Source organism: Rhinolophus sinicus, chromosome 15, assembly GCF_057876585.1.
Source record: "Rhinolophus sinicus isolate RSI-liver-muscle chromosome 15, RSI-T2T, whole genome shotgun sequence".
Taxonomy (NCBI): domain Eukaryota; kingdom Metazoa; phylum Chordata; class Mammalia; order Chiroptera; family Rhinolophidae; genus Rhinolophus; species Rhinolophus sinicus.
The window spans coordinates 78574082-78646170 of NC_142515.1; the positions used below are offsets into that span (position 1 = coordinate 78574082).

The following is a 72089-nucleotide window of genomic DNA, read 5'->3' on the forward strand; positions in this document are numbered from 1 at the left end:
AGAGCACAGCTGGGCTCCTTGGTGACAAATACAACAGAAAGCCCCCTAGAAGACCACACAACAGCCAGTCCTTCCTGGGGACCTACACACTATCTTCTGAGACCCCCACCCCCAACCCAGTGCTCCACCTACACACCCATACACATGCATCATGCACACACACTAATGTGTAGAGTCACACATAAGGGCCAACACTATTAGGTCTTTTTGGAGCTGCATGACGTCCCCGCTTTTTCATTCCAGTAATGCTGACTAGGTGACAACTGGCTAGAAGTCAGCCATCAGCAGCTATGTCATGTGGGGAAGAGGAACCAGTGTCGGGGAACACCCACAGAAAATGCAAAGACATAAGAGGTCAGGAGCCGGTGATGAGAGAGCAGGGAGCGAAGAGAGGAGAAGGTGGGCTGCGGGGAGAAGGCGGGCTGCAGAGGGAAGATAGGCTGTGGAGAGCAAGTAGGTGGCGATGGTAAATGTGAGTGGTGGAGAGAAGGTGGCTGAAGGAGGGCCCCCCAAAATGGAAGTCAGCACCAGGGTCCCACAGATGACTCCATGGAGCCTGGACCTGAACGCTCTTCCCCACAGCCAGCCCTCCATGCCCCTGCCCCAGGGCAACGCCCTCTCCTCCTTCTCCCTCTTAGAGCAATGGTGTCAGAGGAGGCAGAATTCAAGGAGAGAGAGGACCCTCGGGGGCCATGAGAGGGGGAGAAGCCTGTATCCCCCACCCACTGTAAGGGTTGGATGGGGCAACAGAGATAGTGGCAGACAGAGACAAAGAGAGACACATAGGTAGGGAGATACAGAGCGAGAAACTCAAAGAAAGCCAGAGACCCCCAGAGCCAGAGACCCAGCGAGGGAGAGAGCTAAGTCAGGGAGAGAGACACTGAGATATAGACAGGGTGGGGAAGCTGTGAGAGAGCAAATACTCATATGGGAGAGGGAAGGGACATTGTCCAGAAAGACAGAGAGTGGCTAGGATGGGCAGGGGGAAGTGGTCTGGGTGCGGGGTTCCCAAGGCCCCCCCCAGTCCCCTGGAGCTTGGCCAGCCCAACTGGGCCTCTACCTGCACGCGGGGCTCACCTCTGGGCCCCTGTTCCCCCAGCGAGTCCTGCGTGAGCCACATCAGCCTCTGTGTCTGGCCTCCAAGTCCTCTGTGGCAGAGGGAGTCACCACGCTTCTGTAAAGGTGACACCCCGGCCCCCAGCCTGTGGCTTTCCCTGCAGGGCTGTCCCCTCAGCTGGTGTCTGCTCAGGGAGCAGGTGGTGTAGACTGGCCCAGTCTCAGGGGGGTCACTGGGGAACAGAGAGCCCCACCAGGAAGGCCCACAGGGAGGGGGATGTGTCACCCCTAGGGACCCAAGGAGGGGGTCTGGGCTGGCCAAAGCTACAGCCTCTCATTCCAACCCCAAAGCCCTTCTAGAAAGATGAAGAGGGCTCTTTCTCTCTGTACATATGAGGACACTCTCCTGCTCAAATACCTTCTGCGGCTCCCCACTCCCTCTCAGATTTCCCAGACACCCGCTCTGTCCAACCTGCCCCTCAGAGGAAACTGAGGCACAAAGAAATTAAGTTGGCCGGCCCCAGTGGCTCAGGCGGTTGGAGCTCTGTGCTCCTAACTCCGAAGGCTGCCGGTTTGGTTCCCACATGGGCCAGTGGGCTCTCAACCACAAGGCTGCCTGTTCAACTCCTTGAGTCCCGCAAGGGATGGTGGGCTCCGCCCCCTGCAACTAAGCTTGAACATGGCACCTTGAGCTGAGCTGCAGCTGAGCTCCCGGATGGCTCAGTTGGTTGGAATGCGTCCTCTCAACTACAAGGTTGCCGTTTCGACTCCCGCAAGGGATGGTGGGCTGCGCCCCCTGCAACTAAGATTGAAAGGACAACAACTTGACTTGGAAAAAAAGTCCTGGAAGTACACACTGTTCCCCAATAAAAAGTCCTGTTCCCCTTCCCCAATAAAATCTTAAAAAAAAAGAAAGAAAGAAATTAAGTAACATGCCCTCAGGGGAAGGTGGGGCCAATCTTTTACTACAGAATGAGTTTTCTGAGTGGACATCAGTAAACTGGGGATGAAAGTTATTCCAGTCGGAGGGAACAGCATATGCAAAGGACCAGAGGTAAGGATAAGCATGGATATATTGGGGAAACCCTGGAAGGGGGTGTCGTTAGAGATGCTTGTAGGAAAGATGCTGCACGTGGCCCCGGGGTGAACAGACTGCAGGGGCAGGATGGGGGGGCTTGGAGGTGGGGAAGAGCCTGAGACTCGCACCCCATCCTGGAGGGGAGGGCTGAGGCCAGACCAGATTTGAGAAAGATTCATTCACCCTTTGGTGGGATTGAGAGGACCTTGGTTTGGGAACAGCGTCCCCTGGTGGTCACATTGTGGAACTCTACTCTTCCTCATTCAACAGATACGCCATCCCAGCTGTGTCCCTGGTGTATTAAAATATTTTTAAAATTAATCTTCAATAATAATCATGCAATTAAAAAAATAATATTAATAGCCACAAAATAAATGCAGATGGTTAAATTTTTATTAATATCTGATATAATATTTTATGTAAATAATTGTTCAGTAACTACGTGAATTTTAATAAAACTGAAATATCTGCAAATAGTAAAATTTGGGAAGCCACTAAGTTGTACAACTGATGGAACATCTTATTTTCTTGATTCACTCTTTAATATTTAAACAAGGAACAATTTGAAAAGAATAAGTTTCGTTCACTATAAACACCTTACAGTGTTATTTCTCAATTACAGCTCAATAAAACTGAAAAATAAAATAAAAAGAATGTTTTCATTTTAATGATTTTCAAATTTAGCACTATAGTTCACATATGAACTAATGTTTACACTTGCCATTGAAAAGTATTGTATCTCATGGTTTGCAGTGCTTCATAGTTTTAATAAACACAAATAAAATCTCCAAGTGGCCACAGAAAAGCACAGAATAATAAAAATTATTATTTGCTGCCCACGTGACTACTAAATGTCTGGCACTGTTCTTATCAATTTAGACATAATAACTTCCTTTATTCCTCACTGAACTCTGTGAGGCAGGTACCATTATTAATTACCTTATTTCACAGATGAGGAACTTGAGGCACAGAGGGACTAAGAAAATGGCCCAAGATCACACAGCAAGGAAGTGATGGAACTGCATTTGGACCCAGGCCATCTGCTTGCAGGGCACATGTTCTTGATGTCTGGGCTCTACTGGCCTGGACTCGGATCAGAAAGAGGGTGATCAGGGACCACTCCCCTGAGCACATGGCGAGGTTATCCAGGAGGAGTAGAGGAAGGGCATTTTAGGCAGAGGGAACAGCAGGAGCAAAGGCCCTGAGGCAGGAAAAATTTTGACAAATTGTAGGAATGGAGTGGAGGCCTGTGAAGTTGGAGCGAATGAGGAGTTGGAGGGGACAGCAGTGGGAGAGGAGGTGGCAGATGACAGCAGGGGCTGCATTGTGCAGGGCTTCAGGGAGCCACTAAAGGGTCTAAGCAAGGGAGGAGTGACTCTAATTTTTTCTCTTCTGTTGTGCAGCCTCTGGTATCATCTGGAATCAGTCAGGTCCCCTTTGCATGTAAATGACAGAAGTAGGAGGTTGGATCTCACACAGGATGAGGGGTCCAGGCATCCTGGCTCTGCCCACACCAGCTGTGTGGCCTTGGGCAGATTGCTTTATCTCTCTGTGCCTCAGTTTCCTTATCTGTGCAGTGAGGATAATAACAGGTGTGTCTCAGAGGGTTGTTGGGAGAATTAAATAGGTTAACACATATCAAGTGATTAGAATAAGGTCTGGCAGATGGTAAAAACTATGTAATATCACATATCATTATCTTCATTATTACAATAAATGTGGGCTCACATAACTGAAAGCTTGACAGCTTCAGGTGGGGTTTGATCCAGGTGCTCACATGCTATCACAGAGTCTCTGGTGTCTTCCCTCTGTCATCACAGGTTTCCTGGGCTTTATGTTCTGGCTCCACACAGCAGATAAAGCCTCAATCCCAACCCTGTGATCCACAAAACGGCCATTGCCATTTCTCTCATCCTTAAACCACAGCATCTAGGGCCAGGTTGAGGCGAGGAAGGGTCTCTTTCATTTGCCCCAAAGGAAAATGTGCTGTCCAAGAATCCCCAGCAAGTCTCCTCATTGGCGCTGAGTGAGTTACATGCCCACTCCTTAGCCAATGGCTGTGGCCAAAAAGATAAGGTAGTAGTTGGGAGCTGCTGCTGGGGCCAATCACAGCTGAGGATGGGGGGAGCACAGTCAGGAAAGAAATGCAGGGACTTAGTTCCACTTTGCCTCGCCTCTTGGGTTCTCTACTGGAGTCACAAAAAGCCACCCATCTTGCTTCAGTTTCCCCACTCTGCCCCAGCCCTTACACTCCATGTTAAGTTGATTCCAGAGTGAAGATATGGGGAAACCAGCCTCACCTTCCCAGGGGTCACTGTTGGGCCTTTATTCTCACTGACGCCCCCCACCCCCAATGACCCACCTGCCCTTCCCCGGCTCCCACCTCACCCCTCGCCCCTATTCCCAGGACAGATGAGGCAGCGTGCCAATATGACACCATACATAGTTATTACCTTATTGACTATATTCCTTATGCTGTACCCTAATCCCCATGATTACCACGTAACAAGGAATCTGTACTTCTTAGTCTCTTTCCCTTCTTCACTCATCCCCAACCCCCTACCCCATCTGGCAACCATCAAAATGTTCTCTGTATATATGAGTTTGTTTCTGTTTTGTTTGTTTATTTTGTTCTTTAGATTTCACATATAAGCAAAATCTTCCTCTGTCTGACTCTTCACTCAGCAAAATTCCCTCCAGGTCCATCCATACCACTGCAGATGGCAAGAACACATTCCCTTCCTTGGCTGAGCAATATTCCATTGTATACATGTACCACCTCTTCTTTATCCATCCTTCCATCGATGGACACCCAGGCTGCCTCCACAGCTTGGCCATTGTAAACAGTGCTGCAATGAACATATGGATGCAAACATCCCCTCGAAGTAGCATTTTGGGTTTCTTCAGATATATACCCAGAAGTGGGATTACTGGGTCCTTCTTTGTCTCTTGTTATAGCCTTTGTTTTAAAATCTATTTTGTCTGGTATAAGTATTGCTACCACAGCTTTTTTTTTTCTTTTTTTCTTTTTTTTTTTTCATGAAGTACCCTTTTCCATCCCTTTACTTTCCATCTGTGTGTATCTTTCAATCTGAAGTGAGTCTTTTGTAGGCAATATATGTAAGGGTCTTGTTTTCTGACCCATTCAGCCTTCCTGTGTCTTTTGAGTGGAACATTTAATTCATTCACATTGAAAGTAATTGTTGACATATATGTATAATAGCTACTGCCATTTTATTATTCATAATTTTGATTTTTTTTTCCAGAGGGACTTCAAAAAATCCCTCTGATACTCCTTGTAATACTGCTTTGTTGATGATAAACTCCTTTAGATTTTTGTTGTCTGGGAAGCTCTTTATTTGTCCTTCAATTCTAAATGATAGCTTTGCTGGGTAGAGCAATATTGGTTGTAGGTCCTTGCTTTTCATCACGTTGAATATTTTGTACCAATCCCTTTTGGTCTGCAAAGTTTCTGTTGAGAAATCAGCTGACAATCTTATGAGAGCTCCCTTATAAGTTACTAGCCTTTCTTTTACTGCTTTTAGGAGTTTCTCTTTGTCTTTAACCTTTGCCATTCTAATTACAATGTGTCTTGGTGTGGGCCTGTTTGGGTTCATCTTGTTTGGGACTCTCTGAGGTTCCTGGACTTGTATATATAGTTCCTTCACCAGGTTAGGAAAGTTTTCAGTCATTATTTCTTCAAATAGGTTCTCAATCCCTTGCTTTCTCTCTTCTCCTTCTGGCACCCCAACGATGTGAATGTTGTTAGGCTTGATGTTGTCCCAGAGGTCTCTTAAACTATCCTCACTTTTTTGGATTTTTTTTTTTCTTTTTGCTGTTCTGATTGGGCATTTTCTGCTACCTTGTCTTCCAAAACGTTGATCCAATCCTCTGCTTCATCTAGTCTGCTTGTGATTCCTTCTAGTTCATTCTTCATTTCAGTTACTGTATTCTTCATTCCTGACTAGTTATTTCTCATGGTTTCTATGTCCCTTTTTATGCTTTCTGTCTCTTTGTTAAAGTTCTTACTAAGTTACTTAAGCATTCTTATAACTGTTGTTTTGAACTTTATATCTGGTAGGTTGCTTGCCTCCATTTTGTTTAGCTCTTTTTCTGGAGTTTTCTCCTGTTCTTTCATTTGGGATGTATTTGTTTGTTTTCTCATTTTGGCTGCCTTTCTGTTTGTATGTATTAGGTAGATCTGCTATGTCCCATAGCCTTGTCCAGGTGGCCTTATATAGTAGGGGTCCTGTGGGGCCCAGTAGCACAGTCTCCCTGGTCATCTGAGTCAGGTGCTCCAGGAGTGCCCCTTGTGTGGGCTGTGTGTGCCCTCCCATTATAGCTGAAACTTGGTTGCTATTGGCAGATCAGTAGGTGAGATTGACCATCAGACTGGTTGGCTATGGGGTTTGGCCACATCTACAGCTTATGGCTGCTGTGTGGGAGGCTTACTGTGTGATTCGTTCCAGTGGATTCTGGTGCCTGTTGAGACCGCCCTTTGTGTGTGCCACTTGTGGGGCTAATTAGGTGGTGCTCTGCTGTGGTCTGAAGCCGGTATGTTCATTCTGGAGCCTCTTATGAGGGGGTTCAGTGCAGGCCCAAGTCTCCCACTGCCTGTGAGCAGCTGGGGACTACCTGGTAGGAGCTACAAAGCAATCCACAGTTGTTCGCTGCCTGTGCTAAACCTGGAGACACATAGGAGAGGCCATGCTGCAAACTGAGGATGTCTGCCACCAGTACTGGACCTGGGGGAACTCTCCAAAATGCTAGAACACCCCAAGGCCTGCTGCCACCTTCCAGCTCCCTTAAGGTTCAGCCTCATGTGGTACACAAGTTGGGTGAGGCGAGGTCTCAAGAAGTCACTAGAGTGGTAAGAATTATGGTCAACAGGTTAATGTAGACTCTGGTTTGGTGCTGGTGCTGAGCCTGGAGCTACTCAACAAAAGTCTCATAGCACACCAAGGCCAGTCACTGCCCATGAGAGGCCCGTGGACTCCAATAGTTTTCCAAGAAAGAATGCAATTCAGGCAGGGCTGGCTACTCATGGAGAAAGTGTCTCCAGTTGGAGGAGTTGGGTGGGGCAGGTTCTCAATGAATCAGCAGGGTGGAGCATCGGCACTCACCAGGCCAATCAAATTCAAATTTGGTCTGTGAGGGAGGGCTCAACACAGGAAAGATGGTGCCTGCCTGCCAGCTGTATGGGAGCAGGACCCCTCACAGAGAAAATGGCGACTGTCCTCCAGCCCTCTGTAAGAAGCCACACCTGTATGTCTCCAACCCCACCCCCACCCCAAGTCACTGTCCCTCTGCTGGAGCCCAAGGTGAGTACTTGCAAGTGAGAGAATCTGTGGCCAGGCTGTTTAAGAGGATGTCTGGGTTTCCCACAGCCTTTCGTCCCACCCAGATGATTGGAATCCTCACTGTTTATCACAGCCAGATGTGAGAGCTCTTCTTCCCAGCACCAGTACTCCAGGCTGTGGTCCCTCGCTCCTCCAAGGGGAACCTCTGCAGCTGAGATATCCCTCCCGGTTCTCAACTGCCACACAGAGATTTTGGACTAGCCCATTTCACGTCTACACCCCTCCTGCCAATCTCCACATGGCTTCTTTATATCCTTAGTTATAAAACTTCTGTTCAGCTACACTTCAGATGGCTCTCTAGGTTGATAGTTCTATAATTTACTTGTAATTTTAATGTGTTCACAGAAGGAAGCATGTACAATGTTTATCTACTCCGCCATCTTGGATTGCCTCTGTTGTTGTTTTTAATCATGATTATAACTCTTCCTCTCTCTCCCCTGCCACCTCCCTCTCTCTGTCCTCATCTCTGAGAGATTAGTGTCCCCATGGACCTTCCCCATCTGGACACCCCTGAGTTCTGGGTGGGGTAAGAAGGGATGGGTACACATTCAGTAAGTCCTAGGGGTGAGATGGATGGAAAATTTGGAACACTTAAGGCCACTTTCCTAATGTGCCCCAACTAAGGACACCCTTGGGAAGCTGTCGGTTTGTGATTCCTTTGTGGTGAAGGGGCTGAGGTGGGGTGGGGTAAGGAATCAAGATTAGTAAAAGTTCTATATCTGGTACAGAGAGGCCCTCTGTAAACTTTTATTCAAAGGATGTGAGGGCATGAGACATCCTAACTACGTGTTTCTGCTGCCCCTGCATGTCTCGGCTCAGAATTGCGTGAATTCAGCATGTCCAGATCAGCACCAATGTCCAGCTCTGAGAATGCCCTCAACATCCTGTGACACCTTGAGTCCATCTGCCTAAAAATATGGCAGCTAGGAGGATGTTGGTGTGTCAGGCAGCCTCTAAGATGGCTAAGATCTCAGAGATTTATTCTTGTGTAATGCTCTCTCTTCAAATGTGGGCTGGACATGTGACTTGCTTACAATAAATGGAATACAACAAAAATGATAAGAAGTCATTTTGATATTAGGTTATAAAGACTGTGGCTTCCATCTTGTTTGCACCCTCCTCCTCATTCCTTCCTCCCTCCCCTCCTCTCTCTTTTCCTCCTTGCCTGCTTCTCTCTCCCTCTTGGTCTCCCTCTCCTTCTGTCTCTATCTCTCTCTCCCCATCCTCCCTACCCCCATGGGGAGACTCATATCTAGGAACTTCTGTCTTTGATCAGCAGAGAACTGAGATCTGCAGAGTGAAATTAGAAACAGATCCCCTAGACCCCGTCAAGACTTGGGATGACCACAGTCCCTGCTGACACCTTGACTACAACCTTATGAGAGACCCTAAGCCAGTCACCCAGCTAAGCCACTCCCAGTTTCCTGACCTACAGAAACTGAGATAACTGCTGGGGGGGGGTTAATTAAATTTATTGTGGTAACATTCGTTAATAACATTTTAGAAATTTCAGGTGTACAATCATTTGTATATTGCATTGGGTTCTCATCACCCAAAGTCTAGTCTCCTTCTGTCACCACATATGAGTATTTGACCCCCTTTGCCCTCTTCACCCTCCACCCACCCCCCATTCCCTCTGGTAACCATAATATTGCTGTCTCTGTCTATGAGTTTGTTTCTTTGTTTGTTTCATTTGTTCTGTTGTTGTTTTCTGTTTTACAGCCCACACATGAGTGAAATCATATGGATCTTGTCCTTTTCTGTCTGACTTACTTTGCTTAACATGATACTCTCAAGATCCATCCATGTTGTCGTAAATGGAAATATTGCATCATCTTTTATGGCTGAGTAGTGTTCCATTGCTTATATCGGGGGCGCCAACAAATGCATACACATTTTAAGAGATGTTATCTATGTATTACTTTTCAAAGTTGAATTGAATTATGGTAACAACGTGTAGTATGACGTTCACTCAAAAGATGGCGTTAATCAAATGAATGCTAGCATCACCGTATGACAGGCAGGACAGTCAGAGAAAGTGGCAGAAACACGGTTGTCATTTGAAGAGCACAAGACCATTTTGAAGTGGCATTTGAAATTCAAGAACGTTGTGGAAGTACAATGACAATGAAGGCGTGAGTCTGCGACAGAACCTCCCACACACCTAGCGATTGCACGCATTCGTGATAAGTCTGAGACGCACGGTACTGTGTGAAGAAATTGAAATGGCATATGCAGCAATACAGGTGGACACTTTGGTCAACTGTTGCTCAAGCAGTAGTTCGCCGTAATCAGAAGTGTCTGGACGCCGATGGTAACCACTTTGAGCACCTCCTGTAATTGCAGAAGTCAAACGTGACTTGTATTCATATTTTGTTATCGCTATATATAAAGTATTACAATTTTAATACAGCTTTTTTCCTTTCTTAAAATGTGTGTACATTTTTTTGTCACCCTCTATATGTACCGCATCTGTATCCAACCGTCCACTGAAAGATACTTAGATTGTTTCCATATCTTGGCTATTGTGAACATAGGAGTACATATATTTTTACAAATAAGGGTTTTCAAAATTTTCAAGTAGATACCCAGGAAAGAGATTGCTGGGCAATACTACTTTTGTTAATTTTTTGAGGAACCTCCATACTATTTTCCATAGCGGTTGCACCAATTTACCTTCCCAGGAACAATGTGCGAGGGTTCCCTTCTATCCACATCCTCTCCAACACTTGTTATTACTTGTTTTGTTGATAATAGCATTCTATGAGGTGTGAAGTTGTATCTAAGTTGTGATTTTAATGTGCAATGTCTTTTGCTAATGAAGTTGAGCATCTTTTCATATATCTGTTGGCCATTTGTATGTCTTCTTGGGAAAACTGTTCAGGTCCTCTGCCCATTTTTTTAAGCTGGATTGTTTGTTTTTTCATTGTTGAGTAGTATGAGCTCTTTCTATATTTGGGACATTAGCCCCTATTGGAGGTGTTGTTTGCAAATATCTTCTCCCATTCAGTTGTTTGCCTTTTCGCTTTGTTGATGGTTCCTTTTGCTGTGTTGATCATTGTTTTAACATGACGTATCTGTTAGATTTATAGTGCTTGCAGGGTTTTGTTCCAAGATTGAGGAAGGAACAAACACATAATAGATAGATAGATGATTGATAGATGATAGATCGATAGATGATAGATAGATAGATAGACGTGCAAAACTCTTTAGATAGATATGGAAAACTCTTTAAAACTTATTCAAATACTGACTTGTTCCTGACTTTGCATGTGCAGTTCCTTTCTTCTGGCACCCGGTTCCCGTCTTCTTCACAAATACTTCCTTCTAGGCCTGATTCAGAGCTCGACTCAGAAGTCACCTTAACAGAGACTGTTGCCCTTAGTCCCCAGATTGAAATACCTCTCCTCTGTCTCTGTCACATCACCCTTCAGTATGTCTTTGAAGTCCTTCTTACCATTAGTAACTATCTGACGCATTATTTCTTTTTTTTTATTGTTGTTTTCCCTGATGGATTAAAAATGGTTGCTTTGTTTTCTATTGTTAAATTTTAATATTTAAATTAATAACATTGAACTTAACTTTTTTTGTGTGGTATACAGTATTTAGAATTTTATCCCATGTATAGATTTCTGGGGTCTGGGGAGGAAGAGCACTATTTAAATTCCTGGCACCTTCAATATCATTGCTCTGATATCAGGACAGAACAGATCCACCCAAATAAACTCCCTCGTACTTAAAACTTTGTGCACAGAAAAGGACTTTTGTTCCTCTCTTGCTTACTGCCCTATTGTCAGTGCTTAGCTACCATAGAGTAGGCACTTGGTAAATATTTGTTGAATGAGTGATTGAATGAATGAAACATAGATAGGTGCCAACAAATATTGAAAGTTGATATTGTAAAGGCTACCAGAACAAATTGCTCCTGGAGCTGTGGCCTTAACTTCTTAACACAAAACAAGACAGAGATAGTTTAGCCGACAGAATCTTAAGAAATTTTTATTGGTGCAAGGCATTGCTCATTGCAATAGGGGAGGGAGGGAGCTCAATAAGTGCTTCAGCCCAACTTGGATACAGAGAAAAAGGCTTTCACAAAATTCTACGAGGACCCAAGTTCTATTACTTTCCCAAGTCTCTGGCCATCCCAACCCTTTCCCATTATCACAGTAACTACTTGCATGCATATGGATGGAGAATGAAGGGAACTTATCAGGAGAGAGAGCTGTGGTTCAGCCTTCACCTGATTTTTGGTTATTCCACAAAAGTCCTGACCAAATTCATGTGTGTTTCCCATGGCAAACTCCAACCTTCTTAAATTATGGGTTTGAGTCACCAGAATATCCACCAGGAAGCATCATCTTTTCAACCAACAACAGGGCCAGGCCTGGAGGTCTTTTTGTTCAACTGAGAAATTCCAATTTAATTCTCTTAGAAAGAAAGTAACATAAGCAAATTAGATGGAGTCAAAGCCTTTTTGCTTAAGATGACGCCAACTCCTCAGCATCATTAGAAAAGTTTTGGGCCCCATTCCAAGGCCCTGTGCATTCCCTCTTAGTTATAAATTTCCATAGGAGTATGAGGATTACTCCACAACAGACATAAATATAATCTGTTGCTTTCATAGGGACTTTAGAATGATGAAATGAGACAGTGCAAAGAGATGTAGTGTGGTGTGCGGCATGAGACAGACTCATAATTAATAGGTCTCATTTCTGTTATAAAAAGTGTTACTACCTAAATGCATCCCGTAGGCATATATGGCGAGTGGGATATGCCTCACTTCTGATTTAGAGTCACGATCCAGTTGATTGGTGTTCTCCTTCATATCCTTTGGCTATGAAGATACACGCCATCATGTGGTGAGTCCTCACTTTCTTAGTGTCTGCGTTGAGTCTCTTTCTCCCTGTGCTTTCCACACTTTTCCCCCAGCACACTCCATCTCACCTCCTGAGAAGATAGGACAGGAGTGAGGGTAGAGGGAGCATGCGTGACATCCACATGCTCCCTGACTTTGGTCCCTGGAAGTCACATGAATTGCCTGGTTCTCAGGAGAAAGGCCGAACTCTTGGATTGATCCTAAAGCTCTTCTTGACGTGGCATTTGCCACATCGTTCATCACGGCTGGATTTTCCACTTCAGAAATGCACTCTTCTCTCTCTCTTGCTCTGTCCCAGTTCACATACTATTTTCTTTGTCCAAGACACGCTTTACTTACTGCTCATACTTGCCTCAACATCCTTTGGGATAAGATGCTACCCTGCAGACTCTGTCAGGAGTTCCTGCTGTATCCTATGCTTCCCCTTAGGTATATGTTCCATTCTGTTGTCATTACATGTCCAATGTCTTCTCCCACCCTCAATTATAGGGATCTTCCAAACTATATGCATTGTGTCTCTCCTGCTCACCAGGCTATGACCAGCACCTACGTTAAGCCCAGAATACACGTATTCATTGAGTGCTAAATGGATTCTGAGCCATGGTAAATCCAATCTGGTAAGACTAGACTGGTTTTTTCTAGAAATACAGCGTAAGACATACACAAAGGGACTCTTAGGGGTCCCAGTCATTGAGAAAATAGTGACACGGTCATCTTGAGGTTTCCTTTTAAACTTCTGCAATTCCAAATTCAAAGTGATGACTCTCCCAGCTGTGCAATTCCAGATTTTTTGCCCAAGAACCCAGATATTTATATCTTATTCCCTGGGAACTCCCAGGTGGCCGGCTGGTCAGGAAGATGGGGTGTTTTCTCTGTTCATGAGCTTCCTCAGGGCCCCCTGCAGGTCTCTGTTTCTCAGGCTGTAGATAAAGGGATTCAGCATGGGCGTGACTGCAGTGTACATGACAGCAGAGGCTTTCTCCTTCACGGCTGTGCGGACAGATGAGGGACACAGATAGACCCCAATGGTGGTCCCATAAAAGAGGGCAACCACAGAGAGGTGGGAGCTACAGGTTGAAAAAGCTTTCTTCCTGCCACCTGCTGAGGGGACCTGCATGACAGCCACGATAATGCGAGCATAGGAGGCCAGGATGCAGATGAAAGGTGTGGCTATCACCATCACGGCCACAATGAGCACAAAGATCTTGTTCACAGAGGTGTCCGTGCAAGAAAGCCTGAGAAGGGGAGTGAGGTCGCAGAAGTAGTGAGGAATCTGGTTGCCACAGAAAACCAGGCGCGCCATCAGGAGGATGTGTGTGAGGGAAATGAAGCAGGAAAACGCCCATGGACCACCGGCCAGCAAGCCACAGAGGCGTGGGCTCATGATGGTGGTATAGTGTAAGGGGTGGCAGATAGCCACAAACCTATCATAAGCCATCACAGCTATTAAGACACTGTCAACGATGCCAAAAAAATGGAAAAAGTACATTTGGGTCAGGCAGCAAGGATAAGAGACGGACTTGCTCTTCGTTTGGATGTTCACCAGCATCTTGGGGACAGTGTTGGTGGCCAGGCAGAAATCAACCAAGGACAAGTTGGCCAGGAAGAAGTACATGGGCGTGTGCAGGTGGGAGTCAGAGCTGATGGCCAGGATGATGAGCAGGTTCCCCAGCACGGTGACCAGGTACATGCAGAGGAACAGAGCAAAGAGAAGAGTCTCCTGCTCTGGTTTTTCTGAAAGTCCCAGGAGGATGAATTCGGAGGCACTGGTTTCATTCCTTCCTTCCATGGGTATAATTCTTCTGGAAGTATTGAAAGGGGCAAGTTATATGAATGCTATGGAGATGATTCGGGAAGTTTAGATGAGTTTAATCCCAATTTCTTACCTGTGCTAATTACAACATTAGCTTTATATATGTTTTGCACCTTGAACTGGTGGTAAAGTGCAGTGCCACAGATTTCAAGACTCATTTCAAGGGACCTTGACTGAATATTCCCATTTCAGGGCAAGATTGAGAGAGTATACTGTGCATGGATCTTTGCTGAAAGAACCACAAGAAGATATACTTTAGGCTGAAATACACTGAATCCAGACAGAGTGAGTGATACCCGAGAAGCAATGATTAAGTAAGAAACTGATATATGTGTAGGAAAAATTTTAACAAAACACTGTCTGTAGAAAGTAAAATTGCAAAATGTGGGTAAACAAGGTGGATTAAAATACTACGTAGCAATAACAGAATATAAGAAAGGTAATCAGAATTTAAAGAAATAAGGTTCTTGTATTGATTTGCAGAATAGAAATATGGAGTATTTTGGACCTTCTATGTCAAGCATATGTGATAAAAGATTATGTGTAACCACTAAAATAATGGACATAGAATATATAACATCTAAACGGTGCTATAGGTACACTAGAAATAACACAATTTTGATCATACCACTTGGAACAATAAAAGTGTGTTAAAGTTGGCTCACGTTGACTCACAAGAACAGATTCTTAAACTTTCATAAATTTTGTGTAAATGTTGGTAGTTTGAAACTGATCATTTTAAGAAGACTTACACCATGGAATTCAGCAACTGTTATTAGCCAGGGTGTAAAAGCTGGCCCACGACAATGTTAGAAGGAACACAACCCACAAGACTGTTTTTACGTTGACACCAACTGCACATTTGGGGGGATCTCATAACAACTCATGATCTGAGAATTCATTAGAAAGAGACACAGCAGTTATACTCACAGTTAAAGCTATTATACTCATGGTCAAAGTTTGTTACAACTAAAGGGTACAGATTAAAATCAGCCCACAGAAGAAGCACTTAGGACAAAGCCCAAGAAAGTACCCAGTGTGAAGCCTCTGTTGTCATCTCTCCCTGGAGTCATAGACAGAATTACTGTCAATACACAGAGTATTGTCAACCAGGGAAACTCTCCTACACCTCAGTGTTCAGAATTTTTATGGAGGTTTGATCATATAGGCATTATTGATTGCCTACATCACTCATATCAGTCTCCAAGCTCCAGTCCTAAAGGTCCACTGATACCATGTGACCCAAATCTCCCACCTGAAATCACATTATTACTATCTGTTGTGGCCATTTCCCGCCTACGATAACTTGGCATGACCAATATCCACCCCAGGTCGCACCTAGTGAGACCCAAACGTTCTTATCAAGCATGATATTCCAGAGGCTTAGAGATCACTTTCTAGAAGCTTTTTGAGTAAGGATAAATTCTTTATCACAGAAGCTCTCTTATAATAAAATGATCGTATGGTGCTACCTACCAGTGTGCAATAGGGATAGACACAAAGAAGCAATTAATTTATATCATAAAGCCATTACATCTATTTTTGTATTTTCGTCCTTTGATCTACTTCTACTTATATATTAGGATAAACTTGTACAGAATTATTTAGCATAGAAAGTAACTGATGGTTAGCTAAATTCAGCTCTTCCTCAGGCCAATCATTTTCCATTAGTGTTACATAATGAGGAGATTTCAACTCCATTTCCCAACACATGAGACCATCATTATCAGTATTACAATCTCACCAACAATGCCAGTGTTATACCATATTGCAGTATGGACGTAGATGTAACCTGAAAAACGAGTCAAAGACACTGGAAACATTATTAGAGTCCCACTCAGTCCTTATCATATCATATGACCAAAATGTCCCCCAGGGCAATGCCACTCAGAGTTGCAGGCTTCCATTTAACTTGGTCAGGTTCCAAAAGCAGGGTGGTCTCAGTCACTCATGCTTTTACTCTTTCAGGCATCGGGTTTCATTGAGCTAAGAGGCAATGTCATCCTTCGCTCACAGCCTCTCTTGAGGCACCAGTGTAATATTGGGTTCCCTCATGGCCTGATCTATTTATTTGTTCCTTTACCCTCAATTACTATGCCTCCTTTTCTCCATTTATTATTTCTTTTCACTCGATCTTTTATTTATTTGTTTGTTTGTTTATTTATTTATTTTAAGTGTGTTTTTCTAGGACCCATCAACTCCAAGTCAAGTAGTTGTTTCTCAATTTAGTTGTGGAGAGCGCAGCTCACACTGACCCATGCGGGGATGGAACTGGCAACCCTGGTGTTACGAGCATCGTGCTCTAACCAACTGAGCTAACCGACCGCCCCTTCACTCGATCTTTTATACTTTGTTCTATCACTCGGATGGTCAAGGTAGTGGGCAGAAACTGTAGTCAATTAAGTGCTTTCCTCTCACTCTGCTTCCATTTATATATCTCAACTAGTGGCTATCAACTAGGGATAGAACTGCACTCACTGTTAACCCCAACTTTGCTGGATGGGGTGAAGGCAAAATCCAAGTCATCAGGCTCTTAGGAATTCTGACAAAGTTTTAAAGGTATAGTTACAAATTCTTGATTAGGGACCATTCCTACACCAGCACCCACTGTTGCAGCACCGGTCCTGGGACCATTGCATTGGGCAAGAAAAAATAAAGTTTAACTGATATGAGGAAGACTTGTATAGTCATAACACCATCCTCCCCAAAACTCACATCCCCAGATCCCCCAGAAAGATGGAGGAATCTAGCTAGTGGAGACATTCCCTGTGCCCCCTCATGTTGAGTATGAGCTCACACCTGTGAGGGTGTGTAAGCCAGCACTTCATGCCTTTATATCCCCACCGTTTTAGACAACAACTGTTCCAATGCTCTTCCTACTGTGTTTCTCAGTCTTCCGTGACTCAGTGGTCCCCATGGGTAAGACATCTTCTGGTTCAGTCCTTCTCTAGTATTTTGAGCACTTTTATCTGTCACCAAGTATGGAAAGCCCAGTCCAGAGTGAGTGTCTCTTCCCATCGGAACCTATTTAGAGCCTCTATCTGCTTTGCCAGCTCTGAGTGCAGATTTCTCTCCAGCCAGATCCAAGCTTGAGCCCAATACATCCTTCACCTACATTTTTGCAGTTACAGATAACAATAGCTAAGTGATTGCATTGAAACCCTCAGGAGTTGGATTTTAGATTTCTCAATTCTATTGATAACTTTTACCTTCCATAAAAGTTGCAATTCAGTACCATGCATGACCCTGAGGCCAACCAGGAATCAAAGGTTCACCATACCGCACCCGTTCCTTCTTCCACTTCCCAAGCCACATTTTTCAGTGATTTGGGGGTCCTCCTAGTGAACCTCACTACCGACACCAACTATGGAGAACTGACTCACTACAAAATTAAGGGAGGACACAGTTCATAAGATCATCACCACTTCTGACACCAACTATAAGTTTTGGGAGGTCCCCAAACCCCCTGAGGCTCAATCATTTGCTAGAAAGATTCAGAGAACTTACTGAAAGCTTTTATATTCGTGGTCATGGTTCATTACAGCTGTAAGATATTTTTAAATCATCCAAGTTTGATTATAATCAGCTAAGAAGCATAAGAGTCCAAAACTTCGATGCAGGAGACCCCAGTCTCTCTATCCCCCATGAAGGTCAACAACTAGATACTACATACAAACAATAACAGCTCTGGCAGAGCTCTAGTGTCCACTTAAGAAATTTTAGCAACACAGTGCAACACAAAACCTGAGAATAATCACCCGAGAAGAGAAGAAAGACAGCTTCATTTTGCCTGCATCCTCTTATCCCTTGAGCCAGCATAGCTGAGCACCAAGAGGGAAGTTCCCAGCTGGAAAGACTTCTTCTTGCCAGGAAAGGAGGAGTGGGGTGAGCGACTAGCTTCTCCAGTCTCTCAGGGCACCGTATGAAGGACCCTCTTAGGTTTTACCCCACGCCGACTGGCAGAGGTGAGATGTACAGAGACAGCTAAAGGCAAGGAAGAAAAGCAAGTACGATGTCCAGTGTCTGCTCTGCAGACAAACCCAGCAGATTTCACCACTGGGGAAGGAACCAGGGTCAGCACAGCTGCCAGGACCACCTGCAGATTTCACCAGCTTTGCCCCACAGGTATTCCCATTCATGGAAGCCAGGTGCCTGAATCCCTCCCTGCCCCAGCAAGAGCCCAAGGAACCTCAGTGGCAGCCAGGTAAGGCCTCTAGAGCTGTTGCAAGATGCCAGCCCAGACCATCCCAGCACACCCCCACAATCATGCACACGCTCAGGGCTAGGTCCTCCAGCTGTGCACCTGCATGCTTCCACCCCCACCCCCGCCCCCCGCCCCCCACACACACACCGGCCTCCACTGCAGTGTGCACGCCTGGAAGGAGAGAGAGCAGCCACAAAAGGACATACCACGAGCCAGGGCCAGGGCCCCTGCAGCTGCTTGTGGACCCAGATCAGGCCCTGCTTTCTGTCACTGGCCAGCACCGCTATGCTCACCTGGAGTGAGCACATCCAGCTGCGCACCTGCCCGCTCCTGGCCCGACCTGTGTCACTGGCCTCCACTGCAGTGCACGTGCTCGGGGAGAGAATCAGCAGCTGCAGGTGAGCACACCTGTAGTGGCCAGTGAGGCCATAGCTGGCCCCAGCCCTCGCTGCCTGCCCTGGCCCCCAACACCACATGGGTATTTGCAACCAGCCCCTGCCACTACGTAGGCACCTGCAGCTGTTCCCACGGCCAAGTGTGTGCACACCCCGGCCCCGGCCACCACTGCCGCCAGCCCTGGTCCCCAGCCGATGGACCTGGAGGCACCACTAATGACCCCAACAGCCTTTGCAGCCACTGTGAACCCCCCGAAGTGCTCACCAAAACCCGCACGGTTATCGATGCTATGGATGCCAGCAGCCCGAGCCTGAGAAACCTTACACTTCCCCGGGCCCGGTGCAACCACAGGCCCCCGCACCTGGAGTTCTGCACCACTAGGCCCAGCTCACAGCATGCTCCAGGGTGCCCCTACCCGTAAGTGAAATCTCCACTTACCAAACTCAGTCCATCAAGTCTAGGAGAGGCGACTGCTTTTTCAAAGCCACAGACTCATGCTAATCTATACTTCTTGCTTTATTTACTACTGCCCTCCTAAAATTATGTTTTATACCAACTTTTGGGGAGCAATATGTCAATCCCCCTTGCAACCCACCTTTCCCGGTCATTTCCTGTCTCCATGCTTCCTCATATTTCATATTATTTACTAAATTCCTAATAAGTGCCGAGCGCTGGAGTAGGCACTTTACATATATGACATATTCTAACAACAAACTATGAGGCAGGGATTTTGATCCCCTTTCAACAGATGAGATGACTGAGGCTCAAAGAAGACTAAGGACGTGTAGCTCCCACAGCCATTAAATGGTCAGCATGTGGTTGTTAAGTATGGACCACGTTTACTACATAGTCCTTCATTGTCACCTTGAGTTTACTGGAAGAAGAAAAGGATAAAAATTATTTAGAAATACCCTGGCTATATTAAAAATTCATGTAAGGAATTAAAATCATGGAAAAATATTGGCAAAAAGAATGCAGTGAAAAGATTTCCCAGGTTTCTACATGAAATAAGGCCAAACACCAACAACATCCGCCATGGCACTCCCAGGCTGAATGAGTATGAATGACGTCATGAAGAAGCCAAAGCCCACTTTAAGAGACAATTTGATGGAGATAAGATATCCTTTGCCCAGAGTCAAAACGGTAGATTTAAACAATGACAAGGAGATGGTTGTTTAAGGAAGCAAAGCTAAGGAGAGAAGATAATGAATTTGGGTGTTAGTTGCTAAGAAAGTTAATTTCACCTTTCTCCGCCTTCCAGTTTTTCCCTTCTTTCCTCTCCCCCACCCGCCTTCCTCCCTCTCACCCTGTCCCTTACGCTCTCTTTCAAATTATGTACTGGGCTATCTCTTCTCTTCTTAACATCATCACTGAGGCATGAGACAAATTTGCCTCAGTTCCCTCCCTGGTGATGAACCATAAGACGCTCACTCTGCTTCCAGGAAAGGACAAGGATGGTGAGGTGAGATCTTGGAGACAGAAAGATGTCTCATGCAGGCACAGGTAGATGTCCTCCCGGCCCGAAGAAGAAAAACTGGGGTGAAGGATAAATTGTAGCACCTCGGGGAATAGTTACAATATCTGGGCGAATAAGAAGCCAATTCTCAAAGCTCCTTGTTAGACAAATTGTCCAATTTTACCTCTATTCCCTAAATAGTTCAGTTTCCTATGGGGCTGGGACATAGCAGTAAGAAGATTATACTGACTATTTTGGGTCTTTGGAGGCAACTTGGGACAAGCTGTGTGTTTGCCTACTTGCTCTGCACCTTCTTCTCAGGGAAAATGCTCTCCAATCTCCTAAACTCTGTCTTTCCAAGGTCCATAGCTTCTCATACAGAAAGTTTCCATTCTTCTTCCATACAGTGTTCCTCAAACCTTTAAGAACCAAGAAATAATTTCCTACATTCACCCTGTGATGTCACACCAAGAAGCAAGACTGCTTCCAACCCACCTAACCTCAAGAGGGCAACTATGTAAAGACATCATGGCTTCCTTTCAGCTCTGCGAATGGAGCAAGTAGAAGCTAACCTGATGGGCATACACAAGGAGAGGCTGGCCGAGTGGGTCTGCAGCCCGGCCCTCACTCTGAGTATTGGTCCTAGGGTGGCAGCAGTGATAGCCTCTACCTTTGCATTTTTAAGATTTCAGTTTTGTGAGGTCATTGCTAGATTATCAGGTCATGTGTCCACTCAGTAAACACCCATGGAACTGATTGATGCATTAAGTTCCAGCCTGTAAAAACCTTCAGTTATGGAAATATCCAACCATAGACAAAAGTAGAGAATATAGTACTAGACTGAGTCATATGAAATTGCCAATATTCTACTATTTTTAACCAACAAAACTGGCAACTTTTCAACTGGCAACATGCTTGTTGCTCGAGTGGTTGGGCAGGTAGGTCTGGTGCCTGGGGGTCACAGGTAGGCAGGTTTGGTGTTTGGGTACATGGAGACCTAAGCCTGCTGTGGAGGGCCTGGGATCTGGGTCTACATGAGTGGGCCTGTGTCCATGGGGACCAACCAGGCTCCCTGGCGTTTGACCTGGCATTTGGGCTTAGGGTAGCTGACCTGGAGCCCTGGACTGCAGACGTGGGCCTGGCTCTGGGAACCCACCTGGAAGCTGGATCCACAGGAGCCCACCTGGAGCCTAAGCCCACAGGCATCAGCTTGGTTCTGGGGCAGACTTGGAGCCTGGGGCCATGGGGGCCAGTCCAGTGCCAGAGTGGACTGGGAGTCTGGCTCCTTGGCAGCTGGTGTAGATTCTAGGTCCACAGAAGCAGGCCTGGCCCTGGAGTAGGTCAGGAGTCTGGGCCACAAGATTCAGCCCAGTGTTGGGTGAACCAGAGTCCTGGGGTCCTGAGCCAGCCTCATCCTGAGATGAGCAGGAACCTGTATCTGCTGTCACTGACCTGGTGCTGAGCCTGGCCAGGAGCTTGGATCTGTGGGAGCCAGACTGGTGATGGGTAGGCCAGGAGCCTGGGACCACGAGGACGTACCAGTGCTGGCATCTACAATGAAGTCCCATGCTCACCTCCCCCCAAACTCTACCCCTGCTCCTTGGACTGGGCTGCCCAGGCTCGGGGCGAGGTTGAAAGGGATAACACAAAACCATCTTCCCTTCCATCTTAGAGGCATCTTTTCTGATGTCTGTGCTCCACTCTGGTGCTGTAATCCCTCACCTTGAAACCTTAACTTGGGTGAAGGTCTTTTTTGTGCCTGAGAAGCTGTTTAATTAAATGTTTCTGGGAGGAACGAAGCTCAGGAAACTCCTGTATTTCTGTTGCTGGAACCCCAGTGTTCCTCCTTGGGTCTGTCTGTCTGCTCACATTGGCCCAAAGAAATACGTCAGCTTGCAACATACAAAGAAAAAATAGTTTAATATTGAACTGGTAAAGGTAAAGCTGACCAAACCCCTTCCCCATGACTGCCGCATGAATTTAGGTAAACATCAGAAAGTTTTTTAACAGTCATCATGTTTGGGGAGGGGCAGATTTCTGTTCAGGAGAAAAATAAGTTCTGTTATTTTTTACACAGATTAGGAGAACAGCAGAGTGAGAAAAAAATGAGTATTGATACAAACATACACAGGAAGTTGTTAACAAGAAGACAGTTAGGCAGAGTCCCTGGGACACTTGGTTCTGATCATTTTATGCATGTGTGATCAAAAAATATGGTGAATGTTGCTGCCACGTGCCACCCAACAGAAAGGCAGGGATCTTCAATAGTGAAGCAGCTCGTCAAACCTTAGGAACAGTGTGTGACAAGTTTCAACTTGTTCAGTGCAATCAGTTGGGTGTGAGCTACGGTTGAGACAAGCTGTGTTTTAAAGTGTGCCCTAAATCATTCTCCATCATGACAACACTCCATGTCACACATCACATCTAGTATATGGCAATTTACATCAAATAAAAACATTACGGTGTATCCTCATCCACCTTATTCACCAGATCTGGCATCATGCGACTTCTGACTCTTCCCCAAAGTCAAAATGATTCAGCACATCGAGGTAGCCACGACAGCACAGCTAAAGACACTCACGAAAGAGGACTTCCAGAACTGCTTCAGAAAGTGGCAAGAATGATGGGATAAGTGTGTTTGAAATGAGGGGGAGTATTTTGAGGGGGATTAATGGCAATGTGTCTTCTACTGTAATAAAATTTTTTTAAACAGTCACCATATTGTTTGATCACAACTTGTACTTTCCTCAATGCTTCTCCTGGATGAAACTGTATACTTGAATATTGCTGAGAGAGTAGATTTTAAATGTTCTCACCACAAAAAGAAATGACAATTCTGTGGCAGGATGGAGCTTTAACTATGCTATGGTGATAATCATTTTGCAATAAACAAGTGTATCAAATTAACACATCGTACACCTTAATCTTACACAATATTATGTACAATTATATCTCAAAAAAGCTGGAAATATTGATCAAACACTGGCTGCATCAAGCCAATTTCTGTTGCCATGATTACGTTACCTCCTACTTTTCTCTGTCATTTCCATGTCTGTCTATCTTCTATAAGCATACTCATAATTATATTCAGGGCCTATTCAGATAACCTGGGATAGCTCCTCCTCTGCAAAGACCTTAATTCTAAGTAACTAAAATTCACCTTTTTCTCACATAATAAGTTAGGGGACATAGGATGTAGACGTATCGTTTTAAGGGCCATTGTTGAGCCCACTACAGAAATATCTTTGGTTGACCATGGAAAATTCTATACAAGTATTCAAATCAAAGAAGGACAGTCAGAATTATATCTCTGGGAATCATGTTGTTATGACATCTTCATCTGCGGCCACCCCCTGGTGACTCTGAAGAGAACCACTTCCAAGACAAGACAACACATGAAGGATGGACTGAATCCTTCCTCCCCTGTCCCTATGCATTTCCTACCTCTAAAGTCCTTGTAATGAAAGCTAACTCTCTTTATTGTTTGGGCACATTCGAGTTTGAGATTCTTTTCTTTTCAGGACTGAAGGCTTCACACTGTTGAAGTTCAAACACTTCACAGCCCTCTCAAACCACTCAGATAATCTAACTATGCAAATTTCATAGATAATGAATCCGAGGTATGGTAGACGCTAATGTTCCTCCGAAAAATGTGGTTTACCAGTGAACAATCATATTAATTACTAACTAGGTGTGTGAAAGGTCAGTTCCCTTACTGCACTACAGGCCTAATGTCAGGGAGCAATTGGTATGACCCGACCATGGGATCAGGTGGAAGCACGTCTCCAGGAATGACCACAGTCTTGCTTCAATACTTTCCGTCCCACCCACCTCCTGAAACTTTTGTTTTTTTGAGATTGAATAAAAAAACAAACAAACAAACAACAACAAAAAAAACACCACTAAAACTACAACTAGAATCCTTGCCAAAGGCTCTGTTTCTGCAGAACCTGAGCAAAGAAATTAAATTTAGAAAACTGAAATCAAGTGTCAAACATCATAGAGCTAGACAATAAGTAAAATCAGATTTCAGCCCCAAGTTAAAATTAACTTGGTCATTATGGCATTATGTTGTCTAGCCATTTTAGAAAAATTTGGTGATGGAAGAATCAAGCACTGTGGCTTACCCAGGATTCCTAACAGTTTGCTTCATTCTAGAAACCACAGCCCAAAGTAAATGGCACAAAATCAGAAAAGAAAATACGTATTCTACCCATTAGTTTTCCTAAGGTTTCTTTCATGTCCCTGTTCCTCAAGCTGTAGCTAAAGCGGTTCCTCATTTGAGGAAACACAATGTACATCACTGAAGCCACTGCAGTCTTCCTGGAAGCGTCAGTCACTGTAGATGTAATATACACCCCAAAAGCGGTTCCATAGCACAAGGACACAACTGACAGGTGCGACCCACAGGTGGAAAAAGCTTTGAGCTTCCCCACAACTGATGGCATTCTCAAAATGGAGGAGACAATTTGAGTATAAGAGAAAATGATTCCACACAGAGGAATGCCACCAAATAGTCTAGCCACAAAATATATCAGGAAGTTATTAATGAAGATGTCAGAACAGGCGAGCTTGATGATGTGAGCAAGTTCACAGAAGAAGTGGGGGATTTCCAGGTCCCCGCAGAAGGACAGCGGCAGTGCCATCAGACTGTGCAGCAGGGCGACCACAGTGCTGAGGAGCAGGAAGAGTACAACCAGCAGAGCACAGAGACGGACGTTCATGACAATCATGTACTGTAACGGGTGACAAATGGCCACAAAGCGGTCATAGGCCATTGCTGCAAGGAGGAAATTTTCAAATCCACCCCAAAACAGGACAAAGCCAATCTGGGTGAGGCAGCCTACAAAAGTGATGCTCTGATTCTGTGTCTGGATGTTCACCAGCATCTTTGGGATGGTGGTTGTGCTTATACAGATGTCAGTGAAGGACAGGTGGGAGAGGAAGAAGTACATGGGCGTGTGCAGGTGGGAGTCGGAGCTGACGGCCAGGACGATGAGCAGGTTCCCCAGCACGGTGACCAGGTACATGGACAGGAAGAGCCCGAAGAGGGGCTGCAGGTCTGGATCATCTGTCAATCCCAGGAGAATAAATTCTGAAACCTCTGTTTGGTTTCTAGGTTCCATGGTGTTGATGAATCTGGTGGAAAGATGGAGTGAAAATAAAATAAAAGGAATGGTTCCCAGGCATCGAATGGGAACGTGACAGAAATGTAAACTCTTGGTACCACTTCAGACTTACGGCTGGCACACTTTGGGGGTGATCACCAGCAATATATGTTTTATCAAGCCCTCTAGATGAATGTCATATATGCTAAAGTTTCAGAACCTGTGCTTAAATAAAAAGAAAAAAGATACCTCTACGTATATTGTGAAACCTAGAGACTATTCAAATCTTTCCCTCTGCTAATTTGTCCTGCCATCATCATCTCTCAGTCTTTCTCTTCCCTCTACTCCCTTTACTGGTCCAAATATTTATTGGTCGCCAGCTCTGTTTCCCACCATGTATCCAGTGCTGAGACTGAAATGAAGAATAAGACATGGTACTTCCTTCAGAAATATTTCTTGCCTTTGAACAATCAGAATTGTGAGAACGGGGTTATAAATCTGTCTTGTAGAGAACCAAACTTTGATATACTCAGTCAGAATCATCTGACGGGCTTGTCAAATTATGGGTGAGTTAGATCATATGATCACCCATTTCCCCACGGGGACACTTAGGTAAAGTGAGGTTACGTTACGGACGCAAAGAACACAGTAGGAGGCAAAGACAAGGTCTCAGTGCATGATGTCTGTTTGCCCAATCATTGCTAATGCCTCTGGATAATAGAGAATGTGCATTCCTCAGTCATCACTCACATTCCATAAGCTCCCTTACAATGTTTAATATATTCATCTTAAACAATAATCCAAGTATTTTCTTTTCTCTACAAGGTACATGCACCTCAAGGTAAGGTATGCAGATCATGTATTTGTCTAAGTATGTGCTCTGCACCTGAGGATAGATTTAAAACAGTTGCCTATAAACTTGAAGCTCATCAAACTCTCCCATGAAACGCTACTCATCTGCATTAGTTATTAATTCTAAGAGGCTGGGCAAACGTCAATGACATTCTCTATCTTATCCTAAAGGGATTTCGCCACCTAAGATGATAGGTAGCCTATTATTTAATAATAAAAAAAAATCAACAGCTAGATAATGAAAGAAAGAATAGGCTCCCCCAAAATCGATGAAAATGACAACAATTCTTGGTACTCGGAAGACAGACACAAGACAGACATATGATACTTATAAGATAATTAAGCATCCCAACACAGTGTCCCTGTGAAAGTAGTGGCTTTCTGTGCCTGAGGGAGACAGAAGTGGCCGTGACAGCCTTCATCACTTGGTGTATCACTTAGAATCAAACAATGAATTCAACCCAGACAGGCACTGTCGTTGTGAAGGGGCACAGCGTTGACCTACATGACAAGTCTGGTGTTCTTATTTGTATAATGGGAAGTATCATAAAATCTTATGGGGATGTGGCAATGATGAGAAATGAATGGAAGAAAAGCATCTAACACAGCACTCAGCATGTGATACCCTTGTATGGACGTTTCTTATTGTATTAGTGTTTCTCTGCCATGAACAATGAACGGCACCTTGCATATTTCACTCCTCACAAGGAAGTAGGTGGTTGAGGCAAGTTAAGGTAACACAAGCGTGAGACAGAATATCCCTAGCATGACAACTACAAATTTCAGGGAGAGCACTGTGAACTGAAACTCCAGCTGGGAGCATGTATCATGCACAAAAGGAGTCAAGGTATCATCAGTGACATCAATATTCTTTTGATATGGACATAGGATAAAATATGTAGCAATTAAAATGAATTAAATAATAAAATGAAGTAGACAGACAAAGAATGAAAACCCATAAGAAATACTTTTGAAAGACATCAAGTGTATATCATTAGAAAATTTTAAATATATTTTGAACCTTCATAAGTAATGGTCCATAATAAAAATAAAACCGTGTAGGTTTAATTTACCATGAATTATTCAAGCAAAAAAAAATATACAGAGATAACAATGAAAGACTGGGTACCCACCAATCAAGTATCAGATTCACACACTTCATCCTCTTGTAGGTGTTTTGATTGCAACAAATAATACAGGTACATGTGACGCCCCCACATCATGTATTGGCACAATGTTGATTCTTTTCCTTCCTCAGGGGAACCATGACATGAACTTCTTATATGTCATTCCCCTGCAATTTTTACTATGATTAGTACTATTGTTCCATAACTTACTGCATTATTTCGCATTTTGAAAGCTTTATATAAAAGAACTGTGCAGTACTTGCCACTTACATTTGGCATTCTTATTTAATGTATATTTTCTTTATGTTGATATAGTTATCCCACCTGATTAATTTTAATTATGGGAGAGTATTCCAGTATATTGTTTCATCATGTTTTATTTCTCCGTTGCCTAACTGATACACCTGTGGTATATACGTTATGGTTATTGCCTTTTATCTTACCTATGTTTATGAGTACATATATAATATAAAGCAATGTGTGGGGGATATTATCACATTCTCGAAGATGTTGTCTTTAGGTCTTTAGGAAAGGGAGAGCAAGAACTGAAGGGGATACAAAAGAGACGCCTCCTGTATGAATATTATTTTTTTACTTTATAAAAAAGGCCTGAAGGTGATATAGCAGAATGTCAGCATTTGTTAATCCTGGAATAAGTTGATGGTGGTCATATATGTTTTGATTTACTGTACTATCTCTGCTGTTCTTATATAAAATACTTAATTTTATAAAAAGAAACAGGTGTACTAGGAAGGCAGCTGGCTTTCTCTGTGTGTCTCCACTTTCCCCCCTGAGTTTTTACAGCCCAGCTTCAAAGGTAATACCAACATTTTTCTGTACAATGGTGTATCATAAAACCAGGAATGGAAATCAAAGGTAAACATGACCCCTTCCCTGACCACCACAAGAATTCAAGTAAATGGCGGAAAGTTTGCTAACAGTCATTATGTTTTAGAAGGGGCAGATTTCTGTTCAGGAGGATAATAGGTTTTTCCACTTTATAGAGAAAATGGGAGAACAGCAGATTGAGAACTGGCTGAATATCAGTACACAGCTACATGGGAACTTGTTAACAAGAAGATAGCTGGGCTGGAAGCTCATGAGACACTGTGTTCTGATCATTTCTTGCATATACTCTCCTAAAATGCTTCCCCTGGATGACACTGTAGTAAACCACCTGCACTCTCATTTCCAAATCATTAACTGAGGGAGTTTAATTACCTGGCTGGCATCGGTGTGGAATAACGCGTGACCTGACATCTGGGTATTATGACGAGCTTTGTCCACAGGAAGGGCAGAGAGACCAAGTGAGGTAATGGGTTCCCGGTCAAGAAGGCTCATGTTTGGGAGGAAGCTCAGGGGTGCTTCTTCCTGAGTAGGAACGGGCTGTTGAGTGAGGTGGTCACAGGCTGCCTCTTTACAGTTTTTATATCCCGAGGGATCAATATCCAAAGCTCCTCATTAGACAAACATTTTTAGTGTCATTCTGATCCCTGGGCACTGCAAATCCTTGAAGACCGACACAACGAGAGAAAGAACTTCATGATAGCTAATCCCAGACCCTGTTGGGCCAGGTTTTCTCCCCACCTGTTCATGCCCACCTCCACTTCACATACCTTAGGCACAAGTACACACACTTCTTTGCTGATAAATTCTAGGCTTTCTTTTTTTTTTTTTTAAGTTACAAACAAAGGCATCTCTTTCTAGTTAACAATATCAGGAAGTTTGATTCCAATTTGAAGTATGAAAACATAGTTTATATAATGGGTATGAATAATATTTTATAAATATAGCTAAATATTGCAAAATTCAAGCACTTATGGGTATTTTGTCTTTAGAGTCATTGAATGTGTCCTGTACCTTAATTTCTGTTCTCTATATTTTGTACAACAGAATCTGATCTAGTCTCTGTGATTAGTTGTGACTATGATCAGTACAGAGAGAGTTCATAGTCCTTTTCTAGACTTTCATAACCATACTTTCCAATTTCCAAAAAATACATTCAGGGCATATTTTGTTTCACTTTGGGGAACTTTTGATTGTATTGTGATTCTTCATTTTGTTTATTTATTTATTTTTAATTGTTGTTTTTTTTTTCCGGTTACAGTTGACAATCAATATTATTTTATATTAGTTTCAAGTGTTCAGCATAGTGGTTAGACATTTATATAATTTATGCAGTAATCCCCCCATTAGTCTAGTACCCACCTGGCACTATAAATAGCTGTTGCAACATTATTGACTATTTTCTCTATGCTGTGCTTTACATCCCTGTGACTATTTTCTAACTACCTATTTGTATTTCTTAATCTCTTCATCTTTCTCACCTAGCCCTTAACCCCCACCCTTTTGAAACCATCAGTTAGTTCCCTGTATTTATGAGTCTTTTTCTGTTTTGTTTGTTTATTTATTTTGTTTATTAGGTTCAAAATAAAAATGAGATCATATGCTGTTTGTCTTTCTCAGTCTGACTTATTTCATTTAGCATAATAATCTCTAGGTCCATCCATGTTGTTGCAAATGGTAAGATTTCATTCTTTTTTATGGCAGAGTAATACTCCATTGTATAAATATACACAATTTCTTTATTCAATCATGTATTGATGGGCATTTTGGTTGTTTTCATATCTTGGCTATTGTGAATAGTGCTGCAGTAAACATAGGGGTGCATATGTCTTTTCAAATTAGTGTTTTGGATTTTGTTGGCTAAATACCAAGGGGTGGAATTGCTGGGTCATAAGGTAGTTGCATTTTTAATATTTTAAGAAACCTCCATACTGTTTTCCATAGAGGCTGCGCCATTTTGGTTTTTGTTTGTTTGTTTTATTAGTTTCAGGTGTACAAAACAATGTAATAGTTAAGAAATTTATCATTTATATCCCTGACACAGCGATAGCCCCCCTCACCCCATCTACTACCCCTCTGACGTCGCACACAGCCATTACATTTCCACTATCTCTATTCCTAATGTTCTACTCCACTTCTTGTCACTATATATATATATATATATATATATATATATATATATATATATATATAATTAAAATTGTAGCTGACATTCATTATTGCTCATTTTCAGCTTCAGGTGTACAGTGCTGCACCAATTTGTCATCCCACCAATAGTCACAACAGTTCCCTTTTGTCCACATGTTCACCAACACTTGTTGTGTATTGATTTATTGACGACGGCCATTCTGACAGGTGTGAGGTGGTATCTCATTGTGATTTTTATTTGCATTTCTCTGATGATTAGTGATGTTGAGCATCTTTTCATACATTTACTGGTAAACTGTATGTCCTCTTTTGAGAAATGTCTATTCAGGTTCACTTTTTAAATTGGATTGTTTGGTGTTTTTTGTGTTGAGTTGTATGATATTTTATTACAAATTTTGGATATTAGCCCCTTATTAGATATATCAGTGGCAAATATTTCTCCCATTCAGTAGGATGTCTTCGTTTTGTTGATGGTTTCCTTTGCTGTGCAAAAACTTTTTAGTTTGATATAGTCTCATTTATTTATATGTTTTCTTTTCTTTCCTGAGGATGTATTTGCCTGAGGAAATACATCAGTAAAAATAATACTAAGGGTAATGTCTGAGAGTTTACTGCCTATATTTTCTTCTAGGAGTTTTACGGCTTCAGGTCTTACATTTAATTCTATAATCCATTTTGCTATACACAAGAATAAATTGTGTATGGCATAAGAATGTGGTCCAGTTTCATTTTTTTTGGTATGTGTCAGTCCAGTTTTCCCAGCACCATTTATTGAATAGACTGTCTTTACCCCAATGTATATTCTTACTTCCTTTGTCATAGATTAAATGACCAAAAGGCATGGATTTATTTCTGGGCTTTCTATTCTGTTGCATTGATCTATGTGTCCATTTTTATGTCAATACAATACCATGCTGTTTTGATTACTATAGCCTTGTAGTATAGATTGATATCAGGTAGCATGATACCTCTAGCTTTGTTCTTCTTTATCAGGATTACCATGGCTATTCAGGGTCTTTTATGGTTTCATATAAATTTTAGGATTACTCCTTCTAGTTCCATGAAAAATGCCATTGGTATTTTGATAGGGATTGAATCTATATATTGCTTTGGGTAGTATAGACATTTTAACTATATTATTTCTTCCTATCCGTGAGCATGGTATATGTTTCCATTTATTGGTATCTTCTTTAATTTCTCTCTTCAATGTCTTATAATTTTCTGAATACAGGTCTTTTACTTCCTTGGTTAAATTTATTCCTAAGTATTTTTTCATTTGATGAAATTGTAAATGGGATCGTTTTCTTAATTTCTCTTTCTGATAGTTCATTATTGGTGTATAAAATGCAACCGATATCTGAATATTAATATTAATACTTTACTAAATTCATTTATAAGTTCTAATAGTTTGTTGGTGGAATCTTTGGGGTTCTTTATATATAGTATCATGTCATCTGCAAAAAAAAAAAGAGTTTTACTTCTTCCTTTCCAATTTGGATGCCTTTTATTTCTTTTTCTTGTCTGATTGCTGTGGCACATGAACATATTAAATTAATTGATGAAAAGTATATAATTAAGTATTAACACGGAGGACCATCTTCACCTATTAAATTAGGGTTGAAATCTCACTCATTCTTTTGAGAATATGAATGAACTGGTAATTCTATTGCTCTGAAAGTGACATTGAAATTTCTCATAACTCTATTAAAAACCAAGTGTCATCACAGAATTGTACACTTGAAACCTATGTAATTTTACTAACCATTGTCACCCCAACAATTTATTTTACAGTTTTGCCTTTCTTTTTTTAATTAGTTTTAGGTGCACAAAACAATGTAATAGTAGATACCTGACCATTGTGCTGTACACCTGAAGCTGAATAATATTGAATGTCAACTATAATTTTATACATATATACATATATATGTATATAAATATATAATTATGTATAGTCATGGGATGTGGAGTACAGCATAGGGAATAGAGTCAATGGAATTGTAACCCCAATAAATTTTAATTTAAAAAAATTAAAAAGTATACAATTCTTAATATATCATCTATATATAACATTGTATTTACCACCCAGATTCGTACACTTGAAATCTATGTAATTTTACTAACCATTGTCACCCTAATACATTTTATCAAAAAAGTAAAAGAATATATACACAGCACCAAAAAAAAAAAAACCAAAATTAAAAATTTTTTAAGAACCCAAGTGTCATAATTTCAACCTATGATCCCCTAGTGTGAAAAAGAAATTGTACACTGACACTATTATGATAAAATTTGGGAAGGCATTTATAAAATTCTAAAGTGTGTCTATATTGATCATGGTCAGATTTATTTACAGACTATAGGTTAAAATGTGCTGTACAAAATACACAGAAAGAAGATTAAGTTTCAGGAAATAGTGACTCAGAAAGAAACATCTCTGAGAGGCTGAATTTTTATAATAGCTTATCTACATTTATAAGTATATTTTTATACCCATATATTTAAACTAGGTTTTCACACTTGAAGTTAGAATCCGGTTTCCTGATATCATTAATTCGCTAGAGATGCCATTGCTTATACCTAAAAAGTGAAGACTAGAGTTCAGTTAGAGAAGGATGGTGTATCCATGTGTACAACGTAGATGAAACAGAAGTGAGAAAAATAGGTAGAGAGAACTGGATGGTGAACACCTAGCCTCACAGTATCAATGAATCAGCCATCCTGAACTTCTCCCTTCTATTCTCTTGGTCTTTGGGGATTTACAGTCTCCTGGGATCCGAATAACAAAGCGTTTGTTTAACGAGGAGCTTTTGATATTAAACCCCCAGGGATGCAGAAACTGCAGATAGTCTCTCTGTGACCACAGCACTCAACAATCCTGCCCATTCAGGAAGCAACACCTGTGCGTCCTCCCAGAGATGATCTCTGTTGCCCAGAAACCTGGGCCTTCACTCGGTTTCTCTGACCTTCTCAGCGACAGATCTTCTATCTCCATCACTCAGTTTCTGAGAAGATGTCAAGTATCCCACAGTGATGCCAGCCAGGTAACCTAAGGTCCCATAGACAATGCTTTGGGCACGAGGGGAGGTGTTTACTACAGTTTCATCCCTGCACAGCTGTGAGGAGAGTCCATGCCTAAGATGATTGATACTAAATCCCCTGTATGACTCATGCCTGTCTGTCTGTCAGTATCATGACAGGTTCTTTGGTACATTTGCAATGATACCCAGCTCTCATCCTGCTAGTCTTTGAATGGCACGAACCATTTTGCTCTGAGCCGAAATCCTCCCCTTCTCAGACATGATGACTGATAGAAAATTCTCTGACATTTACTTGCATCCCTGTGGTGGTGAAGGAAAGAGGTGTTAGCGTCCCCTTAACCTACCATACATCTTCTAAGAAAAACTTAGTGTTATTTTTGTTGAGTGGCTGTGAGGACTCTGGAAAGGGAAGTTTGGACCCAGACAGACAGAGCAGACTCCTTCCTTTGTCCACTTTATAAAAGTACTGAATAGTTTAAATGATAAGAACAGCATTGATATTATAATAATACTTTTAAAATATTAATACAACTATCCACCCTTTTCCAGAATTAAAAAATGTTGGCATTGTGCTATATTCATGCATTTTTAAAAATAAAGGAAAAAAATAATATATGTACAGACGGAACCCCATTTTGTATTCCCTTCGTTTCTTTACAGAGGCAACATTAGTGTGATGGTATCCCGAAGGCATGGTTTCATATTTTATATGCATTCATAAATCCATATATATATACATATAACAGTTATATGTATAATAAAATATTTAATAAATGTAAACAGCATAGTATCTCTCAACTAGGAAATTAGAACATGAATTGTGATGTAACAATAAAGTAGAATATTCTATGGTAGTTAAATAAATGAAATAAAACAATGTATCAACATTAATAAAAATGTATTAACTGCCATAGCCGATTATAAAATGGCAGGTACTCTACTTAGTTACAGCACTTTAAAATGAAAAAAAACACACAAAACACAGTGCATTTGCTGATGGAAAAATACCAAATATAAGAAAAAGTATAGCTGTATAATGTATATCAAGTGAATGTAGTGGTTCCCTCAGGGAAGGAAAAGAATCAATTTGTATAAAGACCTGAGGTGGGACCCTTCAAAAATACCTATTATTTATTTCAATGAAAATACCTAAAGAAAGGATGGTGGAGTTTGTGAATTTGATAACATTGAGTGATGACTATTCAGTCTTTCATTATTATCCTCTATACTTTTTGTTATGCTTGAATACTCCAAAATAAATATAAACATACCTAGGTAGGTTTTAAAATATTTTAAAATTTCTCATGCTGTAGACTTTATATCAAACAACTTTTTCTCTTGTAGGTTTTCATTGCTTGTATTGATTCATAAAACTAATTTATGTTATTATTTAATTCATTTTGGTTGCTTTATATCTACATTAAATGAATATTAATATCATTGATATTTTCTTCCTTTCCCCCACACATGACCAAGATTCCCAGAGGGAATTTCAGCACATAAACCCATCAATGAAATTTGAAGTTATCATGCTAAGAATGTTCTCTTTTTCTTTCTTGTTTCCTCAGCTTGCCCTACCCTGGCAGTTTCCTCCTAGGAGTGAAACATACCATGTACCCGTAGTCAGAAAAAAAAAAAAAAATCACGATATGAAATGTCATTATGAGGGTTCCATATGCTGAGCACAGACCTGGCTGCTGAAAGCCTACTCAATTTTCATCATTGAAATAACCCAATAAAGTGTTATGATCGTTCCCAATACACAAGTGAGAACACTGGGCTTCTCATACAATTGAAGAGCTTCCCCATTCAAAAGGCAAGTGCTGAAGCTGTATTAAACTCAGAGTGCCTGAGTCTAAGATTTACACCAAACAATTGATTCTCTGATGGCCACTTCTGCGTCCCGTAGGAGAGGTAAAACCACTACTGCACGGGGACACGCCTTGTAAGATGCCTGGTGATAGTGTTATCTGACAAGACTCTGTCTTCTGATGACCAAAATGTTTTTGTTACTTTATGCCTTTTTAGGATCCTATACATTTCATCCTTTTTCTCATTCAGCCATCATTCTTTTAATCATATATCACTTATCACGTTAGAGAAAGGACATCCCTAAAGATGAGATCTTGGAATTTTATTCTTATATTTCTGTTTGTTTGAAGGTGTGAAATAATTCTGAAGGAATAAAGCCGTGTCTTCTGTATTCCATTCTAAAGACTTGCCACAATGTGTTACACAGTCATTACTCCATACAATTTTGGGCTGTTAAGTGAGTAGAGGGAAAAGGAGGAGGGAGAGAAAAAGAATGGAGGGAGGAATACGCAGGGTTAAAGATTCGACTATTCACATGGGTTCACAGCATAGATGAGCGTTTTGCAATTGTTCTCAAACTTCAGCATATGTCAGAATCATCTGGAGAGATTGTTAAAGCAGATTGCTGGTCATCACCCCCTGGATCTTATCACCAGTAAGTCTGGAAGGGGGCCCTGTAATTGGCATTTCTAACAAATACTGCTGTGCTGGTGAGGGACCATACATTTATTTTCTTGTTACTCAATGTTTTACATCAGATTCATAAACAACGTGGAACCCAGAAACCAAACAGAGGTTTCAGAATTTTTTCTCCTGGGATTGACAGATGATCCAGACCTGCAGCCCCTCCTCTTCGGGCTCTTCCTGTCCATGTACCTGGTCACCGTGCTGGGGAACCTGCTCATCGTCCTGGCCATCAGCTCAGACTCCCACCTGCACACGCCCATGTACTTCTTCCTCTCCCACCTGTCCTTCACTGACATCTGTATAAGCACAACCACCATCCCAAAGATGCTGGTGAACATCCAGACACAGAATCAGAGCATCCCTTACACAGGCTGCCTCACCCAGATCTGCTTTGTTCTGATTTTTGTTGGCATGGAAAACTTTCTCCTTACAGCAATGGCCTATGACCGCTATGTGGCCATTTGTCACCCTTTGATGTACACGGTCATTATGAGCCCCCACCTCTGCGGGCTGTTGATTCTCCTCTCCCTGCTAATTAGCATTGTGGCTGCGCTGCTGCACACTCTGATGGCTCTGCAGCTGTCCTTCTGCGGGGATCTGGAAATCCCTCACTTCTTCTGTGAACTTGTTCAGGTCGTCAAGCTCGCCTGTTCTGATTCCCTCATCAACACCCTCTTGGCTAATTTTATGGCTAGTATATTCGGTGGTATTTCTCTCACTGGGATTATTTGCTCTTATGCTCAAATTGTCTCTTCTCTTTTGAGAATTCCATTAGCTGGCAGAAAATATAGAGCTTTTTCGACCTGTGGGTCTCATCTCTTAGTTGTCTTCTTATTCTACGGTACAGGTTTTGTGGTGTACCTCAGTTCTGCAGTTACGGATTATTCCAGGAAGACTGCAGTGGCCTCAATGTTGTACATTGTGGTTCCTCAAATGTTAAACCCCTTTATTTACAGCCTGAGGAACAGAGATCTGAAGGGAGCCTTGAGAAAAACAATTAGTAGGATAACTTCTCTTCAGTGATCATGTCATCACATTTGCCCAGGTTTCTAAAGTGAGTCAAAGTGAAAATTATTCCATAGTTTCAAAAACCTAACACTTCTCTCACCAAGGTCTCCTAAAATGATTGATAACATGACTCAGTCCACTTCAAACCAGCTTTGAAATCTGATTTTGCTCTTTGTCTAGCTCTGTGGTGTTTGACAAATGATTTCAACTGTCCAAACTCAGATTTCGGGGTCACGTCCATAGAAATACAGCCTGAGCGCTGGGATCTCGTTATAGTAATTTTGGGGTCGAATGTTCTCAAGTAAGCGTGCGAGAAGGTAGATAAGACAGGGAAAGGATTTAAGCAAGCCCATGGTTATAAGCATAGACTAGCTTCCCACCGAATCCTGTGGTTAGGACCACGAGTTTCACCTCTGATTTAGGCCTTGTGTGAGGCAAGGAAGCTGACCTCTCTTACCCCACAGCAATTAAGCAATTACTGAGTTGTCTCTATGGAACTGTATCTCTTTGGAGCAATACCAGAACCCACCATACTCAGTTTCATTAGCTATAACATTGGTATAATTAGATTAAGTCTGTCGTTTCAGATGATTGTGAGATATTTGAACTTCAAGCTGAAGTCTTCAGTTCTAATAAGAAAAGGAAACCCCAACTCTAATATTCACATAGAAGAAAGAGAGTTATCTTCTATTACAGGTACTTCAGGTATAGGAAATATACAAGAATAAGAGAGTAGGGAGTCATCAGTCCTCTATGAGGTGCTTCTTCCCAGGACTAGTGGTCATAGTAGATGCTGGTGTGAAGGTCAGACATGATGCCCAGAGACAGAAAATTGACTGTCCTTCCCTGAGTCAGTTGACACTTGACCAGTTCATGGTATCACCCAGAAGATATCCCCTTCAATCTCATCACTGAAAATAGGATCACATAGCCCTTCTAAACCTAATTACTAGCACGGAGGAAAATGATTACTATGAAAGCCTTAGACTGACCTCCTAGGGCTAATTCCTTTTTGGGCAGTCAACTCTTATAACCACTAAGCACTTAATACAATACCTGACTATAGTAGTATTCATAACACTTAACAGGTACAATCGTTTTCCATATCTTGCCTATATTCTTACATGTTATAATCCTGTTTCACTCACATATTTTTACCACCTGCTTCATCATTTCTATTTTGTTTACATTGTAACATCTATCAGCAGTTTTTCCAGTCTGAGTAATATAATCAAATCATTAGTTATTGGATAGGCAGCATAATGGTCATCGATCTTTTCTGATACTTTACTTGCTTTGATTCCTTTGGGCTGGTTATTGATAAGAATCTATTTGCATTTTTCTTTATCTCTTTAGTTACCTCTTCTTGCTGCATTTTTTACTCATCTGGTGGAGTCCACACAGAGAAGCATGGTTGCATAAAATCAATTGACTGCCAAGTCTTGAAGAGTTAGCTCCATAATTAGAGCTGTTATGCAAATTTGATAATGTGTGTTCATGAGGAACACAGTTTTTCTATGCAGGAGACATTGAAAGAAAAATGCAACAAGAGAAAAGAGAAGCTGGAAGGGTTAGGGGCCATCATTCTTCCACAACTTCAAATATGTGGGGTCATCAGACAGAAGTACCATTTTGGATGTGTGTGGGAGGACAGGAGGAGTAGGATGGAGGTCTCACAGGAGAATCAAGGGAGCACCCCTTATCTATGGAAGGGGAGGTATTGTGTCAGCACTCCAATGGGAAGACAGCTCCCTGCCTGGCACCCAGGGTGTCTGTCTTCTGGTGCAGAGCTTCCTCCACTGACATCCACAGAACACCTTCAGAGATGAGTCACCTGAGGCCTTTGCAGGTTTCTGGATCTCACCTGGGAACTACTGACTTTGAATCTTTAGGGAGACATCCAAAGGTTAAGTTTTATAGACAAGCACTTTGTGAGTTTCTGATACATTCTGAAGTCTGAGAAACATGACTTGGATGTTCAAAGAACATGGGGGAATGTATTTGTATGAAAGGTTTTTACCTCAATTTTACTTCTTAAAATACCACATACAAAATGGTGTACAAAATGTATCTATAGTTCTTAAAGAGTAGTAATATGATCAAAGCACATATACCTGTTCAAAGTTAAGAATAAATCATAGACTATGCTTGAAGAGTTTCCCAGTCACATTCTCACCATCCCTGTGGTAACCACTATTCTGATTCTATATTTATCATTTATTTTGATGCTTTACTATGTCAAATGCTGTGAAATTGCCAGTATTTGATCATGTATGCTCTACACACTGACATTTTCACAGAATTCAACTGCATCTTCGTATCACCACTGTATGTATACCTACACAATGTATCAGTCTTGTTTTAAAAATAAATTTGCCTGATTTTGAACTTGCTAGAAGTTTAATCTTAAAGTTTGAATTCTATGTCTCAACTAATTTTTGCACCATTGTGCTTTTGGGATTTAAACTTTTTGTTGGGTGCATCACTAATTAATTCACTTTCTAGGCCATACAATTTTACCTTGTGTATGTTGATATCAAAAATAGTTATTCTTTGTGATGTGGATGAAAATTTTAGTAGCTGGTTTTCTGCTATTATGAATATCTCTATTTGAATAATTTCATACATGTTTCCTGGAAGAAGTGAGAAAAAGTTTACATTAGGATTGGAGTTATTAGGGCACATGGGAGTGCCAAAACTCTTTCGAGTAGTTCCAAAGAGTATCCCTAAGTGGTTGAACCAATTTTAATTCCCATGAAAAGTTTCTTGAGATCCACATCACATCCAACACATTTTCATTTACTCTGACAACTTCGTGGATATAAAACATTATTTAATTAATATACATTTCTCTTATGACATTGAGAGTCTTCTCACATACTATAGCCACCTATTTTTTCCTATTTTGTAAAATATTTGTTTATGGCATTTCTATTGAGCTGTTTTTTTTCTTATTAGTTCATAACATTTATTTAATTGGAATGGTAAACTTCATCAGTTATATGCATTGAAAATTTCATCTGGTGTGTGGTCTGTTTTGTACATCATTTGTAAAATTTTTGGATGAACATAAATGCTTAGTTTTTTTCTGTTTTGTTTTGTTTTGTTTTGTTTTGTTTTTGACCCTTATCTTATACAACACATCAAAAATCAACTCAAAATGGATTAAAAATTTAGCTGTATAACGTGAAACTATAAAACTCCTAGAAGACATTGCTGTATTATTTACAATAACCAAGATATAGAGGCAACCTCGGTGTCCATCACTGGATAAATGGATAAAGAAGAAGTGGTACATACATACAATGAAATATTACTCAACCATAAAAAAGAATAAAATTTTGCTATCTGCAACAACACTGGTGGTCCTAGAGGGTATTGTGCTGGGTGAAGTAAGTCAGACAGAGAAAGGACATATGTCATATGATTTCACTTATATGTGGAATCTAGAGAACAGGATAAATGAACAAACAGAAACAAGCTCATAGATACAGAGAGCATATAGATGGTTCCCAGATGGGAGGAGAGTTGAGGGGTGAAGGGGGAAGGGGAATAAGAGGTACAAATTGGTAGTTACAAAATAGTTATAGGGAGTAGGGTATAGCACGGACCATATAGTCAATAATATTATAATAACTATGGTGTCAGTTGGGGTGACCATGTCATGTGAGAAAATGTAGGAGGTGGAAGAGGGGTGAGAAGGGGTCCATGGTGCCTATAGAAAAAGCTCACAACCAGCTTTGATTAACTGCCTCCAGCCACATATCTGTTTTTAGACAACAGATGACAAGAAGTAGTCTAGAGATAAGGATCTGAGTCAACAGACCTCCACCCATCTTAGGAGGTCCTTAGGCACCACCTTTTCCTGCCAAATCAATGTGTAACTCCCTTACCCCACCCAGAAAACTGTAAGTCCTTGAGACAAGAACTCTCTTTTTGTGCCAGCTCCCACGCATTCTTTCTCTCTCTCTCTTCCCCCCACCCCCCCCGCCCCCCATTTTGCTAGGCCCGTTCTCTTCCTGGGCAATGCTTAGTTTTAATAAAGTTGAATTTGTCAATATTTTCTTTAATGATTTATTCTCAATAGGTCTTCTTTCTGTCACCCATACTTACATCAAGTTAAGGGATTTATAGTTTGGCTTTTTACGTTTGAGGCATGAACCCAATAAAGTTTATTTCAAAACTTGATGTAAGATAGGAATCCATATAATTTTATGTCCCTGCACCTATTAATTAGTTCATACATTCACAGTAATCTCACTTCTGTAATAAATAAACTCAGTTTATGTCCTGGTTTTTCTCTGGGCTCTCACTTCTGATCAATAAGTCTATCGTATCTCTCCGTGTCTTAATAATTGTTTCGTAATAATCAGCTAAAATAAAATTTGTTGTTAAACAAGTCCCAAATCTCACAGTTACATCTTCAAAGGTACATCAGCTTGATTGCTACTCTGATCATTTGTAATTTACTGTGGCAATATTGATAACCAAGAAGCATATCAACCCATGGTGCGTAATGTGTAAAAAAGTATATTGAAGCTACTGATATTAAACTGAGAAAACTTGCTAGTGAAATTTTAAAAAGAGAATAAAATGCCTGTTACCATTTAAGCATACAGAATATATTAGAAACTGCTAAATATAATATGCGTAAGCAGAATCAACATTCAATGAGTCATACATAAAATTAGCCCATAGTGTCTGCATTTTTAGGATAGTCACTATAATATTACATGTATTTATACAGGTAACATGTATCTATCCACATAAAAAAACCAAATTTATGAGCGTAAATACGCATAGATCTAACTTATGACCTAGAAATTCCATTCCTAGGTATTGATCCAAAGAAATCAAAAACATTAATTCAAAAAAAACATATGCACCCCTATGTCTACTGCAGCACTATAAGGAAACAACAGAAATGCCCATCAATAGACGGTTGGATAAAGAAATTGTGGTACATTTATACAATGGAGTGTTACTCTGCCATAAAAAAGAATGAAAGCTTATTATTTGCAACAACATGGATAGACCTAGAGGATATTATGCTCAGTGACATAAGTCAGACTGAGAAAGACAAATAGCATTTGATCTCACTTATATGTGGACTCTAAAGAACAGAATAAACATGCAAACAAAACATAAATAGACTCATAGATACAGAGAACAAACTGAGGGATGGGAGGGGGTTGGGGGATGGGTGAAAAAGGTGAAGGGATTAGGAAGCACAAACTGGTAGCCACAAAATAGCCACAGGGGTGTGAAGTACAGTGTGGGGAATATAGTCAGTAATGTTGTAAAGACTATTTAGGGTGTCAGATGGGCACGGGACTTATCAGGGGGATCATTCATAGATTATATAAATGCCTCACCACTGTGCTATACACCTGAAACTAATATATAGTATTGAATGTCAACTATAATTTAATAGTCACAGGATGTAAAGCACAGCATAGGGAACATAGTGGTACTGTAACAGCTATATACCATGTCAGAGGGGCAGTAGACTTGGTGGGGTTGTCACTTTGTGAGGGGTGTAAATGTCTAATCATTATGTTGTTTTCTACACCTGAAACTAAAAAAAGAAGCAGTTGGTGAGGTTTTCTGGATCTCAAAATAATTGATTTCTCTCTGTCATATTCCAGTAGTGCAAGCCCAGAGCCGCTGACCCATCAACGGAACGGTGATATTCTAGAGATGAGCTTCCTCAAAGCCCCTGTCATGTCCTTGTTCCTCAGACTGTAGATAAAGGGGTTCACCATAGGTGTCACCACTGTGTACATCACAGATACGACTGCACTTTTCCTGGAGGAGTGAGTAGCTGTGGAAGTAAGGTACACCCCAAAACCTGTCCCATAGAACAAGGAAACAACTATTAAATGTGAGCCACAGATGGAAAATGCCTTATACTTTCCATCAGCTGATGGAATTTTCAGGATGGAGGAGACAATTCGAAAGTAAGAGAAAATTATCCCAGTGAGGGGAACAACCCCCAACAGGCTGGTCACTACATACACAAACACGTTATTGAGGAAGATATCAGAACAGGCGAGCTTGAGAAGATGAGCTAATTCACAGAAGAAGTGGGGGATTTCCAGGTCTGTGCAGAAGGACAGCCACAGGGCCATCAGAGTGTGCAGCAGGGCGTCCAGAACACTGATAAGGAAGGACAGCAAAACCATCAGCCCACAGAGTTTGGGGGTCATGATGACATTGTACCTCAGTGGGTGACAGATGGCCACAAATCGATCGTAGGCCATCATTGTCAGAATTCCATTTTCCAATCCAGCAAAAGTCAAGACAAAGCAGATCTGGGTGAGGCAGCCTGGGTAGCTGATGTGTTTTCTCTGTGTCTGGATGTTCACTAGTATCTTTGGGATCGTGGTTGTGGTGAAACAGATGTCCACAAAAGACAAGTTAGAGAGGAAGAAGTACATGGGCGTGTGCAGGTGGGAGTCAGAGATGATGGCCAGGACGATGAGCAGGTTCCCCAGCACGGTGACCAGGTACATGGACAGGAAGAGCCCAAAGAGGAGGGGCTGCAATTCGGGGTCCTCTGACAGTCCCAGGAGGAGCAAGTCTGCAGTATCGGAGAGGTTTCCTGATTTCAAGTTATGGATGGTCCTGATAGAAAAGATGGAGGTGACAAGAAAACAAAACTTCAGAGAAACTTCCTTAAACTTGTCTATATTGTGAGACCACATCAGTTACAGGTCTTTTCTCCTGCTTTCTTCTCTCCCTTCTCTCCTTTCTTCTCCTTTCCTCGCCTTATATTCCCACAAAACATCCCCCCCCACACACACACCAGCCCCTATCCCAAGTTTTTATTTTCCATCTATTCTTTGTTGAGAAGTACTGAGTGAGAAAAAATAGGAATGAAACATTGTCCTCTCCCTTAAGATGCCTACAAGCAAATAATAATTCTAGAAGAAAATTACTGAGGCTGATTCTTAAAATATAGTTTGGGCAAATACAGCCTGTGGACAAAAATCATGCCTGGCACTTATTTTTGTAAACCAAGGTTTACTGGAACAAAGTCTTTTCTTTATATATTGTGCATGGTGGCTTTCAGGCTACAACATCCGAGTGGAGTACTTGTGAGACACGCCATATAGTCCACAAAACCTAAAATATTTACTACCTGGCTCTTCACTGAAAAACGTCTACCTACCTCTAGTCTAGAAGCTTGATTAGGTTTAGATTCAATATTTGGCAAACATCCTTAAGTATTTTCATGAGGAAACACATGCTGTCTTCTTGCCTTATTTCTTGTCATAATTATTGCCTGGATCCATTAATTCATCAGGAGTTACAAAATGCTGACATCCTAATTCTTTGTTTACTTATCAGCTGAAATACTTCCATAAAGAGGAACTTTCCCTGATCAAATAGTAGGTGATCGCCCTGAGGTAGTTTCTAGGAAAAAGGTGGAAAACATCTGGATTCCTGTACTCATCACTTTTAAAAATAATAAATTGGTTTTAAGCATTATCCAGAAATGAACATTGTATCATCATGAGCTCCTAGATTTTAAATGCACTTGATATATTTTAATTCATTGCAATTATTCATATTGATTCCCAAATTGTCCCATGATTGGCCAGTGAAAACCCCCTCAACTTGCTTCCTGAGTCCTTCTGAAATGAACCTGGCAGTCGCATATTTCTCCTAATTTTAGCATGAAAGATGGTTTATGCCCACCTTATGCGTTTCCAGTTCCAGAGCTGGAACCAGCCATTCATCCAGGACCTGGGTCTTTTCAAGTGATAAATGGTACCTAGAGACCACAATCTGGCCACTGAGGGGTTCTCAGAGCTACTGGATTGGTCACTGCTTTTAACAAATGGGCAGTCAGAAAATAACTATTTTTAAACATTAGCTCACTTAATTCTTTCATAAAACCTGAAGATTAGGTAGCGCTCACCCATTTATATTTGAGGAAACTAGGCAAGAGGATGTTTGGATACAGCTAGTAGGTGTATACAAAGATACAGCTAATGGAATTGGCTTCAGGAATTGGCTTCAGGAAGTTAGAGCCCAGAGCTGGCATACTTCACCGTGATGTGGTACTGCCTAGAACAACTCCACAATTCTGCCTCCTATGAAATCACTCGGATTCCATCATTTCCCTTTCAAAAACTTGAATGACATCCTGGCAAACAAAATCCTAAACATATTCCTTGGTCTTCAGTCTCCTGTTCTCCTATAATGCATATACATAGTTAGTGTGTATTGACTGACACCACCAAAACAGGGCACATCTGCAAGACCTGAGGTCAAGATTAGAAAATGCTGCCTGATCAAATAAAGGCTTGTATTCATCTGTCATGGGTCAGGTCTGACAATTAAGTTTGCAAACTCATCCTAGACAAAGTGCTACATACCTCATTGCTGAATATCACTATGGTCACCCTTTGGGAAGCTATGCACCGATGCCAGAGCCTAGTCCACCCTTCAAAGCAATTTTGGAACTTTTTTTATGGAATGGCCATCAGAGCTGTCGTCGTATTACCCTTGATGTCCTGAATGTCATCCAAATGTCTTCCTTTCAATATTTCCTTCATCTTCAGGTAAAGAAAGAAGGCATTGGGGGTAAGATCAGGTAAGTAGGGAGGGTGCTCCAGTACAGTTATTTGGACCATTTTTGCACACACCTTTCTCATGCCAAGATTTTCAGTTAAGATTTTCCTAACTGTTTCTCTATCGATGTTTACTTGGTCTGCTATGCTTCTCACAGTCAGCCAACGATTTTGACACACAATTCAATAAATTTTTGCAATGTTTTAGTCAGTTCTGCCCATTACTGGCCGCCCTGACCTCTCTTCATCAGTGACGCGTTCTCTCCTCTCAGAAAACATTTAACCCACTTGTACACTGCCATTTTCTTCATGGTATTATCCCCATAAACTTGGACTAACATGTCCGATTTCACTTCCACTCTTGCCAAGTTTAACAAGAAATTTAATGTTTGTTCGTTGCTCTAATTCAAGCTGACATGCTTACAACAGCACAGAAAACCACGCAACAAGAGGGAGGACATCATAGGAATGGTGGCAGCGGGGCGCAATTTTTGAGTTCTCCTCCGGATCTCACTACAAATGGGACATCTATAACCCATCAAAGGACTCTCTGCTCATCACGCAGAACAGCTAAGAGACTCGTGCAAGGGTTACTTGAAGATGGGCAAATTGGGCGAGCAGGGGAAGAGGGAAGGGAGTGGAGTGGAAACACGGCCCGCATCTGCAGCTGTGGAGACGTGGCCAGCACCTGCAACTGCAGAGACGCCGGGGATCCCAGGACGGAACAGAGAACACAAAGGCCAGGAGGTGGGCTCTTTCCCTGCATCCCACAGCTGATCTTTCCCACCAAGGGGGCAGCATATCCAGCATTTGAGGCAATAACCTCAGCTGAGACCTCCAGCTGGGCCCCACAGACAAAAGACACAAAATCCATACCTGGGCCCCTCCCCCTACTCCTCCAATCCTACGCCTGCCCTTCCAGAGACTTAAACTGGTCCCCGAATTGAGGAGTAGTGTCAAATTACAGAGGAGCCTTAGTGCTCAGGCTCTGGAAGACCTGCGTGCAGCTCTGACCCAGGGAAGAGGCTGGGAAGAGTGTGATTTTTGCTGGGCTAGGAGAGAAGAGACTCCTCCACCCCCAGCCCCCACCCTTTCTGGCCTGCCTAGGGCAGGGCAATTACAACTGCGGAGGCACTCCCAGGGATCAGTAGTAGGCGGCAGACGCAGCTCTGGGCTTTCAGCAGCTCAGAAATCTCCCGTCCGCCACACACACACACACACACACACACACACACACACGGAAGAAGTGCCCTAAGACCCAGGAGAACTGGACACAGGGCTGGTGGTGCTACTCTCAGTGAGTATATGTGCAGGCAAGGGCAGAAACTGCACTGGCTTTGTAAAAACTACCATCCAGACCCCTCAGCCCCACTCATCTAAATCTGCAGTTCCAACGTCACTCTGGGCACCAGGTGACCGGTTCTGCCTACATAATACACAGAGGACTCTTTGGTACAGCAGAGGACAACCTGGAGATTACTTGGTGGGCTTAAGCCAAGACTGGCGCTGCTTTTTTTTGTTTGTTTCGTTTTGTCTTTATATCTTTGATATCTTTGCCTGTGTTGAGTGGGGGTTGTCGGTTGTTTTTACATGTGAATGTATTGATTTTTTTCTTTGTTGTTGTTGTTGTTGTTGTGCTTGGTGATTTGCTTTGTTCTGAAATTGCCCTACCAGGGCCCAGCTTAAGAGGCACAAGATTCAACATACCCAGAGGCCAACTCAAGACCAAACCAGAGTACTACCGGGTTTGACCTACAAGTGACACACCCAGAGGGAATTCTCGACAGGCACAAGAGCCCATAGAGGCCAAACCACATTTAAGTGGTCAACCCTCACGCAGCAGAACACCCTGCGGTGGGCAGAGCCAAGTCTCACAACTAGTCAGCCTAGGAGTTAACCCCACCTACTCACAAGCAAAAAGCAATTAAAGATCTTCTTTAACAGGACACTATACACAACATAAGAGTCACCTGTGGAGCACACGCAGAGGAGAAGAATGAAGTAGTGCAAGTCAAATATAAAGGACACATACTACATAAGATAACCCAGCAAGAACTAAGAACTCTAGGGGAGCTACCTAATACATCGAAGCAAACGCAGAGAGTCAGCCAGAATGGGGAAACAAAGAAACATGTCCCAAATAAAAGAACAGAAGAAACCTCCAGAAGTGGAACCAAATGAAACAGCGGTAACCAACCTATCAGAGACAGAGTTCAGAAAACTGATGATAAGAACGTTTAAGGAGCTTAGAGAGGATATCAAGAAGGATGTAGAAATCATAACAAACAACCAGTTAGAACTAAAGAACACAATTACCGAAATAAAGAACTCACTTGAAGGAATTAACAGCAGGTTAGATGAAGCAGAGGATCGAATCAGCGACTTAGAAGACAAGTTAGCAGAGATCACCCAAACAGAACAACAGAAAGAAAAAAGAATAAAAAACAATGAAGATGGTTTAAGAGGCTTCTGGGATAACATCAAGTGCAACAACATGCACATCATAGGAATACCAGAAGGTGAAGAGAGGAAGCAAGGGATCGAGAACATATTTGAAGTAATAATGTCAGAAAACTTCCCTAACCTGATGAAGGAAACCAACATACAAGCCCAGGAAGTATAGAGAGTTCCAACCAGGATAAACCCAAACAGGTCCACACCGAGACACATTATGGTTAAAATGGCAAAGGTTAAAGACAAAGAGAGAATCCTAAAAGCAGCAAGAGAAAGACAGAGAGTTACATACAAGGGAACTCCCATAAGACTATCAAATGACTTTTCTACAGAAACACTGAAGGCCAGGAGGGAGTGGCAGGAGATACTCAAAGTGATGGAAAACAAAGGCCTACAACCTAGGTTGCTTTATCCAGCAAGGCTATCATTTAAAGTTGATGGAGAGATAAAGAGCTTCCCAGAAAAGAATAAGCTAAAGGAATTTATCACCACCAGCCCAGCATTGCAAGAAATACTAAAAGGACTTCTGTAACTAGAAGATGAAAACAATCTAACTACAAATTTAACAATGGCAATAACTATGTATCTATCAATAATCACTTTAAATGTAACCAGATTAAATGCTCCAATCAAGAGGCATAGTGTGGCTGAGTGAATAAGAAAGTAAGACCCTTGTATATGCTGCATACAAGAGACTCACCTCAGATCAAAAGACACACACAGACTGAAAGCGAAGGGTTGGAGTAAGATATTTCATGCAAATGGAAATGAGAAAAAAGCTGGAGTTGCAATACTTAAATCTGACAAAATAGACTTTAAAATGAACACATTAAAAGACAAAGATGGGAACTATATAATAATAAAGGGATCGATCTGACAAGAGGACATAACCCTAGTAAACATCTATGCACCCAACATAGGAGCACCTAAATATATAAAACAGATATTGACTGACAGAAAGACAGAGATCAACAGTAACACTATCATAGTAGGGGACTTCAACACACCACTGACAACAAGGGACAGGTCTTCCAGACAGAAAATCAATATGGAAACAACAGCCTTAAATGACACATTGGACCACTTGGATTTAATCGATGTTTTCAGAGCATTTCACCCCAAAGCTGTAGAATATACCTTCTTCTCAAGTGCACATGGAACATTTTCCAAGATAGACCATATGTTAGGCCACAAAGCAAGTCTTCATAAATTTAAGAAAATTGAAATCATACCAATTGTCTTCTCTGACCACAGTGCTATGAAATTAGAAATGAACTACAGGAAAAAAACTGGAAGACACACCAATTCATGGAGGCTGAATAACATGTTACTAAATAAGGAATGGGTCAACCAGGAGATCAAGGAAGAAATCAAAAGATAGCTCGAGACAAATGAAAATGAAAACACGACGACCCAAAAATCTATAGGATGCAGCGAAAGCAGTCCTAAGAGGGAACTTCATAGCATTGCAGGCCTACCTAAAGAAACAAGAAAAATCACTAATCAACAGTTCATCTTCACACTTAAGGAATCTGGAAAAAGAACATCAAAATAAGCCCAAAGGGAGTACAAGGAAGGAGATAATAAAGATCAGAGTGGAAATAAATGAAATAGAAACCAGAAAAATACAAAAGATCAATGAATCCAAGAGTTGGTTCTTAGAGAAGATAAACAAAATCGACAAACCTTTAGCCAGACTCATTATAAAAAAGAGAGAGAGGACCCAAATTAATAAAATCAGAAATGAAAGCAGAGAAGTGACAACAGACACCACAGAAATACAAAAAATTTTAAGAAATTACTATGAGCAACTATATGCCAACAAATTTGATAATCTGGAAGAAATGGGCAATTTTCTAGAGGCATACAAACTTCCAAGGCTAACTCAAGAAGAAACAGAAAACCTGAATAGACTGATTACCACCAAGGAAATTGAATCAGTAATCAATAATCTCCCAACAAACAAAAGCCCTGGACCAGATGGCTTTACAGGTGAATTTTACAAAACGTTCAAAAAAGAATTATCACCTAGTCTCTTCAAGCTCTTCCAAAAAATCCAGAAGGAGGGAAGGCTCCCAAACACTTTTTTTACGAAGCCACTATCACCCTGATCCCCAAATCAGAAAAAGACACCACAAAATAAGAAAACTACAGGCCAATATCTCTAATGAGCATAGATGCAAAAATCCTCAACAAAATATTAGCGAACAGAATTCAGCAATATATTAAAAAGATCATACACCATGATCAAGTGGGATTCATCCCTGGTATGCAAGGGTGGTTCAACATCCGCAAATCAATTAATGTGATACACCACATTAACAAAATGAAAAATAAAAATCACATGATCATATCAATAGATGCAGAAAAAGCATTTGATAAAATCCAGCTGCCATTTATGATAAAAACCCTTAAGAAAGTGGGAATAGAGGGATCATATCTCAACATAATAAAGGCCATATATGATAAACCCACAGCTAGCATCATACTCAATGGGGAGAAGCTAAAACCATTCCCCTTAAAATCAGGAACAAGGCAAGGTTGCCCACTTTCTCCACTTCTATTCAACATAGTGCTGGAAGTTCTAGCCACAGCAATCAGACAAGAAAAAGAAATAAAAGGCATCCAAATCGGTAAGGAGGAAGTAAAATTGTCATTATGTGCAGATGACATGATACTATTTATAGAGAACCCTAAAGACTCCACCAAGAAACTATTAGAGCTTATAGATGAATTTAGTAAAGTAGCAGGATACAAAATTAATATTCAGAAATCAGTTTCATTTGTATATACCAATAATAAAACATCAGAAGGAGAAATTGAAAAAAAAAATCCTGTTTACAATTGCTCCAAAGACTATAAAATACCTGGGAATAAATTTAACCAAAGAAGTAAAAGATCTGTACTCAGAAAACACTGAAGAAAGAAATGAAAGAAGATATAAATATATGGAAACACATACCATGTTCATGGGATAGGAAGAATTAATATAGTTAAAATGTTCATACTGCCTAAGGCAATATACGTATTCAACACAATTCCTATCAAACTACCAACGACGTTTTTCACAGAAATAGAACATATATTCTTAAAATTTATATGGAACCATGAAAGACCCCCGATAGCCTCAGCAATCTTGAGAAATAAAAACAAAGTGGGAGGTATAACGATACCTGACATCAAATTATACTACAAGGCTACAGTAATCAAAACAGCATGGTACTGGCATAAAAACAGACACATAGATCAATGAAACAGAATAGAGAGTCTAGAAATAAATCCATGCCTATATGGCCATTTAATCTATGACAATGGAAGCAAGAATGTATGGTGGGGTAAAGACATTCTATTCAATAAATGGTGCTGGGAAACCTGGACAGACACACGCAAAAATATGAAGCTGGACCACCTCTTTATACCATATACAAAAATAAATTCAAAATGGCTTAAAGACTTAAATGTAAGATCTGAAACCATAAAATTCCTAGAAGAAAATATAGGAAAAAACTTCACAGACATTACCCTGAGTAAGATTTTTACTGATACATCCCCTCACACAAGGGAAGTAAGAGAAAAAATAAACATGTGGGATTACATCAAGCTAAAAAGTTTTTTCACACCAAAGGAAACCATCAATAAAACAAAAAGGGATCCTACTGAATGGCAAAGATATTTGCCAATGATATATCTGAAAAGGTGTTAATATTACAAATTTATTAAAAAAAACCTCACTCAACTCCAAAAAAACAAACAACCCAATTTAAAAATGGGCAGAGAACATGAAGAGACATTTTTCTAAAAAGGACATACAGATGGCTAACAGACATATGAAAAAATGCTCAACCTCACTAACCATCAGAGAAATGCAAATAAAAACCACAATGAGATACCACCTCACCCCAGTCAAAATGGCTATCATCAATAAATCAACAAACAAAAAGTGTTGGCGCCGATGTGGAGAAAAGGGAAACCTTGTGCACTGTTGGTGGGATTGCAGATTGGTGCAGCCACTATGAAAAACAGTATGGAGGTATCTCAAAAATCTGAAAATGGAACTACCTTATGATCCAGCAATTCCACTCCTAGGTATCTATCGGGAGAAATCCAAAATTCTAATTGAAAAAACTTTATGCACCCCTATGTTTATTGCAGCGCTATACACAATAGCCAACACATGGAAACAACCGAAATGTCCATCGGTAGACGACTGGATTAAGAAACTGTGGCACATTTATACAATGAAGTATTACGCAGCCATAAAGAAGAAAGAAATCTTACCATTTGCAACAACATGGATGGACCTAGAGAATATTATGTTAAGTGAAATAAGTCAGAGAGAGAAAGACAAATACCATATGATCTCACTTATATGTGGAATCTAAAGAAAATAATAAGTGAATGAACTAATCAGAAACAGTTTTGGAGACATAGAGGAAAAACTGACGGTTGCTAGATGGGAGGGGGGTGGGGAAAAGGGGGAAGGTGAGGGGATTAGAAAACGGTCAGTAACCACAAGGTGGCCATGCGGTTTTGAAAATTAATTTGGGGAACGTAATCAATAAAGTTGTAAAGATTTTGTAGGGTATCCAATGGACACTTGTTTCATTAGGGAGACCAACTCAGGGATGATGTAGATGCCTGATCACTGCATTGTACACCTGAAGCTGAAGCTGAACAATAATGAATGTCAACTACAAGCTTATGCGTGTGTGTGTGTGTGTGTGTGTGTGTGTGTGTGTGTGTGTGTGTATGTATATACTTACAAGAAGCAGAGTACAGCACTAGGAATAGAGACAGCGGAAATGTAATGGCTGTGTGCAATGTCAGAGGGATAGTGGATGGGGGGAGGGGGGTTCACACAGTGTGAGGGATAAAAATGTAAATGTCTAAGTATTACTTTGTCTTGTGCACCTGAAACTAATAAAAAAAAACATGCAACAGTAATGAATGCCACTCAACAAGACACCATCACACCTCGACACGAACACCGCTGTGAGACACTGGTATACCAAGGTTATGAAACCTCACTGAGCTGTTTGTACAGTGCTGCCACTGTCAGCGTACCGTGGCAAGTTCATGAACTTCATTGTTAGACCTTCGTGCAACGACAGCTCTGGTGGCCATTCCAGAAAGAGTTCCAAAATTGCTTTGAAGGGTGGTCTAGGTGCTGGCGTCGGTGCATTGCTTCCCAGGGAGTACTTCGAAGGTCACTGTAGTGATATTCAGCAATGAGGTATGTAGCACTCAGGATGAGTTCATGAGCTTAACTGTCAGACCTCATATATTTCTTTGCTCTTCATAATTTGAAGGCTAAAATGTCTCTTCTGAAGCTAAGATGAAGCATTTCTTTTTCCATAATAGAATAGTGGGGAAGATAATAATACATAAGGGGTCCTGAGCAAATCAAATAAGTGTGTCACCCTCAGAGTCCTAGAGAGAAAGTATCTCTTAATTAGCTAACTGATATCCAAGCCACTTAAGTTAGGTCCCCAGAAAGACTGGTGAAGAAGAAAGGAAATAGCAGTAAATACACCTGAATAATTATACTTTCAGGGTAATGATGCAACTTACAACAATAAATGTAGGGTTTGACATAGTATAATATATGCAAACAGTAAAACTTCAGTACTTGGACCTATCTTTTTGTTTGAGAGAGAAAATATGACACTTGATTTTGGAAGTTCCTTACTGGAATTTCTAAAATAAACACACATGATCTGTTCTGTTTAATGGTCTTTTGAACACATGAATGAAGGGGAAAGGAAGGAAGGGAAGGATGGAAGGAGAAAAGGAGGGAGGGTGGGGCAAGAAAGAAGAAAAAGAGGAAGAAAGAAAAGAAAGGGAAATAATTGTACAAATATTCAAATGTCAATGGAGTCATTACATCTTATCTCTCTGCATATTTTAACAGTCTAGATACATCTATTTGCCCTTTACTTCCTACATAGATATCTCATCATTGATCTTTCTCTCCCATCATTTTCCCTTTCATATTGCAGTTTAAAAATAAAAACTAATCTCTTTATCCAGGAGCATAGGTCCCTCCCTCTATTTTTGTCTTAACCCATGTCTTTCATTTTTATCATAGATAATATATAAAAGAAAATGTTATCTTAAAAGTTCTAATTACAAGGAAAAAATATATATGGTGATAGATGTTAACTACTTATTCTGATAATCATTTCACAAAATATACGTATATCTAATCATTATATTGTACACCCAAAACTAAGACAATGTTATATATTGATTATATCTCGATTTAAAAAAAAAAAGTTAATAAGCCATAGAGCAGCACCCCCCGCCCCGCCCGTCCCCAACACCCCCCCCCCCCCATTATTCCTGATTCAGGGGAGGAGTCCTCAGTGGACCAACTCAGGACCAGCTCCAGGCTTTCTGACCCCCTTATCCAGATTCCTGAGAAATTGATTCTGGAGTTCCGTGTTAACGAGCAAACGTGAGGCCAAACATGGCATCATTTGTGTTAAAGCCCATGATACCCAACCTAGACGTAATAATACCTAATTGTTAGCGACGGCAGCGGCAGCGATTGCGATTCGGAGCCGTTGAGACGCCTCTGCGGCAGCTGGTGGCGCAGGTGGCTCGCGTGGACGCGGGCAGAGGCGGCCGACCCGCCACTGCAGCCTCAGGGCCCGCTGCCCCAGCAGGCGCGTCGGGACACCCCGAGGCATCCTCAGGTTACTGCCGCCCCCAGAGCTTTGGCTCCTGTTCGTCTGCCTTCGTCCCCCCCGCCGTCCCTATCGCCGCACCTCCTCCCTGGTCCCTATCGCCGCACCTCCTCCCTGGTCCCTATCGCCGCACCTCCTCCCTGGGCTTCGTACCCCCGGCATTGCCCCTAGAGAAACGTGACTCACTATTTCAAACCTGGAGACCTCATCTTCGCCAAGATGAAAGGTTATCCTCATTAGCCAGCTCGAGTAGATGAAGTTCCTGATGGAGCTGTAAAACCACCCACAAACAAACTACCCATTTTCTTTTTTGGAACTCACGAGACTGCTTTTTTATGCCCCAAGGATATATTTCCTTACTCAGAAAATAAGGGAAAGCATGGAAAACCAAATAAACAAAAAGGCTTTAATGAAGGTTTATGGGTGATAGCTAACAATCCGAAAGTGAAATTTTCAAGTCAACAGGCATCAGCTAAACAATCAAATGCATCATCTTATGTTGAAGGTGAAGAAAAAGAAACTAGTGTTTCAAAGGAAGATACTGACCATGGAGAAAAAGCCAGCACTGAGGATGTGACTGAAGCAATTGACATAACGACTCCAAAAGCTGCCAGAAGAGGGAGAAAGGCAGAAAAGCAAGTAGAAACCTGGGAGGCAGGCGTAGTGACAACAGCAGCAGCATCTGCTAGTGTAAACGTGAGTCCTAAAAGACCACAACCTGCAGCTTCGGGGTTCAAGATTCCAAAACCAAGAGGCAGACCCAAACTGGTAAAACAGACCTGTCCTTCAGAGTACATGGTAACTGAAGAAGACAAAAGTAAGAAAAAGAGGCAAGAGGAAAAACAGCCTAAAAAGCAGCTTAAAAAGGAGGAAGAAGGCCAGAAGGAAGAAGACAAGCCAAGAAAAGAGCCCGACAAAAAAGAGGGGAAGAAAGAAGTTGAATCATAAAGGAAAAATTTAGCTAATACAGGGGTTACAACAACCTCTGATTCTGAAGATGAAGATGATCAAGAAGGCAAAAAGAAGAGAAAAGGTGGGAGAAACTTTCAGACTGCTCACAGAAGGAATATGCTGAAAGGCCAACATTGAGAAAAAAGCAGCAGAGAGAAAATGCAAGCAAGAGGAACAAACGGAAACGGAGCAGGCTCAAGCATTAATCCAGTTACTGAAAAGAAAATACAAGTGGCGCAAACAAGAGATGAAGATCTTGAGACAGACTCATTGGACTGAATGTCCTGCTCCCCCCCTTTGATGGAAGAACGTTCCAGATTCTAAATTGAGGACTTCATTGATGGCATTATTACTGTTATGATTGTTATAAAAAATTTCCAAATTACATACTAAGGTGGGCCATCATTCTTGTTAAGTTTTTTTCCAAGCTTAAAATGAAGCCTTGTGTTTGAAAATCAGAATAAACTCAGATGAAGATGCTGGTTGTACATTATTTCATTTAGAAAATATAAAAGTTAATTTTCTTTTGAAGTTAGGTGTTTAACTGGAATAGCTATTATACCCCCGAGAATGGGGCAGTTGTGCCCTTCCCCTGACATTCCTTTGTTGTTTAATTCTTTAGAATCTTAATTGTTTTTTTTATCCTGAGAGATTAAACATAGCCTTAAGAAAACAAAAACGAAACTGTAACCAAAATTTTAAAATAAAGGTTTTTTTAAAAAAAAACCTTAAAAAAAAAAAAGCCCTAATTGTTGTTTCAGCTTTTCCCAGACACATAATTTGAATCAAGTAGTCTGGAATTTTCTGGTCAGTACCGATGTAGCAATCTGTCACATGGGCCTCTCCATCCTGTTGCCTTACAGCTGCCAAACCGTTTGTTCCCCCGCACTCTTTCCAGGATTTCACAAGGGAGTGCCTCAGCAAACTGAGGCCCGATGGATTATATCGGTCCCTCCCTTTCAATGGATTCCTTGGAAATGTGCATGTGTGTGAAGGCGAAGTACAAGCTGGAACACAATGGGAACTTTCGGAAAGACAGCCAGCAGGCTGCTAACACACAGATCTTGAGATTAACAATCTTCTACCTCTTTAGAAGGTTACCAATAACAATTATGCGTTGGCCGGATTCAGGGCTCAGTCCTTGAGGCTTGAGACCCTTGGCCCCGCTTGCACACTATTCTTGACTACCGTCTTTTCTTAGCCTTGCGCCGCCCTTCTCGCTTCCCACAGCTGAACGCGACACCATCCCACCATCCTCCATCGGAAGAGGAGGCAACCTGCATGGCAAAAACCCTTGCCATTCCCTTCACCCCAAAATAAGATGTCCTGGTCTAAAAATCATCCTTTATTTTCTTTTGTCAATAGCACCTTTGCCCCACCCTTCTTTCTATAAAAACTTCCTTTCTGTACAACCCTTCAGATCAACCTTCTAGCTGCTAGATGGGATGCTGCCCAATTCATGAATCACTTAATAAAGGCAATTATATCTTCAAATTTACTCAGTTAAATTTTGTTAACACTCCAAAAGAAGCAATAAAAGGTTGGCACGTGCTGTCAGTGTCAAAGCATCTGTCTACTGTTCTTATTAACTAATAAATTAAAGGAATTTCTGTAATGGTGTCTCAGCCAATACATCATCGAATCACAATGTGTAGAGCTGAATGGTATGGTGAGCCCACTTAATCCAAGCTCTTTGCCTCACAAATCGAGGCCCTGAGCAGAGTTTACCTTTCCCGGAGAAAGACAAGTGATCACAAGAACACCAACCATCTAGGCATAAAACTTGAACTTGACATTCCTTGGTTCAATCATGAATCCCCCAATTGGGACACGGATCTGTGACATGGGGAGGTCCCCAGACCTTTCTGAGCATTCAGTTTTCTTATTTCTGTAATGGGAACTACTATAACAAAATGTACAGGGGTGTTGCAGAGATGAGAAATGAATACAAATCAAGCAGTGGTCAGCATAGGGAGCTCTGCAATGACTTTTCCTACCATTTTTTATTTTAGCTGTGAACAAGTCCTGAGGGCGAGGCAGGGTGAAAGAGGAAGGAGGTGAAAGGAAAGGGAGGACACCCCAAGAATAATGTCTCAGGGCTGAGAAAGGAGGGATTTGCTCAATTACCACGGGGAACCCTCTTAGTATAATGAAGTAGAGGGAGGAAATAACCTAAATAAACCTGACTACGAGAATAGACACACAAGTTATGGCATAGCCACGTTATGGAATGTTACTGTAATACTATTTCACACTATTTCATCATACTTAATGTTTTAAATGTTCAGCATATTATTTTAAACATTAAAAATCAAAATATTTGCATATTGTGAGTTATACATACAAATTAAACTGAAAAATTAAGAGAAAAGCAATTTATACAATGATAGCTATCACACGTTGATTTATGTAACTATAAATACCACTTAAAATTGTTTATTTTTATAATGTTTGTTATATTTCAAGCATCTAAAAACGTATAGTGACAATGAAGGGCTTAAGCCCACCAGCCAGCATGATCCAATATATGCATTTGCTTCACTTAAAAAAAAAAAAGCAATAAAACAATGCAGATCTTCTTGAAGCTCCAGCATATTCCTGTACAATCTCAATGTTGACCGTTCCTCCCCAGGGATAACTAACACCCTGAGCTTCATGTGTATCATTCCCCTGATGTGTTTCACATGAGGAACAATGAATCCATAAAGATTCTATTTATGTGACATTACATGTTCCCATTTGTTACACATGGTTTCATATTCCATATTTTAATTCAGCAACTGTTTTTGGCTTAACATGGTATTTCTTATGTTTATCAAGATTCATACAAGCCGGTGTGGTTCATTAATTTTAACATACATTCTCACATCAATAGCCTTTGCTTTCTTTTTTTGTTTTTTTTCCCCTATAGTAGAGAAGTAGTTAAGAAGACACATTCACATATAATAGTGTTAAAGTAAGCATGGCAAATACCCACCAAATGCCTCAGACTGGCAACCTCTGAGAGGGGAGGGGAATAAATAATAATAAAGAGGACTTTTCCATGATCTAGTTCTCCCTGATGTCAATGAGCGTGTTTCCCCGAAAATAAAACCTAGCCGGACAATCAGCTCTAATGCATCTTTTGGAGCAAAAATTAATATAACACCCGGTCTTATGCTACATTATATAAGACCCGGTCTTAGAGTGAAATAAGGGAAATCAGAAAGTTGTAGAGTGTCTGATTTTTGAAGGGGTTAGTTCATGCTTGAGTGGGGAAATAGTCCCTGGAATTTAGAAGACAGAGTAAGAGTCAGAAATGATGAAAGCTGACTGTAAATTGATTGAAAAAGAGAAAACAAATATATCAAGAGGAGGGTCAAAAATTAGTTTCGAATTTCACTTATAACAATACTACTGAGATCGCTTACCTGTTGGATGTCCTCCAGATAGACTGGCTTTAAAAAAGAACTGTTCAATATCTCACAGCATTTACTGGGGCATTTCAGATAACCTTGGAGCCATCAATGAGTAATTCACCTTTCCTTTGGATATTGAAGTGTGGAAATGGGAAATCTGTCCCCAGGAAGGGCAGATGGACCGAGTAAGGCAACTGGACACCTGGGAAAGAATCTCAGGATCATCTCAGGAGACTCAGGTGTGCTGTTTCCTAAACCAAATAGGGCTACTGAGTAAGGTGGTAACAGGTAGACTGTTTTTGGTCCCTGTTGCCTTGGGGTGTCAATTTCCAAAGCTCCTCATTAGCGAAATGTGTATTGTTATTTCTTCCCCAAGGCAGTTCAAATCCTTAAGGAGCAGAGCTCTTAGAAGAGAACTCCTGGATGACTTATATGTCATTCCCTTGCTACATGTCTCCTCTTACATCCAGGGAATCTCATTCTTGAATTCTTGGGTCTGACCTTAGGGAACTGGTGGGCTTCTCCTTAGACTAATTTCTCAGCTTTCTCTGAGTCAGATTATCACTAAAGGACTAGAGAATGAGTGGTGCATGTCCTCACAGAAAAAGAGATTCAAAGATGCAGAGAATGTATCATGGGATCATCTCCAAAAAGTCACTGTAAGAAAATTTTTTCTTAAAGCCTCTTCACGAATGACAGTACTATTGTAGGAAAGGGGTAGCAAAGAAACCAATTTACGAGTAACTTGGACAGGCTTTTTGAGAATGCCTGAAAGACAGACACCAAAACCAGCACTCTTAAAAGAGATCACAATAAAAGCACTAACTGTAAAGGAAGCAATTGATCAATTGACTACATTAACATTGGGAAACAGGAATATACAGGAACTCCCATATTATTAACTTTTCTGGTAAGTGTAAAAGCAGCTCAATAAAAAGTTTTACAAACAAGAACTGACTCTGGTTGATGAACACACAATGGGATTTATAGATGATGCAATACAGAATTGTACACCTGAAATCTATGTAACTTTACTAACAATTGTCACCCCAATAAACTTTAAAATAAAAAAAGAAAATCCATCCCAGAGAACTAAAAAAGAAATATTAAAAAAAAGTTTTACAAAATCAAAAACTAAAAATCAAGTTTAAATCAAGATACACACACTCATCAAAATGAAAAAGACAATGTAAAATATTGGCACGATAGCAGATATGTATATTGGTTGGTTTCCAAACTTTGGAAAAATTGTTTAGTAGGACTGAATAAATATGACCATATGTATCCTCTGTGACTCATAAATTGCACTTCTAAATATATATCCAACAAAAATATGCACAATTGTGAACCAAAATACACAGACAAGAATGTTCATAGCAGAACTACTTGTAAACTATCCCAGCTATAAATGAAAAAAAGCTGAATGATTAAAATGTGCATATTGACATAAGGGAAAACTATGCAGCAATGACTATAAACTCCTGCTAAATGGAACAACATAGATGGATCCTGCAAATATGTTAAGCAAAGACTGGCACAAATATCTAAAAACCATTGAATTTTACACTTCAAAAGAGTGAACTTATGGTATGCAAATTATACCTCAATAAACTGTTAAAAATGCATGATTCACAGAGTACTTACACTCTGGTAGCAGGAATCAGGGTCATTAGTGATTGAAAGGGAGCATTAAAGGATGATTCTTGGGTGCTGATAATTTATTTTCTGATCAGTGTGTGTTGTGGTCAATACAGTTGTGCTCTATGTTGTAAAAATTCATGGAATTATACATTTTTGTACATGTTAAACGTAAACAACAAAGTATGTTTTAAGAAATTCAGAATCCCAAAAATTTAACCATACGCAATTTTCATGGGAAGATTCATTATGGACCTTATGTCAGGAAATGGTAGGTCAAGAGACATGAAACGTGTAAGTATATAGATGATTTGTAAACACAGTTCAGAAGCTGTATTTATATGTAAACATCTATTAAACACATATCCCTTAAAACAAACAAGTCTTGGAGATGTAATACACAGCACAGGATATATAGTAAATAATATTGGGATAACATGGTACAATGTCAGATGTTCTCTGGACTTATGGTGATCACTTCTCTAGGACAGGGAATATAATCAATAATGTGGTAATAACTCTGTATAATGTCAAGTGGATACTGTTGAATAACTATGATGTACACCTAAAACTAGTATAATATTGTATGTTAGCTATATTTTAAAAATCTTTTAAAAAAGCACGTCCCTATACCAAATAATTATTCAATTTTTTTAAACCATATATATATATATATATATATATATATATATATATATATATATATATATATATATATATTTAAACTGGCCTGCCATGGGTTATATTGATTAGTGATGGCCATCAGTTGGGACTAAAAGAAACAACCTTCCTCCCACTGTCAAAATACACACACACAAACAAAAACACAGAAAACATAGTGGTTTCATACATTAGGTGTTTATTTCTCTCAAGTAACAAGTCTTAAAGATATTAAGTTTTTCTCTTCAGTGTTGAGCTGTCACATATCTTCTAAGGAATGAAGAATGAATAAAGGATTTTTCATGGTCATTGCATAACTAAGGTTTCTCCTACATGTTATTCAGAGGCTTTCCTACATTCTTTACATACAGTTTTTCTCTTCATTTAGCACTTGTTTGTATGTCTTGAAGATTGAGTTCACTGAATGCTGTTCTACAGGGACGTCATTAGGAGCTTTACCCATTGTGAGTTCTCTCATGACACCGGAGGTATACAAGTTTACTGAAAGCGCGCACACAAACATTGCATTTATATGGTTTTTCTCCTGTATGTACTCTTTTGTGCACAATAAGATTACACCTCACACTGAAGGTTTTCCCACACTGGTTACACTCATAGGGCTTCTCTCCTGTGTGAGTTCTTATGTGTATTGTAAGAGAGACGTGCCTCCTAAAGGCTTTTCCACACTCACTACACTTAAAGGGTTTCATTTCCCTGGTATGGTTTTTCATATGTCTCCTATGTGATAAGAAACCACTGAAGACTTTCCCACATTCCTTACATTCATATTGTTTCATTCTTATGTGAACTTTCTTGTGAAAAATGAGGGAAGATTTTACTCTGAAAGCTTTTCCACATTCATTACACATGAAGGGTTTTTCCCCAGTGTGAATTCTCACATGTTCTTTAAGGCAAGTGCGATCCCTAAAGGATTTCCCACAGTCATCACACTTATAGGGTTTCTCTCCAGTATGAATTTTCTTGTGCACAGTAAGATTAGAGCTGATCCTAAAAGTTCTCCCACACTGATCACATTTGTAAGGTTTCTCTCCGGTATGTATTCCCACGTGTGTCTTAAGAGATGACTGACTACCTAGTACTTTCCCACAGTGGCTACATTCGAAGGATTTCTCTCTAGTGTGGATTCTCTTATGTCTTTTAAGGTATGCAAGAATACTAAAGGTTTTCCCACAATCATTGCATGTATAGGGTTTCTCTCCAGTATGTATTGCCTTGTGCATGGTAAGCCTGCATCTCCTAGAGAAGGTTTTGCTGCATTGATTACACTTGTAGGGTTTTTCTCTTAAGTGAACTCCTTTATGTTGTCTGAGAAGTGAGCTATCTCTGAAAGTTTTCCCACAGTCACGGCATTCATAGGGTTTCTCCCCAGTATGAATTCTCTTATGTCGCGTAAGGTAAGAACTTGAGCTGTATGCTTTCCCGCATTGATTACACATAAAAGGTTTTTCCCCAGTGTGGGTTCTCATGTGCAACTTAATGGATGCGTGGCTTTGGAATAATTTACCACACTGACTACATTCAAAAGGTTTCTTTCTAATGTGAGTTTTTTCATGCTGCTTAAGGTATAAGATTGAACTTAAGACTTTCCCACAGTCACTGCATTCATAGGATTTGTCTCTTGTATGTTGTTTCTTGTTCTTGGTTAAGTAAGAGCTCCTGATGAAGGCAATTTCATCTTTTTTATGCTCCTGGGACTTTTCCCCAGAAAGAATTCTGTCACATGGCTTAAGAGGTGAGCAATCTCTGACGGCCTTTCCAGAGTCAAGGCATTCATGGGGTTTCTTTCCAGGATGAATTCTCTTATTCCGAGGAATGCTAGATTTCTTGCTCAAAGCTTTAACAATTTCATTCCTTTCAATGAGTTTGCCTTCATGAGTTTGCTCCTATTGATTAAAATATGAGTTACAATCACAAGACTTACCATATTCATCATATTGATTGAGAATCTCCCCCCACACGGTTTCTGACCACTTGTGTTTATCTACTTTGATTAAGCTAAATGCTATACCAGATGACTGCATCTGGGTCTCTTCAACAGAGTTTTAACATGTAATTGCTTTAGAGCAAATTATATTTTAAACATTTAATATCTAATCTCCATTATGAAAATATTTATTTTGCAGATTCTCTATAACCATTTTTGGAGCTAGGTTGTATGTTTCCTTCAAAGTAATGATATTTAGAAAATCTGGGTTTTTTTTTGGTAAATTTCTTTAATATTGGCATGACCTAATAAAGATGCATGTGGCTACCACAAGATTTATACAATGCTAAATATTTTCAGATTGATTTCAGTAAGAGAGATTGGAGAACACTGCTTCACAAGTCTCAGGAGAACATTGTAACATATTTGATAAAGATCTCTATGCACACAATAAACCTCAAACGTAATATCACTTGAACATTTAATCTAGTTATCTTTTAACCTTCATGAAAAATCTGCTTTCTTTTGGTGAAACAAATGTGATTTCATTGCCTCAAATTACCCTCCAGTGCATGTGCTCCTTTTCTATCATTCTGGGCTTCTAATATGCAAGATAAAAAAATCATTGCACGTATATCTTACCTTATTCTTGCCATTGAGTGTTTCTTTCTCCAAAATATCTTGTTTATGTTGTAATTGTTTGGTTTCCAGGAGAATCATCCCATCTGAACAAATTGGGGAAAAGTAAGTTTTGGAAAAGACACAGTGACATATGTTGACAAAAGCAGGTAAAGCTCAAACGCAATCTTTAACAACTGGGAAACATAAACTCAAATGTGGGATGATAATGACAAAAAAAGAGAGGCCCATGTGGATTTTTCTTCAAATACTGACCCAAACTTAGGAAGCAATGTGAAAGAAAATGGCATTCGTGATCAAAGGAATGATACTTACCTGGTTTAATACTTTATGTAATTTACTAAGGAATGGTTCTGTCATGATTGAAAAATATGTTGACAGGCAAAAGGTATTATTATATATGAAAAATGGGAAGAACTAAACAATTATTCCAAATGTTAATATTAAAGAGCAAGACATAGAGCACAGAGAGTAAGAAATGACGTAAGGGTGACACGGTATCTTCTATTTTGAGATTTAAACCTCTAGTGTAATTTGATTTAATAGTGTAGTTTCTCTTGGGATTTTTGAAAGTTTTTTTTTTATTTGCCTCCCTCTTCTCCTGCCAAACCTTAATGTTTCCGTTTACTATACGTTTACTCTGCATACCAGTTTCAATGCTTCTGTTTACTCCAGACCATATGCACACCAGGCTCAACGACCCAGTTTCCTCAAGGAAACCTCCAGGACAGAAAGAGGTTTTTACATCTGCATAAGATCCACTCCTATCCCTGAAATAAATCAGCCTCTGGGAAGCACTTTTTCAATGACTCTGTTTACTCCAGACCAACACCACCCCACACACACACCTTTCCTTTGCTCTGCCTCTTCTTACCTGCTTAAATACCTTTTGCCCCAGCTGAGAGAGGGAGGATGGCCTTCGGACAGGAGTCTGCCATCCTCCCAGAATGCCAGAATCTTGAATAAACCTGCTTTTTTCCCTATCAAACTCACCTCTTTGAGTTTTGGCTTTTGTGCAGCGAGCAGCCAGACACCTTCAGCACAGTAACAATGATACCGTATTTCCCCCAAAATAAGACCAGTTCTTATATTAAGTTTTGCTCCAAAAGATGCATTAGGACTTATTTTCAGGGGATGTCTTATTTTTTCATATACAACAATCTACATTTGTTTACTCATGTATAAAAATCTACATTTATTTGGGGCCGGCCCAGTGGCTCAGGCGGTTAGAGCTCCATGCTCCTAACTCCGAAGGCTGCTGGTTTGATTCCCACATGGGCCAGTGGGCTCTCAAACACAAGGTTGCCAGTTCAATTCCTCGAGTCCCTCAAGAGATGGTGGGCAGCGCCCCCTGCAACAAAAATTGAACATGGCACCTTGAGCTGAGTTGCCGCTGAGCTCCCGAATGGCTCAGTTGGTTGGAGTGTGTCCTCTCAACCACAAGGTTGCCGGTTCGACTCCCGCAAGGGATGGTGGGCTGCACCCCCTGCAACTAGCAACGGCAACTGGACCTGGAGTTGAGCTGCACCCTCCACAACTAAGACTGAAAGGACAACAACTTGAAGCTGAACAGCACCCTCTACAACTAAGATTGAAAAGACAACAACTTGACTTGGAAAAAAAAAAAAGTCCTGGAAGTACACACTGTTCCCCAATAAAGTCCTGTTCCCCTTCCCCAATAAAATCTTTAAAAAAAAAAAAAAAAGTTAAAAAAGAAATCTACATTTATATAAATACAGTCATATCATCTTCTGGAACATCATCATAACTCTCCAAATCCTGAATCCGGCTTTAATTTCTTGCGACTCCATTTCCTGTAGAACCATTGGCCCCAATCTCTCATGTCCAGCAACAGAGCTCTCCTTAAATGAGCACGTCTTGTCCATGTAGCCTGCTCATAGTGCATTGGCAACACAGCTGTCAGTGATTTCATCCCATGAATTCTTCACACAAGTCACGACCTCTTGCAGGCTGGGCTTCACAAAGTTTCCACTCTGATTTCTCTCCATTCTATTTTCAATGTAGTCACTGACTTCCATGCACAAAAGGTCCTTGAATGGCTTGTTTATTGCCATATCAAGAGTCTAGAGATAGGCAGTCATTCCTGCGGGAATCATTATTTGATCTATTCTTCTCTCTGCAAGGAATTTCATGTCTTTAGCGTGGTGAGTGCTGGCTGAATCCCAGACTAGCAGACCTCTTTGGCCACCTCGCAAAACAAGTGGCAGCATTAAATTGACCCACTTCCTTTTAACTGCTTCTGTGCACCAGGCTTTTTCAGTTTCAAGAACATAAATGCCTGAAACACATTCAACCTTATTTTTCTTGCCCTTATTGATGATTAGAGGTGGGGCTTTCTTTCCATCCAGACGAATTGCCAAAATACAGGTAACATGTGCACTTTTGTAACCAGTGGAGGGAATGTAGATTGATGAGGCACCCCAATTGTCGTTTGAGATCCTTGGCCCATAAACACTGCAGTTTCATCCATAGCAAACGTGTTGGAGAGTTGGGATTTAGAAAAGTCGATGCCATCAACAAAGGACTTGAATGCAAGTGCACGTTTAATAACTTCAGTATCTTCCAGCATGAACAGTGTTGTCAATCTTCCTAGTGACAGTTCATATCACTGGAGGAAGCCACCCAGCCAATGTAGTGATGCTTTGAACTCTTCTGGGGATATTTCTAACTGTGGTGCCATTGCTAGGGCAAATGCTTGAGTATCAGTCCTGCGCATAACCAAAGCCTTTGCTCTCCTGTCAGCAATCCATTCACAGATGATGTCTTCCAGCTCAGGAAATAATGGTTGCCGACCTGATCCACACTTGTGCTTCTTAGCATTTCCCTTGCCCACCTGTTGACTGAGGTTATCGTACTCTGCTCGCCATTTTCGGACCATTCGGAGATCCAACTTCTTCTCTTTGCAGAAAACTAAGATTATTGCCCTGGGAGTCCTCCACAATTCCTTTCTTATACTCAACAGAATAGCTCTTTTTGCACCCATCTTGTCTGGGGGTCAAAATATGATTCCCTTTAAATCTACCATTAAATCAAGTATTAATTGAAGACTTACGAGACAAGAGTGGCACAAAAATGATGACAGTTAAGAATGATGGTCCACACAAAAGCAACAAAAAATTGCAGGCACCAAAATTCAGAAAATGTTTCTTTACTTCACATGAGTACATTAAGTACGTCTGTTACAACACACGACATATTGAATTATGAAGATTCATATTAGACACAACCACGCCCGTTTGTTATCAAGTGTGTACGTTATTCGTGTGTTGTCTGTACTCCGATTGGTCATTCGGCAAAAATTGGTCATCCGTTTACATAGGCGTTTACCTCTCCAAAGGTGCCCAGTTGGGTATTTACAAATACTTATGATTTATGTTATCATTTATTTTAAGTATTAGTTTCAATAATATTATTTATTTGTATTTAATCACATATTATTTTATAATTCAATACGTCCGTCGTGTGTTGCACCAGACGTACTAAATGCATCCATCTGGGTGACGATCTTAACTGGAGCTTATTCTGGGGGTAGGCCTTATATTACGAGCATCCTGAAAAAATCATGCTCGGGCTTACTTTCTGGTTAGGTCTTATTTTCGGGGAAATACAGTAGGTAAAAAGTGAAAGATCAGGTAAAGTTGAAACTACATGAGGAGTTCACACCAAATGGTCTCTGCTTTCTCCTTAAATTAAAAGGGTGATTTTTAAAGTTCCCCGATTGACATTTCGTAAAGTACCTCCTCCTCATCCCCACCAGATCTGGTAGGTGAAACATTCATATATGCTTGGCACTCACCTGTACAGGTCTCTTGGTGAATTCTCTGTATTGTCTCCATTTCATCTTCCTGCTCCATCTCAGTGATCAAAGTGGGTTTGCTGAATTGATGCCCTATAGTGAGAAACAATACATGTATGCAGTGTACAACAAAAACTACCATCAAACTGCCACAACAACTTGGCCTTTGAGGTTCTGAAGACAGGCAAGTGTGACTTTAGGAGCAGCAAAATGATCACGACAAATTTCTAACGGACAAAGCAAAACTACAGCACTTGAGGGCTCACCTTCCAGAATGATAGAACGGGGACCCTGGTTAACTCCCACCAAAACAACAAATGATAAGCAAAACAACTAGAATCCATTATTTTAGAACTCTGCAGATTAACCAAAGCCACAGAACAAATGGAAAATTTTCTATCCAAGAGAAATTATTGAACCTTGGTAAGAGAACAGGATCTGTGACATTTTAACTTGAGATCACTCCCATCCCTCCTCCTTCCTCAGCTCAGTCCTAGTGAGGCAGCCAAAAACCAGTAGCCTTGCAGTCACCAGAGAGGTCTGACTTCTTTGGGAGCGCCACTGGAAAAAAAAAAAAAACAATCCCCAGAACAGCCAATATTTTTTCTGAACTTGCAGCTTCCTAGAAAATCTCTCTTCTCAGGGTATGGCTATTTGATTTTACTCAGAAAAAAAAGTTCTTACCCCCAAGGCATTACCAAAACAACAGCAACCTGCTAGTAAGATGCTTATGGCTGTGACTTCACTTGGGGAAAACAAAAGACTGGCTGGGAATTTGAAAGGAAATCCAGAAAAACTAGACAACAATAGGGATTTTGAAAAGCTCCAGCAAGTTCCTGGGGATCTACAAGTCTGTGAGCATGAGTGAGGCTGTGCACATGCCCAAGAAAGATGGAGAAAATGATAAATCCTAACTCACTCACATTTAGTGAGCTTTTAAGACCCTCCCCAAGCAGGAAGTGAAAGCTAAACCCAGCTTATAACTTGCCTGAAGCGTAAAGGTGTGACTTCTCACATACCTGTAGATCCCCTTGGCAAAGGGAGGAAGGGATATAGGCAAAGCATTTAAGAAAATCTTTTAACCAATGATTGGCAGACTAGTAAATTATAATGACCGATATGTATTCCTAATAAACCAGCCTTAAAAATAAAAGTAAATACTTAAAATAAGAAGCTAGCCGAAAACTGTGGCTACATACTGCAGGGAATACAGAATTCATCTAGAAGTCACAAACAAATAAGCACCAGCAAGAAAACAACAAAAGCCAGCAACAACAACAAACCTTGATGGCAGAGGTATATAATACTAGTGTTGGTAAATTATCTAAAATGTCCAGTTTGCAAAAACAAATGAGACATGCCAATAAACAGGAAAGTATACCACATATGGTGGGGAGAAGTAGCCAATATCCCTTAAGGGGCCCAGATTTTGGATTTAGTCAGTGAAGATTTAAAATCACCTATTATACACATACTTAATAGACAAAGATGGAAAACTGTTCCCTGCAGATTAGGAACAAGAATGTCTACTCTGGCCACTTCTATTCAATACTACAGTGGGGCTCTAGCCAGAGCAATTAGGCAAGGAAAAAATAAACTCTCTTCACAGATGTCATAAGCTTATTAATAGAAAATGTGAAGCAATCCACAAAAAAAACTATTAGAATGAATAAACAATTTCAACAAAGGTGCACGGGTACAAGATCATACACAAAATATCAATTGTATTTCTACACACTAGCAATGAACATAGCAAAATAAAATCCAGAAAACAATTTCATTGACAATAGCATAAAAAAAATGAATTTAACAAACGATTTGTAAAACACAGACATTGAGAACTACAAAACGTTGACAGAATTTAAAGACCCCAATAAATGGAAGGACATCCAATAAACGACAACACTATCCAGATTGATCTGCAGATGCAATGTGACCTTTTATCAAAGTTCCACCTGGATTCTTTGCAGAAATTGACAAGTTGACCCTAAAATTCATGTGAAAATGCAAAGGATCCAGAATAGTCAAAACAATCTTGAAAAAAGAGAAACAAAATTAGAGAACTCACACCTTCCAATTTCAAAACTTACTCCAAAGCTACAGTAATCAACAGCATGGTACTGGCATACGGATAAACATATAAACCACTGGAATAGAATTGAGAGTCCAGAAAAAAATAGCTAAATTGGACTTTATCAAAATTAAAAACTTTTTTGCTGCAAATAACAATATCAAGAAAGTGAAAATGCAACACAGGATGAGAGAAAATATTTGCAATCATATATCTGACAAGAGATTTGTATCCCAAATACAGAAAGAACATTCACAACTCAGTAAAAACAAAAATCCAATTTTTAAATGGGCCAAAGGTTTAAATGGACATTTCTCCAAAGAAGATATACACATGGCCAATAAACACATGAAATGATGCTCAACATCATTAGTCATGAGGAAAATACAAATCAAAACCACAATGAGCCGGCATTTTGCAACCACTAAGCTATAATCAGAGACAGGTGTTGGTAATAGTAAGTGTTGGTAACAATGTGTAGAATTTGGAACCTTCATACACTGCTGGTGGGAATGTAAACTGACACAGCCAGTTGGGAAAGCAGTTTGGCAGTTCCTGAAAATGTTAAGCATAGAGTTACCAAATGACTCAGCAATTCCACCTCAAGGCATATATCCGATATAAGGGAAAACGTATGTCCATGCAACAACTGTCTTACCCTCAAAAAACATTGTGCATGAATGTGTGTAGCAGCGTTATTCATAATAGGAAAAGTGTCAACAATCCAAATGTCCATCAGCTGATGAATGGATAAACAAAATGTGGCATGTCTATACAAGGGAATGTTATTCAGTAATAAATAGGAAATTAAGTATTGATAAATGCTATAACATGGATTACCCTTGAAAACATTAATCTTGAAAGAAGCTACTCCCAAAACACCACATGGTATGATTCCTTTAAAACGAAATGTTCAGAACAAGCAAATCTATAGAAACAAAGTAGATTAGTTGTTGCCAGTGGCTGTAGGTAGGGAGGAATGGAATGTCCTGTACGCTGGGCATGAAAATGTTATGGACTTATTGGTGATGGTTGCACAACTCCATGAATACACTAAAAAAAAAAAAACTTTTGTACACATTAAGTGGGTAAATTCTGATATGGGAATTATATCTAAATTCACCTAATTTTCTTAAAAGTAAAACTCTGTAAAAACCTACAAGAAATCGATAGTCTATACCACACAGTGATTGGGGCTTACTCATCCCAGACATCCATGCCCAAGCTCAACAGATAAATGAAGGGATTGTCACATCCTTACCCAGTGAAGCCAAGTTTCTATAGTTCTCCAGCATCACCTCTCGGTACAGTTTCCTCTGAGATGAAGTCAGCAACACCCACTCCTCCTGGGTGAAGTCCATGCTCACGTCCTCAAAGGTTATTGAGTTCTGAAATATTAACGCATTTTGTCTCAACCACCGACCCCCCATGTTTTGGGGAAGATGATCACAGGTGACAGCACTGGCAACAGAAGACATGTTTCATAGCAATTTCAAAATTCTGAGGACTCTCCTCGTTTACTCCAGGACCCATTTCTCAGAATCTGCCCTTCTCTATTCATGTTCACTCCTTCAGTGATTTCATCCAGTCTCAAGAATTGAAGGCATCTCTAACCCCGGTTGAAATGTATCTCTTCACTCAGCCTGAGAGCTTGTACTCTCTTCTATCTGCAGAGCCTACCACAGACCTGAACACATTGCAAGCATGACAGAAATACTTACGAAAGGAATGAATTATTTCCCACAGAGCAACCACCCATTTTTTGAGGCTAAGACAATCTTATCTCCTTCTTTTACTTTCCCTAACAGCACTCAGCAGGAGGGATGCCTAAAAAAATTAGTAAATGGTAGGGTAGCGGGAGAATTTTTTTGGAAGCCCCTGAACCACCATTGGAAGTCTCAAGATGCAGGATGGGTTGTGAGGCTCGAGTATTGGAAAGAGATGCATTCCAACAGAAATGTATTTTAGGAGGAAGAAAACAATTCTTGACTCACCTGTAACCCAGAGTGGAAGTGTCCCATCTTTGTGGTCCTCTCATGGGCAGAGGCAGGGTCTAGAATACGCAGAGATAGAAAAGAGGGTGACATGAGAGTCTGGGCACATCCAGAATCACATTCACGAGCCTAGAAATTGTGCCACATCCATTGAGTCACACACACACAAACACAAAGCATATTATCGAGAGCAACCAACCCCACCCAGAGCCAGAAAACAGGGTGCCCATGAGGAGTGGATGTAAAGTCTCATTTTTCTTAGGCAAGGAAATTAAAATTGAGAAAGGTGGGATTTTTATCTTTCCCAAGTTTATGAAACAAATGGATGGGATAGTTTTCACATCCCCTAAATTTCCTTTCCCCTCCATACCATGCATGCACATATG

At 40.8% G+C, this 72089-nt stretch overlaps 5 protein-coding genes and 1 pseudogene across 5 annotated transcripts; 2 read left to right on the plus strand and 4 right to left on the minus strand.

Annotated features, from left to right (window-relative positions):
* Positions 1-13220: 13220 nt before the first annotated feature.
* Positions 13221-14159, minus strand: LOC109436694 (olfactory receptor 1M1). Its single transcript, XM_019715446.3, has one exon. It carries the CDS (start codon positions 14157-14159, stop codon positions 13221-13223), a length of 939 nt encoding a protein of 312 aa, XP_019571005.3.
* A 10234-nt stretch (positions 14160-24393) lies between these two features.
* LOC109436692 (olfactory receptor 7G2-like) lies at positions 24394-25368 on the minus strand. The gene has a single exon (XM_019715443.3). The coding sequence runs from the start codon at positions 25363-25365 to the stop codon at positions 24394-24396; it is 972 nt and encodes a 323-aa protein (XP_019571002.3). The 5' UTR covers positions 25366-25368.
* Positions 25369-35914: 10546 nt separating this feature from the next.
* On the plus strand, positions 35915-36880 carry LOC109436693 (olfactory receptor 7G2-like). Its single transcript, XM_019715444.3, has one exon. It carries the CDS (start codon positions 35915-35917, stop codon positions 36878-36880), a length of 966 nt encoding a protein of 321 aa, XP_019571003.3.
* Positions 36881-40880: 4000 nt separating this feature from the next.
* On the minus strand, positions 40881-54638 carry LOC109436691 (olfactory receptor 7G3-like). The gene is made up of 2 exons (XM_019715442.3): positions 54423-54638; positions 40881-43492 (listed from the first exon to the last, which is right to left on the minus strand). Exon 2 carries the CDS (start codon positions 43378-43380, stop codon positions 42541-42543), a length of 840 nt encoding a protein of 279 aa, XP_019571001.3. The 5' UTR covers positions 43381-43492; positions 54423-54638; the 3' UTR covers positions 40881-42540.
* On the plus strand, positions 52845-55820 carry LOC109436689 (PC4 and SFRS1-interacting protein-like; annotated as a pseudogene).
* A 4748-nt stretch (positions 55821-60568) lies between these two features.
* On the minus strand, positions 60569-63191 carry LOC148755235 (uncharacterized). The gene is made up of 3 exons (XM_088792664.1): positions 63180-63191; positions 62077-62811; positions 60569-60586 (listed from the first exon to the last, which is right to left on the minus strand). The coding sequence occupies exons 1-3, from the start codon at positions 63189-63191 to the stop codon at positions 60569-60571; spliced, it is 765 nt and encodes a 254-aa protein (XP_088648790.1).
* Between the last annotated feature and the right edge of the window lie 8898 nt (positions 63192-72089).

Bases quoted from the DNA above. Each gene is read 5' to 3' on its own strand.
- LOC109436693 (XM_019715444.3), top strand. From the start codon at position 35,915: ATGTTTTACATCAGATTCATAAACAACGTGGAACCCAGAAACCAAACA.
- LOC109436692 (XM_019715443.3), bottom strand. From the start codon at position 25,365: ATGGAACCTAGAAACCAAACAGAGGTTTCAGAATTTATTCTCCTGGGA.
- LOC109436694 (XM_019715446.3), bottom strand. From the start codon at position 14,159: ATGGAAGGAAGGAATGAAACCAGTGCCTCCGAATTCATCCTCCTGGGA.
- LOC109436691 (XM_019715442.3), bottom strand. From the start codon at position 43,380: ATGTACCTGGTCACCGTGCTGGGGAACCTGCTCATCGTCCTGGCCATC.